The 60948-nt window shown below is 37.7% G+C and overlaps 8 protein-coding genes and 1 pseudogene across 10 annotated transcripts; 5 read left to right on the top strand and 4 right to left on the bottom strand.

The window, feature by feature from the left end:
- The first annotated feature begins 1297 nt into the window (after positions 1-1297).
- LOC126617474 (uncharacterized) lies at positions 1298-4373 on the top strand. Its single transcript, XM_050285555.1, has 9 exons — positions 1298-1601; positions 1822-1883; positions 2047-2101; positions 2345-2443; positions 2612-2698; positions 3270-3386; positions 3593-3685; positions 3827-3857; positions 4019-4373. Exons 1-9 carry the CDS (start codon positions 1497-1499, stop codon positions 4192-4194), a joined length of 825 nt encoding a protein of 274 aa, XP_050141512.1. The 5' UTR covers positions 1298-1496; the 3' UTR covers positions 4195-4373.
- Positions 4374-4478: 105 nt separating this feature from the next.
- On the bottom strand, positions 4479-7401 carry LOC126617473 (transcription factor bHLH7). 3 transcript variants are annotated; one of them, XM_050285554.1, is made up of 8 exons: positions 7225-7401; positions 6307-6766; positions 6039-6101; positions 5753-5899; positions 5494-5559; positions 5157-5222; positions 4889-4948; positions 4479-4789 (listed from the first exon to the last, which is right to left on the bottom strand). In XM_050285554.1, exons 2-8 carry the CDS (start codon positions 6706-6708, stop codon positions 4631-4633), a joined length of 963 nt encoding a protein of 320 aa, XP_050141511.1. In that variant the 5' UTR covers positions 6709-6766; positions 7225-7401; the 3' UTR covers positions 4479-4630. The 3 variants fall into 3 exon arrangements, with proteins under 3 accessions (XP_050141511.1, XP_050141509.1, XP_050141510.1); XM_050285552.1 differs by having other exon boundaries at positions 6307-6740; XM_050285553.1 differs by having other exon boundaries at positions 6307-6735.
- Positions 7402-14267: 6866 nt separating this feature from the next.
- LOC126614188 (uncharacterized) lies at positions 14268-16319 on the top strand (annotated as a pseudogene).
- A 6209-nt stretch (positions 16320-22528) lies between these two features.
- On the top strand, positions 22529-25211 carry LOC126614753 (uncharacterized). Its single transcript, XM_050282407.1, has 6 exons — positions 22529-22712; positions 23452-23646; positions 23918-24214; positions 24338-24502; positions 24595-24678; positions 24777-25211. Exons 1-6 carry the CDS (start codon positions 22683-22685, stop codon positions 24882-24884), a joined length of 879 nt encoding a protein of 292 aa, XP_050138364.1. The 5' UTR covers positions 22529-22682; the 3' UTR covers positions 24885-25211.
- A 563-nt stretch (positions 25212-25774) lies between these two features.
- Positions 25775-27186, top strand: LOC126617219 (uncharacterized). Its single transcript, XM_050285249.1, has 5 exons — positions 25775-25828; positions 26019-26067; positions 26229-26304; positions 26411-27031; positions 27128-27186. The coding sequence occupies exons 1-5, from the start codon at positions 25794-25796 to the stop codon at positions 27184-27186; spliced, it is 840 nt and encodes a 279-aa protein (XP_050141206.1). The 5' UTR covers positions 25775-25793.
- Positions 27187-31870: 4684 nt separating this feature from the next.
- LOC126616579 (uncharacterized) lies at positions 31871-35495 on the bottom strand. The gene is made up of 2 exons (XM_050284650.1): positions 34120-35495; positions 31871-33901 (listed from the first exon to the last, which is right to left on the bottom strand). Exon 2 carries the CDS (start codon positions 33109-33111, stop codon positions 32437-32439), a length of 675 nt encoding a protein of 224 aa, XP_050140607.1. The 5' UTR covers positions 33112-33901; positions 34120-35495; the 3' UTR covers positions 31871-32436.
- Positions 35496-39395: 3900 nt separating this feature from the next.
- LOC126616165 (agamous-like MADS-box protein AGL103) lies at positions 39396-41819 on the bottom strand. Its single transcript, XM_050284178.1, has 2 exons — positions 40256-41819; positions 39396-39568 (listed from the first exon to the last, which is right to left on the bottom strand). The coding sequence occupies exon 1, from the start codon at positions 41417-41419 to the stop codon at positions 40268-40270; it is 1152 nt and encodes a 383-aa protein (XP_050140135.1). The 5' UTR covers positions 41420-41819; the 3' UTR covers positions 39396-39568; positions 40256-40267.
- Positions 41820-49883: 8064 nt separating this feature from the next.
- On the bottom strand, positions 49884-55539 carry LOC126617332 (uncharacterized). Its single transcript, XM_050285365.1, has 17 exons — positions 55273-55539; positions 54964-55093; positions 54711-54859; positions 54541-54624; positions 54398-54460; positions 54162-54293; positions 53890-54069; positions 53071-53190; positions 52889-52938; positions 52173-52335; positions 51938-52075; positions 51603-51725; positions 51410-51508; positions 50986-51075; positions 50777-50861; positions 50392-50522; positions 49884-50207 (listed from the first exon to the last, which is right to left on the bottom strand). Exons 1-17 carry the CDS (start codon positions 55273-55275, stop codon positions 50064-50066), a joined length of 1884 nt encoding a protein of 627 aa, XP_050141322.1. The 5' UTR covers positions 55276-55539; the 3' UTR covers positions 49884-50063.
- A 758-nt stretch (positions 55540-56297) lies between these two features.
- Positions 56298-58579, top strand: LOC126617337 (small nuclear ribonucleoprotein SmD1a). Its single transcript, XM_050285373.1, has 4 exons — positions 56298-56430; positions 56535-56611; positions 58043-58234; positions 58352-58579. Exons 1-4 carry the CDS (start codon positions 56417-56419, stop codon positions 58411-58413), a joined length of 345 nt encoding a protein of 114 aa, XP_050141330.1. The 5' UTR covers positions 56298-56416; the 3' UTR covers positions 58414-58579.
- Positions 58580-60948: the final 2369 nt, after the last annotated feature.

The following is a 60948-nucleotide window of genomic DNA, read 5'->3' as shown; positions in this document are numbered from 1 at the left end:
GGGCTTATAAGAGATTAGGCTACTCCCCATATTGCGAATTGGTTTTATGGTAGAATCTCAACTTTCTTCATGGTATAGAGTCAACCTCTGAGTTTCAATTGCCGATGTGTGGATCTCCACATGCGAACCACTAAATGAGGTAACACGTGAGAGGGATTGTTAGAATCCCACATCGGTGGGGGTAAAAGAAAAGCAATGACTTTAAATAGGATTACCTCACTCTAACTAATACCGAGGTCTTTTGTGGTAAAACCCCACATTTGACAGATTGAACAGGTGGTAAAATTGGGAACAGTACCGGTGTCGTTATAATGGGGCAATCATATTTAAACCCATGGTTTTCTTTTTCACCCACTGACGTGGGATTCCAACACTCTTGACATCAGTGATAAAGTGATTGCAGTTTGCGCGTGTTCAGAAGAGGACGAGAGGAGTGACAGTGTGATTGTGTGGGTTTGAGATTCGTATGCAGTCGAGTGAAAGGAGAGGAGTGCGGCTTGATTAGGTTTTTCTTTTTTGAAATTACAAACTATCCTCAATTAACTGGTGCTAACAAAAGTTAATGGTATGTGGATGAAACCAAAATGACCTTTGAAATAAAGGGAAACTAATGAAAAAAGCTTGAAATTTTTGAGTTTTAACGAAAAGAACAAAATAAATGGTAAAGTGAATAGTACCATGATTGACTTCTTAGTGTAAAAATGTGGTTTTTCGTCAAAGTAAATAGTACCAAAAGCTTTTCGTTAAATTTCCCTTAAAATAATGGATGATTAACGGGTCCATTCGTTAAAGACCCGACCACTCACCCAAATGCTTATTTTTATTGAATGAGTTAGGTCGGATTAAAAGATTGGACCTAAAATGTCACCCTTATGTACAACAATACCGGTATGACAATTGGATTTGTTTTCTATTTGAACAAGCAATATCATGGAAAGAGATTCAAACAAAGTATTACGAGTTACTAATACATATTTAAACACTTTAAATTCATGAGATAAATGCTTCTTTGCGAGCATTTATCTCATTAGTTTTGAGAGTATAGTCCAATGGGACTTGAAAGATAAATAACGACTTATTTATTGAATCCATTTGGATCGAAACACTTCATTAAATTTTGAAGTGAATAATATAGAACGCGAATAAAACTTAGAATTTATCATTTTAAAGGAGTGAATTCGATTGAGATAACTTGGACTCAATTCTAATCTTGTTTAATCTTAACCACTAAACAATCCCTAAGATAAGATTAGTTTATTACATAACCCGAATTAGTAATTACAATGTATGTGAGATTAAAAAAGGTGATGGCAATAGTAAAAGGCGGGAGCTGACCATCGTCAAAGCTGCTAAATCTGGCAAACGCACAAGCGTTGATTGTCCGCTTGTCGTTTAGGCATGATGGGACCAACACTTTCGACGCCGCCGCCGCCGACGACGACGACCACCACCACAAACATTTGAGGCCTTGGCGTCGTAGACTGCTCTCGTCGCTAATGGCACTCCGCTACCTCTCCTGGGCCTGCGCCTTCCGATCCGCCGTCTTCATCTTCCTCCTCGCCGCCGTCGTCACCGCCTGCGTCACCCTCCCCATCGAACAGGCACCCTCTCTCTCTCTCTCTCTCTCTCTCTCTCTCTCTCTATATATATATCTGTGTATATACATTCTTAGTGTGTTGTTTTGCCAATGCTAACGTTTTCTGCTTAATCTGTAATATCCGGATTTTGGGTGGAGCTTAATGCAGGATTTAGGTTGGATTTTTGGTTAAAGTTTGTAAATTTATTTAGCTAAACCCATGTTTGATTTGCTTATTAATCCAGTTTTTGAAGGACTTCTTGATATGGGTTAAGCAGGATCTTGGCCCCTGGGGTCCACTTGTGCTGTAAGTTTCATCTCACTTAGCCTTAATTATCTTTTTTTGCATTCATACATCAATGATGTATATATCTATGTATATGTATATGTAAGAGCATATTCAAGTAGTACATTCCTCTATCTGATTTCACCATATCATCTGTCTCATATTTTGGTTTGGGAAATTGCAGGGCTGTTGCATACATTCCTCTCACAGTCCTTTCTGTTCCAGCTTCTGTGCTTACAGTAAGCCAAAGTTTCCGATTTCCGGTTGCTTTAATTGTCATCTAAAACTAACTTCAAACTTGTAATTATTGGTGAAGATCTGTAGCTTGTCCAAATTTTGACTTTTAATGCGTTATCTAGTGCGCGTTTATAGTGGACTTAAGTGTAGGACTTATCTTAGTTTTGACATTTTGGTGTTAATTAACCCCCGTTGTTGAAAGATGAGGGATCCCTTTTGTGATTGACTTGTTTTTCTGTTGCCAGCTTGGTGGAGGTTATCTTTTTGGCTTGCCTGTTGGATTCGTTGCCGACTCTGTTGGTGCAACATTAGGTGCCACGGCGTCATTTTTTCTTGGAAGAACAGTGAGTCTCTTAAGACGTTGATTTTCTCGGTTCTTCTGTATGTGTGCTTGGATGTGTATGCTTTTGTCATTGTAAGCCAAATAGTGGATTTGACCAATGATTTTGATAGTATCTGTCATTAACAGCTTTGTACACTTACGCTTATCTTAACTTTTTATCTTCATGCAGATTGGAAGATCTTATGTCACTTCCAAACTCAAGAATTATCCAAAGTTTCAAGCTGTTTCTATTGCAATTCACAGATCTGGTTTTAAGGCATATAATTTCTGAACCTTTTGTTTTTGGACATAGTATGCCGGGATGTGATATATTCTGTGGTTGGAAAGAAGATGAATTCTTGCAGTCACAGTGACCAATACCATCAACATATTCAGACATATTGTTACTATTTCTGATGAGTAAAATAATATTTTAGAATCCGACAGGGCCATATCCGTAGCACAGAATAATTAACCGAGGGTGATGAAACTGTACTCATATGATCATGTGAGAGTTCATGTGAACTTAGAAACCCCTGCATATATAGAGTAGTATTTCAAGGAGAAAATTCCCCCCTTGCAATCTTGAGACCTTCTAAGTAGTGTTAACTTCCTTAGGACAAAGTTTAAAGTGATTTGAGCCAATGTCGTGTAAGCAGGTTTTGCTCTGGCTTACATTTTGATTGCAGTAGTAGTAAATTTAAAAATTCTATTGGTCGATGCATCTGTTACCTTATATATAAACAGTTATAAAAAATTGATTTGAGCTTATATTCTTGCTTCTGTGGTTTTCATTCTTCTCCACGAAATTCCTGATCTTTCGTTTTCTTTTGGTGTTTGCCCAACAGATAGTTCTGCTACTTCGGCTTGCTCCTTTGGTTCCATTTAACATGCTGAACTACCTCCTCTCGGTGACTCCTGTTAACTTAGGGGACTATGTACTGGCATCTTGGTTGGGGATGATGGTATTCACTTGCTTTATTTACATTCTGATTTAGCCATGAAGATCATTTTTCATCTGAGCTCATAATTTGCTGATCTATCTAAATTTTAAATCCGAAAAGTTCAGCGCCTACATCTCATTGGTGTTAGAAACACAATTCTATTAGAGAGTACTTATAAGTAACCCTGTCATTCTAGTGATGAAATCTGGTCTGCTTTTATATTTCAGCCCACCACATTTGCACTGGTGTATGTTGGTACAACACTTAAGGATCTTTCAGACGTTACAGACGGGTGGAATGGGGTTTCAACCACTCACTGGGTAAGTGCTGCATGACCGTTAGAGCTTTAAAATTTTAACAGGAGTGCAACGGACTCAAAGTTTCTCGTCTGTATGGAATGCTACGTGACTACTGCATCCTTTCCTTCTTCGATTGATATCAGTATCGGCTTGTGGTTGCAGGTGTTTATAGCCCTAGGTTTTGGAATATCCGGTGAGTGTTTTTTCTTTATCTTGAATCGTGATATAGATAATTTTCTTGTGGTTAACATGATATCTCATTCTTTGACCGGTAAATTTTGTCTGAGAATGAGATCATTTCGTTTCCTTTCGAGCATTTGCTAAATTTTGAGTTCCTTTGTGTTACTTGCACAGTGATTCTAATGGCTTGCATTACTAAAGTTGCAAAGGCTTCATTGGACAAAGCAGTGGCTGAAAATGCTGAAATAGAAGGCATCTTGTCCCCTTCAATGCTATCCATCGGAGCAGATTCGTCCTTGGATCTTCGGAAGCCTCTCATAGTCCGGATAGACTCAGACCGGTTAAGATAGTATCACGAAAAGAAACTGCAAATTCAATGTAAATGTTTTTCGTCATTTACGTATAGATGTGATATTTTTGCTTAGGAATGAAGTGTAAATGTGCAGAAGAGAAGAAGGTTGTCTTCTCCAGCATTCGTGTACAGCACTTCCAATTTACAGCACCCGAAATGATTTGTTTTCAAATTCAATTGCGTGCTTTCGCATTCATCATCTCTTACGCGACGAGAAATCCCCAAAAGTGAATTTGTTAGGAGATTTACCAGTTGCTACACAGTAAGAACAAGATTCCAAGCTTGCCAAACTCGTCGCAATTTGCAAGTATTCACATCGAGAAACTTGTGCAGCAAGTCACAATTCGTATTTTAATGAAATCTTATGAAATTCAACAAAAGAGCAACATTAAACATGATATTTATGTAGTGTGCAAAGTATCTATCTAACAAACTCAAGCTGAATCTTCGGAGTATTCCATTGGCAGCAGCAAAAGACCTTTCTTCTCCAACAGCTCGCTTGCTGCCAGTACATCTACCTCCAGTAAATTTCCGATCATTTCTTCGAGAGGTTCATTCAGCATCTGCTGGTGGCAAAAGTAGTGACCATATCCCTGGGAAACATAAAAAGATCGATCATATGAATCTCCCTTGCATAATGTGAAAGACGGATGATTTTGCCTTAACCCAGAGCGTAGAATAGATGAATTTACCTCACGGAAAATAATAGGTTCAGCAATCGGTTCACCTCCCAATCTGCTTCTACTTAAGTCCTGAAAAGATGAGTAATATAAATATCCTTATTTGTAAAAAGAAGAAAAAAAACTGCCATAGAATCATGGCTTGTTCCTGTAAGAACAATGACAATCCGAATACAATCTGCTGATGACGCAACACTGCAGTTTGTATTTTAGAGAAGGTGCTCATTCATGTAAAAATCATGCAAACCTGTGGAGTTGCAGCGTAAAGAGACAGATTTACCTTTATCTGAAGCTTCAAAAACTTGATCTGGTCAATTACATCATCCAGTACACATACTTGACGACCCTACATATTCAAAAGTAACCAGTTATATGGATGGACATCTCACCGCATTCTCCGCAAAAAATATGTTTGCCTAATAGTAGCATTGAATCCGAGGCCATATATAAGACACGATTAAATTTGTAATCCTACTCTGTAAAGCCTACATTTGATCTTTATGATAAGCATGATATGTCGGTGAATGTATTACATTTACATGTGAAACTCTAATTATGTTTATATGGACATCTAGTACATGAGCAACTGCATACATTCATTTCTTTCACATACATACCTCTGCAGGTTCTGGAAGCAGTTCTTGCAATGCACTGAGCCTTTCACCGATTCGCATCCTGCGATTCTGAATAAATAAGAAACCAGTTATAGAAATTAATGTATCTCCAACAAAATGTTCAACAAAATCCATTTATATTAATTTACAAACATTATGACTTGAGGTGAACAGAACAGGTAATGTTGATGTCTGCTATCTGAGTGGAAAGTCACACGATTGTTAGACAGTTCAGTTTATCTACTCAAAGCACTAGGCTTACATATTCAGATGAAAATGTTCTCTGCTTCGAAACAATGTGATGTGGTTGGCAAAGAGAACCAGGTGTGTCAATTGTTGCTCTTGGATCAACTTGAGAAACACTATCATAGCTATCCCAATTTGGATTATCTGTCCTTGAAGTATGATACTGCAGAAAGTACATTGCACAGCATTATCATGATAAAGTTCTCAAAAGAGAAAAAAAAAAACCACTATCGTTGAACTGATTGCTCAAGGCAATCGCACCTGAATGTGATATCAAAGAAAGCTGTTAAAATTCACTTAACCTGCATGGGAAGCTGATGTTGTGCATTCACAAGTTCGTCATTATGTAGGCTCAGAAGTTTCATCTGTCAAAAAAATTCAATTACAAGAACCAAAACGAGGAATTGGGTGAGAAAAACCAATTATAGAGTCAACCAGACAGGGAAGTTCCAACCATAAGCATTATCCATCAAAGAGAGGAAAGGAAGAGCTTCAAACCAAAGAAATATTTTCGATTTCTCATCTTAATTTCAACGGACAAATGTAACGTTGCATTTCCAAGACTATTACCTTTGAAGAGTCCATATCCCTAGAGAAATCAGTTGATTTAGAACCACAAGCATTGTCCAGACCACTGTACAACCCATCTCGTTGGAATTCAGAGACCCTGCCAACATCATGTATGCTAACAACAGATGAAGGAATGCTTTCCCACATATCTTCACAAGGAGACTTTGGGACAAATGCTGAACTCTCAGCTAGATACTCAACGTAATTGTGGGATGGCTTTTCGGGTTGAATCCACCAAGGTAAAGAAAGAACATCAGTTTGATCCGCAGTCCTTCCAGCCTCCATCATAACCTGTTGGTTCAGATTGTATCCCAGTGCCTCAGAGATATCATCCGCAGCATTCCCACAGAAACCCATTGACAGCATTTGTATGGTGTTGGTGAGGCTACTCTGCCCTTCCATACCAACCCGATGCAAAGGATCTTCGATCTTAACTAAGCACGAGCGAAGTACGGCATTACTACCAATGCCAACCCAAATCATATGTTCATGGAAATTTTAAAGCTCTGTATGCTATAAGTTATTTAAACCAAACAAATTAAAAAGAATGGTGAAATGAGGTAGAGCTGTGGATTTCTACTACCACTAGAACAATGTCAATAAACCCAATTGGAAATTTGGAAGCTAGTACGCAAATCCAAACAATATAGTGGCAAAAAAATTCCTATTTAAGATGTAACTAAGAACCCATTTTTCATGCTAACCCAAAATTAACTTGCTAATCAATTACGAACCCACAAAAAATCTTCAACCAGAGATCACAAACAAGCATAACCATTCAACAAAAACTACTACTACGAAAAACTGGTAATTGCCAAAACAATGAAAAATTAAGAAAAATGTAAGAATTAATGGCAGAATCGTGCTGGGAAAATGGGAAGAAGTGAAATGGGTTGCCTTGTGATTTAAATATGTTACCTTTTTGTGACGAGCGGAAGCACGAGAGCGGCTTGCGGTTCCGGCGGAGAGGGGGGGAGGGGGAGCTTTGGAGTTTAGGGTTTTTCAGCGGAGAGAAGAAGAGATGGCAGCGAGGTGTTGGCGCGCTCTTGCCTGCATTGTGTTTGGCGTGGGCAGCAGAACAGTACGTACAAACAGAGAGATGAAATTAAGCTTTGTCGGAGGATTGCAGGCCAGATGAAATGTCTCTTCTACCCTTGATTAAAACAACTGACGTCCTACAATCTTGCTATACAAAAATGGAAAATAACTGATGTGTTAATTATATATAAATTATAAATTACTAGTTTTCTGTCATACGCTTATTTTTATTTTTTATTTGAAAACACAAAAGCAGAAAAACAAAATAATATATTTTAAAAAAAGAAGTGAGTTACCGGAGTGGGTTTTTCTGTGAATTTCTATTTTATTTGAAAATTTAACGGGAGATGACGATTTTGGAATTATGAATGTTTCACTATTTTTGTCTTTTCCTTTTATATATATATATATATATATATATATATTTTTTTTTTTTCTTCTTTTCTAAATCAAATCCCTATAAGGTAAAAATCTCATTTACTTTTCAAGTTAGCGAGTGAATATCAAATTTCAGTAAAAGCAACTTCCCAAAGCCTAACTTGACCACGTGATCACTTTTTAAACGATATTTTTGTCAATATTGACAGATTTTTCACAAAATAACTAAAATGATTTACGATGAACAAAATCATCAACTACTGATCGATTACCAGGGTTTATGACTGTTTGGACCCAAATTTACACCATCGGCCCGTGTAATCAAGGTCGTTGAGGGAGTACAGTTCTCAACTGTCGGATGGAAAAGTGGAGATAATTTTTGTTATTGTTAAAGGATAATATTATAGTTTTTATCATAATAATTATCTTTTAATATGAATTATCTTGGCATATTCTTAAATGGGATGGATAGGATGCAGATTATATCCCCAAGCAAGTGATACAATTCAAATTGATTTGGGATATCTGGCGTGTGGTGGTGGTGACAGATTGGCAAGTAGTAAGAAATGAATTTAAAATTGTTTGAAATTCATTAAATGGGATTAGGATGCATGGATGGGTGATGGGATTATGACAAGAAAAGAAAGCCTAGCTAGGCTAGGCTTTTAATTACGATGGGATAAGTCAAGATGGGCTTTTATCATCTTTGAAGAATCAACCATCTGAAGATAGGCTTTAGCACCTGTGCCACGGGTCAGATTTTATTCGACAAGTTAGAGTTGCAGTCGGACTCTACACAATTATCTAGCCGTGCCAAGTTTGGATAGACAGCACTAGAGCCATAGAATCAGTCGACCACGGAGCATCTTCAATTTGGATAAACAGCACTGCGACGAGGCCGATTGGTTATTTATCCAAGTCTCGGTCAAGAAGGATTTTCAAATCCTTATTGGAAGAAGTTATCTCATCAGCCTTCTCGACGAAGTAAGGTGTTACCAGGTTACTGCATTTGGCACCTTAAGAGCCGAATTTAATATTGAACTTCGCAGAACTAGTAGCCTTGTCTTCAGGCTTTTAAACTCGAAGGCCGCGTGTTCCTTCCTCGACCGTAGTTGGGAGATTCAGAAGTCAGCCGTGCGCTCAACGCAACATCAACATATTTTACTCTTCGGCCGACGAGTTAGCACGCTTGCATACAACCAAATGACGTAGTTAGCTCATTAGTTACTCGGCCTGCACGCCACGTATGCTTGGTAGTTTTTAGGGTCAATAATGACTAAAGTGAAAAGTTATGCAATAAGCAGTTTATTTTATCAACCAATCCTTATAAGGTAAGAATCTCATTAACTTTTCGACATTTCCTCTCAAATTGGATAGTGAATATCAAGAACTCCTAACTTGCGAAAATTTCAATAATGCAACTTTTACCAAAGCCTTTGTAAATACCTCAGTTGGCTATTGTGTAGAATGAATATAGTCACAACTGGACCTTCTTGAATTTTGTTAATAAAATGGCAATCTATCTCGATATATCGAATTCTCTCATGAAAAACGAAATTGGTAGTGACAATTGAACCCTCTTGACTTTGTCCCTAATAAAACTCTCATTAAAAACCAGTAGCTATGTGAAAATCCAACTATTTGTGATAAAAACTTTTTTCTTTTACCGTTACATTTGTGATTAGTTTAGAACACGACACCTTGGTGACACACAACATCCATCCACGTGCCACGTGGCCAGAGTGACAATTAACTTGAATTCGGATCCTCGCGGTGAAGACCCCAAGGATCCATCAATCTTGTCCGTTCATCGTATATCATACATATAATTAACTTTACCAGGAGGATCCTTATCGGATCCTTTTTATAAGGATCCTGGGGATCCTTCAATCACATTCGTTCATCGTATATCATGCGGTCATAAATCATTGTAAATTTTTTTATTTAAAATTGAATATAAATAGTACCTGACAAAAATTGACCGCATAATATACAATGAACGAATATGATTAGAAGATCTTTGAAATCCCTGCATCCGGCGAGGATCTTCTCTCTTTACTTAGACCATCTCCAATGGTGACCTAAAACCTAAATTTTCGCTCCCCCCCCTAATCCACTCCAACCAAAACCCTAAACCAAACCTAAAACCTAAAACCCAAAAGGAAAGCAAATACCGGCCACAATTTAGCCCACAAATTGAAGTGGGACACACGGATGAGAGTGAAAAGTGGGCTGTCAAGCCCACACCCCAAAACCCAGTCCCCAAACGCGCCTCACGCACCCTTTTTTTTCCAACCGAAGGCCCACCCACGTGGGTTGTTCCCCTTTGCTGTCAACCTTATTGTAGCCCAACGGCTACTTTTCTTCATCCAACGGCTAGTTTAATTGGACCATTGGTTAATCCAACGGTCCACGTTCAAATATTTTTTTTATATTTATATATTTATTGAATCCAATGGCTTAAATCGAATATAATCAAATCTAACGATCCAAATTTAAATCCAACGGCTAAAATTATTTTTAAAAAATTATTTAACTTAAAATTCAACCAAAAATTCTATAAATACCTATGTATTTGTTCAAACATCCACACAAAACTCACTTTTCTCCTACAATTCTTCCAATTTTTCTTTATACAATTTCTTCTCATTTCCAAAATTTTCAAGATGGCAAAAAAGCATGTTAGAGGTCGTAATTGGACATTTGACGAAGATGTTGCTTTATGTTTGACATGGATTTCTATTAGTGAAGATAGTGCCGTAGGCATGAATCAAAATAGAAAGGTTTTTTTTTCTTTAAATTTATGTGGTTTATTAATTGTCATTTGTATTAAGTTTATGTGGTTTATTAAATATCGTTTGTATTAAGTTTATGTGGTTTATCATGATTTTCATGTATTGATTTAGTGATTTTTCAAAATTTATAGGAATTTAAATATTTTTAGGTTAAAATGTTCATATAATTAATTTAGGATAGTCTACATAATTTTTTTTTAAAAGTTAATTTAAAAAAAAAATTAGCCTTAATCCATTCTTTGATAATCTTGGGCTAAAATTTTAGGCCAAAATGGTTGGAGCAGAAAAACTGTTTCTGGGCTAAAATTACCTAAATTTTCTGGACTAAATATTTTTAGGTTTTAGGTCACCATTGGAGATGGTCTTAAGAGTGAGTGAAATTGATTTGCGTGTGGCATCTCCACCGCAAAGTATAAAGTATATTCTAGTGGGGAAATTTTATTTAAACCCACGTAATCACTTTATACATCCAATTTAAATTTTAAATGTTAGTTATCTATTTTACCCTATTGCATAATTACTATTAAGTACAAAATGAAATTAATAATAAAACTCAAATTTATCAATAAACCCAAACACTATAATTAAACCCTACTATCACTCTTTGTTTATTCTACATTCATTCCGGCTAAAACCCTAATAGCTCTCATAGAGAAAAATAAGTTTATTTTTTATTTTTTATTAATGGATGGTGATTTTGAAGTTTTGAATCCTCCAACCAACGTATGACTCAATTTATGATTTTTTTGTTCGTTTGATTTCAATTTTTTAGAGTTTAGAAGATGAGTATTTTGGTTTTATTCAATCAATCTCGCATAGTTTGTTTATCTTTCTACAACAGCAAATTGCTGCAGTTGCTCAAAAAAAAAAAAAAAGAAAGTGTTTCAATTAATATTAGAAGCCATGTTGAAATCGATTGATCGAAGGAGGAGTCTTTGCGTAGCTCCTGCTCCAATTCAATGCTTCTTCCTGATTCACGTGTAGCGATCCATCACCACCATCACCACCACCACCACCACCACCACCACTACCACCACCTTCTCTCTCGTCTTTTCCTTCTTTTGCGCCGATTTTCTTTTTTCTGTAGTTGCCAGCAACTATGTGAAACCCCCCAATCATAAAAAAAAAAACAACTTCGATAAGACACAACCTAATCACCTCAAACCCTACCTAATTTATTAATTAACCAAAAATCATCATGAATAAATTTTAGGGAACTTTAACGAAAAGCTCCTGATACTATTCACTTTAACGAAAAACCATATTTTTACACTAAAAAATCAATCCTGGTACGATTTATTTTATCATTTATTTTGTTCTTATCGTTAAAACTCAAAGTTTTCAGGAGCGCATACGGGCTTTTGTAACAGAGAATGAAGACGGAGATGGAGATGTTCTCATCATGCAGGTTCAAGATCCTCTCCGTCGATTGTTGCTCCATGGTGTTTGTGAGGTACATTTTCTCATTTACCTTTTCATATATACTTTCAAGGATTGATTCATGCTGGATTATGAACCCATGCATTGAGCCTTCCATTAAAATTATAGCACGACTAGATTACTCGGTCTGCATGGCATCAAACCATTATCTGAAGTAACATAACATATATAAACTGGTGTTTGAACAGTTCTACAACTTGGTATCGGCAACGGTTGCTGACTCAGAGAACGGGGAATCGACGAAAATGACCAAGATAACGAAGAAAAAGAGGCGTCAGATCGAAGTTCCAAAAATCACTCTGTCCGATTTCTTGAAGATGAACAAACAAGGAATGTGGTGATTCCATTTCGATCTGGTTAATGTATGATAAAGTTGTGCATCCTGTGTAAGCTTGTGAATTACACCATGTAAATTACATGACCGGAACACAAGTGGTACACCACGTGTTTTTATATAAGTGGGGAGAAATTTTATTTTTTAAGTTATTAACTTTTTAATACACATATCCTACCATTTGAAAAGTGACATGTGGTGTACCACTCTGTGTACCTATCACACTGAAAAATCTCTCGTAAATTACTAACTCACATTGCCCTATCTCCAAGAAGTTCATTCATCTCTGTAGGTTTGTACTCTATAAAGATTATGTCAGAATGTACTGGTTCCGTCTCTCTGCCGACAAATGTCGGTTAGGCCGGCTTGTCCCTTGCATCCCAAGTTTGGATCATGCTCTTGTATCGGACTTCAAATCATTTTCTCTCTCGCATTCTAAGTTCGAATCTCTTCCTCGTATTGGACTGTGATTTCTCTCTTGCATCATAAGTTCAAATCTTGCCCACGTACTGGATTTTGATATAAGCTTTTAGAGCATCTTTAATGGAGATGTCAAACTTTAAATATGAAATTTAAATTTGATAGCTGAACATCTTTTAAAATTTTATTTTTTACCAAATATGACGAATTAAATTGTTATTTATTACACAATTTACTTTTCATAATTTTTATTACATTTTGGAAAGTTTACATGTTCAACCCAAAAAAAAAAAAAAACTAAAAAAAAAACTCTCTCACCGAACCCTCAAAGCCCAATCTTCTTCTTCCTCACTGAACCCACAAAGCTCTCTTCTTCTCACCAAACCCTCCCAATTTCCTGACCTCCCACCACCCAAACTCTCTCTCACCTCCTCCCATCATACAAACTCTCTCGCTCTCTCCTCCTCCCAGCGATGTAAGTCTCCTTTCGCCGCCCAAACTCGCTCGCCGATTACGACCTGCAGGGACCTAGATCCTTGCGATCAGATCAGAGAGCCGTTGCGCTGTAATGGGTTGGACATGCTAGGTTAGGAGGTGGGCAACGAAAAGAGGGATTGAGATGAGGAGAATTGAGATGGAGGTGGATGAGGGAGGGGACCAGATCTGCACATAAAGGGAAATAAAATTAACGAAAATGATTTGAAAATTTTAAATTTTAATTAAAATGATAAAAATGTGTTAAGTGAATAGTAACATGAATGATTTTTAGAATAAAAATATCATTTCCGTTAAAGATAAACAGCACATGAAGTATTTCGTTAAAATTTTCAAAAGGAATGAGAAGATGGAAGGGTGAAGAAAATAATAAAGAAATTAATCAAAAATATTTAATAACTAATTAAAAAATAACTTAAAAATATTTGAAGCCCAGGAAGGGATTTGGATCCTCTCCTTGGGGATTCTAGGGATCAACCTTGAGGATTCTAGGGATCCACGTATGTGGATCGTGGATAAAAAATCATATAGCCTCAACTAAATGCTTTTTATATTTTTAAAAGTAAAATAGTTTCGTTTTGTGTGAAAAATATAAAAAAGAAAATAATTGTGATCGCACGATTTTTTATCAACGATCCACGTGTGTTGATCTCTAGAATCCTTAGGGAGAGGATCTAGCGAGAATCCAAATCCGGCATGAAGGGGAAGAGATGCTATGATTTGACTTTTCAGTTGAAAAATATTAGTATTATATTTTTATCGTTATTGTTGATTTGAACATTAACTTGTACAAAATAAGCCTTTGTATTAAATGTCTTAACCCACCTGCGGCAATAACAAGTAGACTACTACATAGAGAGGAGTAATGCTAGCGACAATAAATTTGTAGATAAAATTTTGTAAACTAAATGATATAAAAGTTGATTGAATTTTATTTAAGCATCGATAAACGTATTCATTTCTTATTAGCGACGCATCGTTTAGTTTGCAAAATTTATCTACAAATTTACTCTCCCTTGCATTACTTGAGAGAGTTACATATTTTGCTCCACAATCATTTCAATTTTCCATCCACCATGGCGAAGAATGCTGTGAAATATTCAGTGGTACTCTCTCTCCCTCTCTCTCCCCTGTGTATATGAATTGAGTGCTGAAGTGGGTGTGTGCAGGTGGACGCGTTCACTGACTCAGCTTTCAAGGGCAACCCAGCAGCGGTTTGCTCGCTGGAGGAAGACAGAGACGACCAGTGGTTGCAGGCGGTGGCCGCCGAGTTCAATCTCTCCGTGACATGTTACTTGACTCGGCTCCTCGGTTCGGTCTCAGATGGTTCACTCCTTCCCTTGAGGTCTCAGCTCACCTCTCTTCAATTCAATGCTTTTGTTCATATCATATCAATTACACTTTCCTGGTTTTGAAGTGTTCAACTTTTATCTGGGTCGATATGGAATCCACGAGAAGATTTGAGTGTATTGAAAACAGCCAAGAATTCAGTTTAAAGTTGTTCCTTTTAGGCTTTTAGCATATGGATTTATTTAAAAGTGCTACTGGGTTGTTAAAGCAGTTGGAAAAGTGCTTCTGGGTTGTAAAAGCACTTGATTTTTAGTAAAAAGTTGGACGTGTTTCTAAGAATAGCTCTTTGAGGCTTTGAGCAAAAAGGTTTATAAGTGGAAGGGCTTTTGTACTAACTAGTAGGAAATTATTTTGGAATATCGGGTTTTTATTCTTAATTAAATCTATTTAAGGCCATTTTGAAAGTGCTTTCTACTTATGTGCAGAAGTGCTTTCTCAAAAAGCACATCCAAAACGATCCCTAACTTAGGTTAATTTCTCTAAGCTTAATGTGACAATGTGACCTTTCAGTAAAATGATTTTTACTGAACTGGACTGGTATTGCTAATTTTTTTATTTTTTTTTTGCAACCGATGTATGTAGAATATGCATTCTTAATCAAGATATGTAGAATATGCATTCTTAATCAAGCTTGAAAATTTGATTGCCCTTTTGCAGGCTAAGCTTTGTGGTCATGCAACATTAGCAGCTGCATACACTCTCTTCAACTCTGGCTTGATAAAGAGGACAACCGTCACAGATGATTTACTTGTAAGTCATACAATCCTTCCACAAACCTACATTTTCAATTCCGTATTATGCTTTCGATCGATAGAAGCATATATATAAGACAACGGACAGCTTTTATTATATTGGATTGCCTGTGCAGTCTAGCATGTACTCCTAAGTGATACTGGTTTCGTTTTTCAAGGTTGTGCTTCCATCAGCACAAGCTGTCACAGATTTACAGCCGAAGTTAGATGCAATTCGACAATGTCCAGGGTCCAGGGGCGTGATTGTAACTGGGATTGCTCCTCCGGAATCTGGATATGATTTTTACAGTAGATTCTTCTGCCCCAAACATGGAATTGATGAGGTAAGCAGTTTGCGTTCGTTCTCTCAGCAAGTTTCGTTCAAGTGCCTGATACCTGGTGCCAAATGCTGTATCATATTTCTATCAGCTTTGCTATGTTAGATGAGAAAATTATGTACCTGCATTCATAAGCCACTCATTTTTCTTTTCTGCTAACGTGGATTTAGAACATTTGAATAACCTGCTTGGAACCATTTCCTGTGTCTTTTCCCGCGTAATCTTTGTCAGTTTTGTCATTCCGAACTAAGTACCGGAATATATATCTGAACCTGCTAACATGGATTTAAACCATTTGATATATAAATCTGAATACTGCTAATTGTTTACGTCAGGATCCCGTTTGTGGGAGCGCACATTGTGCCCTAGCATCATACTGGTGCAAAAAACTTGGAAAGTCTGATGTTTTTGCTTATCAGGTACTCTCTCTCTCTCTCTCTCTCTCTCTCTCTCTCTCTCTCTCTGGTCTTATCAGAATCTTAGTCCCCTCATATGTTGGTGTTTACTTTCAGGCATCACCTCGAGGGGGAGCAATTAACATTCATCTAGATGAGCAAAACCAGAGGGTACTGCTGCGAGGAAAAGCTGTTCTTGTGAGGGAAGGATCTGTTTTAGCCTGAAGTTGGAATTTTTTATATTTTGCAAGTACAAATATTTGAAATAAATGACTCAGTTTTATGAGACAAACCATTATATTTGAATTAATTAAATTTGAGCAAATTAGATTGGTGTGCCTTGATTTTTCATTTCGAAATTTCTATCCCGACTTCTTCATATTGGCATCTTGAAACGTTCTACTGCTGCTCAACTTTCCATCTCAGCTGAGCTGCTGAACTCTCCCTCCCTCCCTCGCTCCCTCTCTCTTCTCTCTCTCTCTCTCTCTCTCTCTCTCTCTCTCTCTCTCTCTCACACACACACACACTAAAATGTGGTTTTCTGTTTGGCATATTTGATGTCATAATCATGCTCATTGTTCAATCACCACAAGGTTCTTGATTCTTAGAATTTTTTCAGTGTGCCGAGAACACGGCTACTGTCACGGAATATCTACTTGTAAGTCCTTGGGTGGTGAAGCAGAGTCCTATTTCGTTGAACTGAATTATCCTGCCGCCCCATCGAAGGAAATTCAACTTTGATGAGGTTTCGGTAATCTCCATTGTGAGAATGCGAAGGTAAAAGAGTCCTACATTGGTGAAAGGAGAAACTTTGCAAGCGCTTATAAGACGTTGGGCTACTTCCCATATTGTCAATCGGTTTTATGGTGGAATCTCAACTTCTTCATCCATGTCTTTGGTGTTGATTATTGACTCAAACATGTAGTCAAAGTCCAAATCTTTGGGCTACTTTTGTGGTCAAAATTGTTGGATGGCATGCTACATGTGGGAAACCAAAATTGGATGCACTTATGCCTAATTCTTTTTGACTTGATGTTAGGCCTTTGGCCATTGATGTCTTTGAGAAGCTTTTTCTTTGGCTATAAAAGGAGAGCAAGGTGTAGCTCATAAGCATGGAGAAGTAGAGAAGAACAAGGAAGAGAGAAAAATAGCAAGAAGCCATTTGGCATAGAGAAGAATTTTCTCAAATTGTCTTGCTTTGTATTTTTGGTTTTCTCTTCCTATTGTAAGTGTGAGAGCTTGAGTTATTCGGGTCTTTGGGAAATTGAGTGATAAACACTATTGTATGTTCTCATTGATTATAGTGGAATACTCCGTCGTCTCCAAACTGGATGTAGGCATTGCCGAACCAGTATAAATCTTGGTGTTCTTGTTGATGTTGATTTTGTTTCTGTTCTATTTTACTATTCACTTACAGTCGAATGCCGCTTCCGCACAACAAGTGGTATCAGAGCCCAGTCCGTGAATAGTGTTGGCGCTACAGTTCCGTGAACAGTGAACTGCTACAGTATCTGTGAACAATATTGTACCTGTGAACAGTGCCGTATTTGTGAATAGTGCCGAGTAGATGGCTGGAGATAAAGATGAATCTGTAAAGAGGGGGTCAGCATCGTCTTCGTCTACATCCAATAGAATTCCAACTACTACTACAAGGTTAGAGGTTGATAAATTCAATGGCTCTAATAATTTTGGTATGTGGCAATGTGAAGTTATGGATGTGTTGTATCAACAAGAGTTGGATATGGTTCTGGAAGATAAACCAGAAGATATTGATGACAAGCAGTGGACGCGAATTAATCTTCATGCTTGTGCTGCTATTCGATCGTTCCTTGATAAGGAGTTGAAATACCCGTATATGAAGGAAACTTCTGCTAAGGAGTTATGGACGAAATTGGAGGAGAAGTATATGACCAAGAGCGCAGAAAATCGCCTCTTCTTGAAAAAGCGACTCTTCCGATTTCAGTATCGTCCAGGTATCTCTATGCACGAACACCTCAACGATTATAATAAAATACTTGCTGATTTAGCAAACCTTGATGTGAAAATTCCTGACGAGGACAAGGCACTATGTTTGTTAAATTCATTGCCTGATGATTATGATCATTTGACAACTACTCTGTTGTATGGAAAATCCGAGGTGAAACTTGATGAGGTGTCTGCGGCATTGGTGAATCATGAGTGTCGTAAGAAGGAACTGAAGACTCACAATTCACAAACCGAGGCATTTGTTGCAAGGGGTCGAACAGAAGAAAGAAAATCTGGGAAGCGGGGAAAATCTCGTTCAAAGTCACGAGGGAAGTTTCCTGCTAAAGATGAATGTGCTTTTTGTCGCCAAAAGGGTCATTGGAAGAAAGACTGCCCCAAATTAAAGAACAAAGAGAAGGAGAAAGCGGGTTCTGAAGCAAATATTGCAAAATCTAGAGATGATGATGATTTCGAGTTTGCTTTGGCTAGTTCATATGCTGATGGTCACTCAAGTGAGTGGATTTTGGATTCAGGTTGCACCTATCATATGTGTCCCATTCGGGAATGGTTTTCTAATTTCAAGGAGCTGGATGGTGGAGTTGTTTTGATGGGTAATGATAATGCCTGCAAAACACAAGGGATAGGCAAAATCTGTTTGAAGATGCATGATGGAACAGTCAGAGAATTAAGTGATGTTCGGTATGTACCGGATATGAAGAAAAATCTTATCTCACTGGGTGCATTGGAATCCAAGGGTCTCAAGATCACCATGGAGGGTGGAGTTCTTAAAGCTGTGTACGGGGCACTGGTGGTGATGAAAGGTACAAGACGAAATAACTTGTATTTCTTGCAGGGGAGTACAGTTATTGGTGGAGCAGCTGTCACCGAAGCTGCTGACGCAGATAGCACAGACACCACGGGGTTATGGCATATGCGTCTTGGGCATGCTTGTGAAAAAGCGTTGCAAGGATTGGTGAAGCAAGGCTTATTGAAAGGTGCAAAGGCATGCAAATTGGAATTCTGTGAGCATTGTGTGTTGGGTAAGCAAACTAGAGTAAAATTTGGCACTGCTATTCACCACACTAAAGGCATTCTTGATTATGTTCACACTGATGTTTGGGGACCTTCCAAGAATGCATCTTGGGGAGGTAGCCATTATTTTGTCTCCTTTGTTGATGACTTCTCTAGAAGAATATGGGTGTACACCATGAAGCGTAAAGATGAAGTCTTGAAGATATTCCTGAAGTGGAAAAAGATGATTGAAACGCAAAGCGGTCGAAAGATCAAGACTCTCAGATCAGACAATGGGGGTGAATATAGGTCTGATCCTTTCTTGAAAGTTTGTCAAGATGAGGGTATTGTGAGGCACTTCACGGTTAGGGAGACACCGCAACAGAATGGGGTGGCGGAGCGCATGAACCGTACTTTGCTTGAGAAAGTTCGGTGTATGTTGTCTAATGCTGGATTAGGCAAGGCATTTTGGGCTGAGGCAATTACTTATGCAAGTCATCTCATTAATCGATTGACAGCTACTGCGAATGGGGGCAAAACGCCCATGGAGGTATGGTCTGGTAAACCTTGTACTGATTACAAGTTTTTACACATATTTGGTTGTCCTGCTTACTATCGTGTCAGAAAAAGCAAGTTGGATCCAAGAGCAAAGAAAGCTCTATTTATGGGCTTTAGCACTGGCGTGAAGGGATACCGACTTTGGTGTCCAGATGAGAAGAAATTTGTTGTAAGCAAAGATGTGACTTTTGATGAGGCTGCTATGGTTAATAAGAACAAGCATGAAGGCGAAACTAAAGCGACCGAGACCATGAGTAGCTCAAAGCAGGTGGAGTTACTGAAGACTCCAGTTGTTCCAGTAAGGTCTGATGTTTCAAACACTAGTCCTACAGTTAATTCTGATGATGAGGACGAGGATGATGAAGAGGAGGCACCTACCCAAGAGCCTCCACAGCAACAAGACTATATTGCAACCAGAAGATCGAGAAGGGAAATCCGAAAGCCTGCTCGATTTACTGATATTGTGGCATATGCACTTCCCGTTATTGAAGATGATATTCCATCCGCCTACAAAGAAGCTGTCGTGAGTTCAGAGTGCGAGTTGTGGAAGAAATCTATGGATGAGGAGATGAAATCTCTTCATAAAATTGAGACTTGGAAGCTGGTTCAGTTACCAAAGGGGAAGAAAGCAATTGGTTGTAAATGGGTGTATGCCAAAAAGATGGAATCTTTGGGAAAAGACAATGTAAGATTCAAAGCCAGATTGGTAGCTAAAGGCTACGCTCAGAAGGAAGGCCTTGACTACAATGAGGTATTTTCTCCTGTAGTAAAACATTCTTCTATTCGTATTTTGTTGGTTTTGGTTGTGCAGTTTGACCTTGAGTTAGCCCAACTTGATGTCAAGACTGCGTTCTTACATGGTGATTTGGAGGGAGATATTCTTCTTCAGAAGATTGGGACCGCTGACAATCCTGCGGATATGTTAACGAAGCCAGTTTCGTTGCACAAGTTTAAGCACTGCTTAGACTTGATTGGCGTTTGTAAAATTTGTTGATTGCCCCATGGGGGATTGGGAGACGACTATTTGGAGTTCTACTTAGAGGGTTTGAGTCAAGGTGGAGATTGTTGATTATTGACTCAAACATGTAGTCAAAGTCCAAATCTTTGGGCTACTTTTGTGGTCAAAATTGTTGGATGGCATGCTACATGTGGGAAACCAAAATTGGATGCACTTATGCCTAATTCTTTTTGACTTGATGTTAGGCCTTTGGCCATTGATGTCTTTGAGAAGCTTTTTCTTTGGCTATAAAAGGAGAGCAAGGTGTAGCTCATAAGCATGGAGAAGTAGAGAAGAACAAGGAAGAGAGAAAAATAGCAAGAAGCCATTTGGCATAGAGAAGAATTTTCTCAAATTGTCTTGCTTTGTATTTTTGGTTTTCTCTTCCTATTGTAAGTGTGAGAGCTTGAGTTATTCGGGTCTTTGGGAAATTGAGTGATAAACACTATTGTATGTTCTCATTGATTATAGTGGAATACTCCGTCGTCTCCAAACTGGATGTAGGCATTGCCGAACCAGTATAAATCTTGGTGTTCTTGTTGGTGTTGTTTTTTATTCTGTTCTGTCTTACTATTCACTTACAGTGAATGCCGCTTCCGCACAACATTTGGGTGGTGCTTCTACGATTGAAATAAGGAGGGCTATATTTCCCATTGCATATTATGCTTTTGATCAAAGGTTGTGCTTCCATTAGCACAAGCGGTTGCAGATTTATGGCCGCAGTTTGATGAAATCAGAATTTTTCCGGAGTCTAGAGAAGTGATTGTAACGGGGATTGCTCCTCCAGAGTCTGGATATGAATGCAGTAGATTCTTCTCCCCTAAGCACAAAATTAATGAAGTTGCTCCTCCAGAGTCTAGAGAAGTGATTGTACTCTCTCTCTCTCTCTCTCTCTCTCTCTCTCTGTTCTTTTCATAATCTTACTACCTTGTATTGTTGATACATTATTGTTTACTTTCAGGCATCGCGTCGAGTGGGAGTTGTATGCATTCATCTAGATGAGCAGAATCAAAGGCTACTGATGCGAGGGAAAGCTGTTACTGTCATGGAAGGAACTGTTTTAGCTTGAAATTGGAGTGAATTTCATTGTGCTAAATACAAATATTTGAATAAATTACTCAATTAATGTGGAACAGAAACATTATGTCAAGAAACATTATATTTGAATAAATTAATTAGGAGGGTCATAGGCGGCACTAAAATTGGTTTAAAAAACATTTTCACCAAAAGTGTTTTAAGTTATTTTAAAAACATTTCCAAATGCTCATAATTTACATAAATCTGAATACTGCTACTTCTGCATGTTGGGATCCCCTTTTTGGGAGCTCACATTGTGCCTTAGCATCATACTGGTGCAAAAAACTCGGAAAATCCGAGTTGGATACATGGTACTCTCTCTCGCTCTCTCTCTCTCTCTGTTCTTTTCATAATCTTCCTACCTTGTATGTTGATACATTATTGTTTAGTTTCAGGCATCGCGTCGAGGGGGAGTAGTACGCATGCATCTAGATGAGTAGAATCAAAGGGTATTGATGCGAGGGAAAGCTGTTACTGTCATGGAAGGAACTGTTTTAGCTTGAAATTGGAGTGAATTTCATTGTGCTAAATATAAATATTTGAATAAATTACTCAATTAGCGTGGAACAAACATTATCTTTGAATAAATTAATTAGATGGTCCTAAGCAGGGTTAAGCGTAAATTTTTAAAACAGTGAATACCGATGATGTTGATGGTGGACGTGCATGGGCCTACAAAAAATTTCACAAGTTGCATGCGTTTTACACGTTTTTTTTTCCTTGAATCTTGATTGCTTTTCCTTTAATAATAGAAAGTGGGAGAAACAATGACTTGGCAAAAGTGATGCGACAATGATAGGGCGCGGGATATGTCGGATTCTTTACATGCAAAACATATGTACGCAAAAATAACGCATTACAATCACATGTTCACAACATAAGTTACCTGCACAATGTGAGACGGTAATTTGTATCGAAAGTCGAAAAACATATTCGATCAAGAAGACATAAGATATGTTTCTTGACAAGTTGTCGGCAGGTGGGATCTTGTCGAGTCACTCTCTTACTTAAACTCTTTCTGGAGTGCTGCATAATCATTTCAATCTTCCTTCCAATGGCGAAGAAACCAGTCAAGTATTATGTGGTATGCTTTCGTTATCTCTTTTATGTTTGTGACTTCCCTGTTGGAATTTTTGAATCTCCGAGCTCGCTCCACTCTAACGATATCGATACTGTCCTTACTCCTCAAGTGATCTCAGTATTAGTTAGAGTGGGGTAATACTATTTAAACCCCTTTGATTTTCTTCACACGTGGAAATCCACATCGGTAATTGAAACTCAGAGGTTGGCTCACGTTGGTCATCGGTCGTCTCTATATTAAGAGATCAGACTTGTTTCCTTCCGGGTGGTGACAAGCTCATTGGCTTGCACTTGGCCCATGTTGGGCCCACTTGTTTTCAATTGGAACTCATCGGTCATCTTTATATTAAGAGATCAGACTTGTTTCCTTCCGGGTGGTGACAAGCTCATTGGTTTGCACGGGTCCGTAACTGTGGACTTTGATACCATGTTGAAATTTTTGGATCGTCGGGCCCGTCCTATTCTAACGACACCGATACTATCCCCATTAACCACCTGCACAATCTTCAGGTGTGGGGTTTTACCATAAAAAACTTGGTATTAGTTAGAGTGGGGTAATACTATTTAAACCCTTTTGGTTTTCTTAACCCTGTGGGACAGTTTAACATTCCCTGCATGGAAGTATCCCCACTCATTCACGCACTGCAATGTGGACGTGATTGACTTGGGGTACCGCGGAAGTATCTCTTGCATGTAAGGCGTGCAAGTAGTGTGTAGGGCTGACTGGTGAAATGGCTGTGTAGGTGGACGCGTTCACAGACTCGGCTTTCAAGGGGAACCCAGCAGCGGTTTGCTTGCTGGAGGAAGATAGAGACGACCAGTGGCTACAAGCTGTGGCCTTCGAGTTCAATCTATCCCAGACGTGCTACTTGACTCGAATCAATGACTCTCACTCAGCTCCTCGGTTCGGTCTCAGATGGTTCTCGCCTACTAATGAGGTCTGACCAGCTCAATCACCAATGTTTAGTGTTTCCTTTCATATGATCAAATAATCGATCTTTATAGTTCCTCTGGTTTCAAGTTCGTAATCTGGGTTCATAGTAGCAAAGTTTGAAATATAAAACCCACGCCAAAATTTGGAGTGTCAAGATCTTCAGCAGTCAAGAATTCAGTTAAAATGGTTCTTTTTAGGCTTTCATGTGCGTAACTTTACTTAAAAAACAAACTTTCTTTCCACTCGGGTATCTAAATCTGATTCCCTTTTCGCAGGTTGAGCTTTGCGGTCATGGAACATTAGCTTCTTCACACACTCTCTTTAAGTCTGGTTTGATAAGTTCCGACATTATTGAGTTTTCGACTCTGTCTGGAATTTTAACAGCTAAGAAGGTTCTAGATGTTAAGACAGCCAATGGTGAAGCACAAGAGTCGTCCTATTTCATTGAACTGAACTTTCCTGCCGCCCCGTCTAATGAATTCAACTCTGATGAGGTTTCGGTTATCTCCAAGGCCTTGAACAGCTCTTGTATTATTGATATAAGGAGGGCAACTGTCACAGATGATCTACTTGTAAGTCATGCAATCCTTTTAGGAACCTGCATTTTCGGTTCCATATCATCCTTTCAATCAATATAAGCCTATAACTTTTCCTTTCTGATGGTTCTGCTTCATTCTTGTTTCATTTTCCGCAAGGTTGTGCTTCCATCAGCAAAAGCGATTGCAGATTTACAGCCACAGCCTGATGCAATCAAAAAATGTCCGGGGTCTAGGGGAGTGCTTGCAACAGCGATTGCTCCTCCAGAGTCCGGTTATGATTTTTACAGTAGATTCTTTGCCCCTAAACACGGTGTTAATGAGGTATGCTGCTTGCTCACTTATCAGTTTTCGGTTTTGTGAACTCAGGAACTACGGTTGGTAAAAATCTGAATGCTGCTTCTTGTTAATGTCAGGATCCTGTTTGCGGGAGCGCACATTGTGTCTTAGCATCATACTGGTGCAAAAAACTCGGAAAATCTCATGTTGTTGGATACGTGGTACTCTCTCTTGCACTCGCTATCCCTCTCTTTCCCTATCTTCGTTCTGATCATAAGCTTACAACCCTTTATGTTGATACATCATTGCTTATTTTTAGGCATCACGTCGAGGAGGAGTAGTATGCATTCATCTAGACGAGCAGAATCAAAGGGTGCTGCTGCGAGGGAAAGCGGTTACTGTCATGGAAGGAACTGTTTTAGTTTGAAGTTAGAGTTAGTTTCATTGTGCAAGTACAAATATTTGAACTAAATGACTCGGTTTGTGGGAAAAATAAAACCATTGTATTTCGAATAGATTTCAAATTCGATCTGTTGTGTTCGGTAATCCAGCATGTTTCTTTAAAAAATCTGTGTTCTGATTTATGATAAGTTGGTGAGACTTTGGACTTGGTTCCAAACGAACAGAATCAAGCAAGCTGTATGTGAAACTTTCTATTTCAAGGTGTAGTTCCTTCAATTTTTCGTTGTGTTTGAAACACAGTCACATGATGTTACAATTACGCTCAAATAAAAACATGTGGATTTGTTTTTTTTATTAATATACCTTAAAATTGAGACATATTAACATTGACGTCCACGCTTATTATAATACATAGAATAATACATCATGTGGCATGTGTGACATATCAACCATGTCACGTCATGCTCAAATGTATAATTTGGATGAAATAAGCTCATATTATTGTATTTCAAAGCAAACAATCTTCGGACGTGAGCAGTTTGTTTGAGTTGGAGGATGTCCCATGTTCGAGAGTCACACGGATACATAACACCATATATTTGTAAGAAGTTTGGTACTAAATAGTGAATGAGTTAACCGTCATTTGTAAAAGTATCTTTGTAAATATCGTGAAAATAATTTAACTAGAATTTAGCCATTTACTTGGACTTCTAAATTACTATTAATATGGAAATGTTTTGGTCCAAATCGGGGGATTCAAATCCCTCCCTCTTCGCATGCGTCTAATATTCTATTGGAAGGGGAAACTCATGCTTTCCGAGTGCAAAACTCTCCCTCTTTTAAATTATTATAATCATTTCAAATCTCTCTCCCCTCAGTAACAAAATAAAAAATAAAAAATAAAAAAATCCCTCCCTCTTCATGCAGATATCTTATGCACATAAATCCTTGGGATTCTGCAAGATACAGGTCCTCATACTCTCTTTTAATATTCACTTTCACAAAATATTTTCTGCATGCTAGAGAATCATTAATTCACTCAATCAAGAAAATTAAAAATAATTTAAGACAAAAGATCCTCTGTATATATATAAAAACCCTTCTCTCATTTCCTTTGAACTGCAAGAAATCTCAGCCATCTGATCATTCTTGATTCCAGGGATAATACTACAAAGCCACCATCCATGGCCCAGAATCACATTCCTCAGGTACTTACCAATTCCTACCAATTGAAAACTATTTTCTTTGTATACATTTTGCCAATTCTTACAATCCTCCTATCCTCGCAAAAAAAGATTGTTTTGTTGTCTTGGTATCGCTCTTTTTTTACACTCTGCTGCATTAATTTATTTAAACTAAATCATGGCAGACTGAGATTACAAAAATAAACATAGAATGTCCCAAATCTCAAAAGAAGCTCAAGAGATTCCTCTCAAATCTTCAGGGTATTTTTTTTATTTTGTTATAAATTTTTATTTTTTATGAAATAATTCGGGGTACTACGAAATTTCGTATTTTATTTATCTTTTTTTATGATCATATTTTCCCCAGGAAACTATTCTGTTAAGTTCGATCCGGAATCTGGAAGATTAACTGTTGAATCCACGGTAGACAAGAACATGATCAACGAGGCAGTAGGGCATGCTAGGTTTTCTGCAGGGCTCACGTGTGAGGATAATACTCTACCGCCACCCGACAGCAATTTCTTGCAACCCAAGGCAACCGGCAGCCACATGTCGGACGGAGCACAAGATCAAGGGCTTGAGATCATAAGATGGGCTCAAATGGGGGAGCTCCAAAAACTTCCCAACATCCAAAGGCTACAGAAGTTGGAGCTTACTCAATCCGGAAGCAATCAAAGAATTAAGCTCACATTCTTCGACGAAAAGCCTGAACCTCAGCCTCAGCCTCAGCCTGAACCTCAACCTCAACCACAACCCCAGGCTCATGCTAGGGTTAATGTCATTAATGTCAAGGATGACGAGCAAAATGAGCCCCACGGCGGAGGAAGCGGCGCCAATAGCAGGCCTGCGAACGAAGTTTGCGGAGATCATGAAGGTGGCGAAGGAAGAAGCTGCACAAGTTCTGATGGTGGTAGCCACCACAACTTATTTGAGTTTCAATACGTTCATACTCCTCCTGAGGCAGCAGGCAATAATAATGATGATGATGGTGATGATGATGATGATAATAATAATAATAATAATAATAATAATGATGTGTCGCATGGTACTTATTTGCCTCCTACATACCCTGACCGCGTGACAGTCCAGCACGCTGAGGTCCGGTGTGAGGAGGCCATTGCAAGCAGATGCACCATCTTGTGATGGATCCCGGCCAACAATATCTCTCCATTGCCAAATGCCATATGACTGATCATTGACTTGTGTCTATGCTCATCCGATTATTTAACTGCGAAATAAAGACTAGCTAGCTAGGTAGCTAGAGGTGTAATTTTTGTGATTTTTTCGTCTCTTATTTATTTTTAGGATTTCACAAATAATCTCTTAAATTGATCTATGTGTTATTATATTATTATATTATTCAATGTTATTACTTTACTTGCTAATTACGATAAGAAATATGAACGCGACACAAATCTTACATGAACATAATTGGGTAAACATGAATGTGACTCATTGCTACCCCTTCCAATAAAAAAGCTCCTTTTATTGTGTCATTTAAGGCCTGGCAATTCCTGACACGACCCGATAACCCGACACGACACGACACGAAATTAACAGGTGTTCGGGTCCACACGATAACGAAACGGGTCGTTATCAGGTAACCCGATAAGCACCTGTTAAGATAACGGGTTTGTTCGGGTATACACGTGGGTAACACGATACACGATAAGCAGAATATTAATTTAATAATTTATAACCCTAAAAAAAATACTATAATAATTATATATATATATATATATTAATTTAACAATTTTATAACCCTAAAAACTATAATAATTATATATATATATTAAATTAACTATAATAATTATAATAATTATATATACTATAATAATTATACCCAAAATATTAACTATAATAATTATATATATATATATGAAATTTTATACCCCTAAAAACTATAATAATTATACATACAAAATAAATAGATTTAAATATACTTAATAAATAAATATATATATACACACACACACCATTGAACTTCATGGGATACGAATTATACGAAACTAATTTCAACGATCCAACCGTCAAACATGTTTGTATATACTTCGAGATCGCATACACCAAAAATTGCAAAAAACAAACATTCAGAGAGCAAGTAACGGGACAAAACTTTTTTACAGTTATAAACGAAAAATCACGATTTAACGGTCATTTTAACTCCGATTTTGATGATTTTTTACAACCACACTCCTTGACCCTATATGAATACAATGATTGAATTCGATCTTCAATTTGAAATATTTATACTAGTGGATACCACAAAATCTTATGTTATACTTAATAAAAATATGAATAAACTATTAAGTATTAGTGAATCTATTGTTTTGATGGGATACTCATTCTACAAAACTAGTTTCAATGATCCAACCGTCAAACATGTTTGTATATACTTCGAGATCGCATACACCAAAAATTGCAAAAAACAAACATTCAGAGATCAAGTAATGGGACAAAAGTTTTCGACGGTTATAAACGAAAAATCACGATTTAACGGTTATTTTAACTCCGATTTTGATGATTTTTTACAACTACACTCCTTGACCCTATATGAATACAAGTAATGAATTCGATCTTCAATTTAAAATATTTACACCAGTGGATACCACAAAATCTTATGTTATACTTAATAAAAGTATGAATAAACTATTAAGTATTAGTGAATCTATTGTTTTGATGGGATACTCATTCTACGAAACTAGTTTCAAAGATCCAACCGTCAAACATGTTTGTATATACTTCGAGATCGCATACGTTAAAAATTACAAAAAACAAACATTCAGAGATCAATTAACGGGACAAAACTTTTCGACGGTTATAAAAAGAAAAATCACGATTTAACGGTCATTTTAACTCTGATTTTGATGATTTTTTGCAGCTACACTTCTTGACCTTATATGAATACAATGATTGAATTCGATCTTCAATTTAAAATATTTACACTAGTGAATAATCTTATATTATACTTAATAAAAGTATGAATAAACTATTAAGTATTAGTGAATCTATTGTTTTGATAGGATACTCATTCTACGAAACTAGTTTCAATGATCCAACCGTCAAACATGTTTTTATATATTTCGAGATCGCATACGCCAAAAATTGCAAAAAACAAACATCCAGAGAGCAAGTAACGGGACAAAACTTTTCGACGGTTATAAACGAAAAATCACAATTTACGGTTAATTTAACTCCGATTTTGATGATTTTTTACAACTACACTCCTTGACCTTATATGAATACAATGATTGAATTCGATCTTCAATTTAAAATATTTACACTAGTGGATACCACAAAATCTTATGTTATACTTAATAAAAGTATGAATAAACTCTTAAGTATTAGTGAATTTATTGTTTTAATGGGATACTCATTCTACGAAACTAGTTTCAATGATCCAACCGTCAAACATGTTTGTATATATTTCGAGATCGCATACGCCAAAAATTGAAAAAAAAAAACATTCAGAGAGCAAGTAACGGGACAAAACATTTCGACGGTTATAAACGAAAAATCACGATTTAACGGTTAATTTAACTCCGATTTTGATGATTTTTTATAATTACACTCCTTGACCTTATATGAATACAATGATTGAATTCAATCTTCAATTTAAAATATTTACACTAGTGGATACCACAAAATCTTATGTTATACTTAATAAAAGGGGTAAAAGACTGTTTACTACCCTCATGTTTCGTGGTTTTCAACATTTAGTACATCATGTTTTTTTCGTCTTAGAGTCATACCTAAAGTGTAAATTTTGGGACAGTCTCATACATCCGTTAGTCAAACTGTTAAGTTTTTCGTTAACTGTGACGTGGCGCACTGACTGGGCGCCACGTGTCATCCACGTTTTTTTTTTTTTTTTTTTTTGCTTCTTCCTTCCTTCCTCCTTCCTTTCCCTTTCTTCCCCTTCTTCCTTCTTCTTCCTTCTTCTTCCTCTGAAATCTGGGGAATGTTTTTTTTTTTTTTTTTTTTTTTTTCTTTCTTCTTCTTCCTCCTTCTTCCTTCTTCTTCCTTCTCCTTCTTCTTCTTCTTCTTCTTCTTCCTCCGAAATCTGGGGAAGTTTGTTTTTTTTTTTCTTTCTTTCTTCTTCTTCTTCCTCCTTCTTCTTCTTCTTCTTCCTCAAAAAAAAAAAAACACTTTTATCTTTTCTTCCTCTTCTTCTTCTTCTTCTTCTTCTTCTTTCCTCCTTCCTTCTTCTTCTTCTTCTTCTTCTTCTTCTTCTTCCTCCGAATCTGGCCAGATTCAATTTTTTTTTTTTCTTCCTCCTTCTTCTCCTTCTTCCTTCCCCTTCTTCGTTCTTCTTCTTCTTCCTCCGAATTTGGGGGAAGATGAAAGTGTTTTTTTTTTTTTTTTTTTTTGAGGAAGAAGAAGAAGAAGAAAGAAAAAAAAAAAAAAAAAAAACATTCCCCAGATTTCGGAGGAAGAAGAAGGAAGAAGAAGGAAGAAGGGGAAGAAAGGGAAAGGAAGGAGGAAGGAAGGAAGAAGGAAAAGGAAGAAGCAAAAAAAAAAAAAAAAAAAAAAAAAACAGAAAGTTGCAGTCGGAGGAAGAAGAAAAAGAAGGAAGAAGAAGAAAAGAAAAGAAAGAAAAAAAAAAAAAAAACGTGGATGACACGTGGCGCCCAATCAGTGCGCCACGTCACAGTTAACGAAAAACTTAACAGTTTGACTAACGGATGTATGAGACTGTCCCAAAATTTACACTTTAGGTATGACTCTGAGACGAAAAAAACTTGATGTACTAAATGTTGAAAACCACGAAACATTAGGGTAGTAAACAGTCTTTTACCCTAATAAAAGTATGAATAAACTATTAAGTATTAGTGAATCTATTGTTTTGATGGGATACTCATTCTACGAAACTAGTTTCAAAGATCCAACCGTCAAACATGTTTGTATATACTTCGAGATTGCATACGTAAAAAATTACAAAAAACAAATATTCAGATATCAATTAACGGGACAAAACTTTTCGACGGTTATAAAAAGAAAAATCACGATTTAACGGTCATTTTAACTCTGATTTTGATGATTTTTTGCAACTACACTCCTTGACCTTATATGAATACAATGATTGAATTCGATCTTCAATTTAAAATATTTACACTAGTGGAAACCACAAAATCTTATATTATACTTGATAAAAGTATGAATAAATTATTACGTATTAGTGAATCTATTGTTTTGATGGAATACTCATTCTACGAAACTAGTTTCAAAGATCCAACCGTTAAACATGTTTGTATATACTTCAAGATCGCATACGTCAAAAATTACAAAAAACAAACATTCAGAGATCAAGTAACGGGACAAAACTTTTCGACGGTTATAAACGAAAAATCACGATTTAACGGTCATTTTAACTCTGATTTTGATGTTTTTTTACAACCACACTCATTGACCCTATATGAATACAATGATTGAATTCGATCTTCAATTTAAAATATTTACACTAGTGGATACCACAAAATCTTATACTATACTTAATAAAAGTATGAATAAACTATTAAGTATTAGTGAATCTATTGTTTTGATGGGATACTCATTCTACGAAACTAGTTTCAATGATCCAACCGTCAAACATGTTTATATATACTTCGAGATTGCATACACCAAAAATTGAAAAAAACAAAATTCAGAGATCAAGTAACGGGACAAAACTTTTCGACGGTTATAAACGAAGCTCAAGGGAAAATTTTATTGGACGGCAATAAGGCCGGCGATGCTGTATGGCACAGAATGTTGGGCGGTGAAACATCAACACGTACACAAAATGGGTGTAGCGGAGATGAGGATGCTTCGTTGGATGTGTGGGCACACGAGAAATGATAAGATTAGGAATGAGGATATCCGGGGTAAAGTAGGAGTAGCCGAAATTGAAGGAAAGATGAGAGAAAATCGGTTACGGTGGTTTGGACATGTGCAAAGAAGGCCTACTGACGCTCCGATTAGAAGATGCGACTATGGGACAGAGGTTCAGGGCCGAAGGGGTAGAGGAAGACCTAGGAAAACTTTGGAAGAGACTCTAAGAAAAGACTTAGAGTACTTGGATCTAACGAAGGACATGACTCAGGATCGAGCACAATGGCGTTCTAAGATTCATATAGCCGATCCCACTCAGTGACTTGGATTTTCCAAGTCTCCAACCGAGAAGTTTTCCTCACTCGGGAAATTAAGGGAACAATATCCCAACCTACATGCTCCACTCAGAAAGCTTCAACATACAAGCTTCAACAAAAGAAAATTCAAAGAACTTAGCGAAGAAGGCTTTGGTGTATTTAACACAATACGTTGAAATGAAGGAAAGCTTATTTATTGATATCCCCGATAAGCTACAAATATGTACATATACATGAGTCAAAATAAACACACAAGAGGGAGCCTTCACAAAGGTTGCTTAGGAGAAGTCTCAGCAGTCGGTAGAGCCCCAGAAAGAGAAGGCACTGGAGGGGGATCATTTGGAGCCTCAGTACTGGACAGAACCCTGGAAGGAGGAGGCATCAGAGGTTGATCATTCGGAGCTTCATTACGTGGTACAGCCCCAGAAGACGAAGGCAATAAATGCCTTTGGAACAAACCCACAAATCTCTGATGATCAAGTAAAACCTGACCATCAGTTTCCTTCATCTGGTCAAGCTTCCTCTTCATGTTTGTAGCATAGTCATGTGCGAGCCGGTGCAACTGTTTATTCTCATGCTTGAGCCCTCTAATCTCCTGTTTGAGACTCATCACTTCAGCCGCCAATGATTCAACTTGGCGGGTTCGAGCAAATAGGCGTTGGGCCATATTAGACACAGAACCTGCACACTGAACAGTGAGAGCCAGCGAATCCTTAACAGCTAACTCATCAGACCGTTTGGAAAGTAGTCTGTTATCTTTGGGAGTGAGAAGGTTCCTGGCCACCACCGCAGCGGTCATATCATTCTTCATCACGGAATCCCCAACGGTAAGAGGACCAGTAGGGGAGACGAAGGATGGGCGCCATATGTTGTCTGGAGAAGGCGGGGCTGCCTCTTCAACAAGGTTCAAGTCAAAACGACGGTCGGAGGGGCCAGACATTTTCAAAGGTGTTGAAGAGAGAAGAGGTCGGACAAATCAAGATCTTAGAAGTGCAAGAATGAAGCTTCTACTAGTGGAGATTCAAGTGTGCTTTGGAACTTAATGCCAGCCCCTATAAAAATCTGCACTCGACGAAGCTTCAGAAATCGAAGAGGCGCCTGCTCAGAAATCGAAGAGGCGTTTGCTTTCTCAAAAGCTGGGCTGCTTAGAGATCACGAGGGTTGATCTCAGAAATCGAAGAGGCGTTTGCTTTCTCAAAAGTTGGGTTGCTCAAAGACCACGAAGGCCGATCTCAGAAATCGACGAGCCGCTCGCTTTCTCAAAAGCTGGGCTCCCCAGAGACCACGAGGGCCGATCTCAGAAATCGAAGAGGCACCTACTTTTCCAGCCTTGTCAGCACCTGTCACACGCACACTCAGCTTTGCGGAAATTATGGGCATTCTGTCGAAGACTTCTGGGGAAGTAGAAAACACATGAATCTTACTGTTCAATCACCCACTTCCCACACGCAACAATAGCTCATGGGTACCACAGATAACTTTGCCAAAGTTCTCTGCCAAAGTTGAGCACGTGAAGCTTGCAGCTCCCACTACATCGCTCTGACCAAGAAGGGTAAAAGAATAGCAAAAAAACAGCACTAACAAAGTTTAGACCCATAAATTTTGAAGGTCTAGCTACCATATTATTACCCACAAGGGTAAAGGAACAGTACCACTACTGGATAATTGGAAAGTCCCTGTGTGTCAACCTCTGTGCTTCGTGGCAAGGTAGACTAGCAAACATGTCCAACCTTTACTCACATTCGAGAAAACACTCCCAATAAGATTGCTTGCTCCAAAATCGAAGAGGCACCGTCCTCCGAATCTCGAGAGCCAGACTCCCAACATGACTACTTTCTTAAAAATCGAAGAGAGGGTAAAGGAACAGTACCATTGCTGGATAATTGGAAAGTCCCTGTGTGTCAACCTCTGTGCTTCGTGGCAAGGTAGACTAGCAAACATGCCCAACCTTTACTCACATTCGAGAAAACACTCCCAACAAGATTGCTTGCTCCAAAATCGAAGAGGCACCGCCCTCCGAATCTCGAGAGCCAGACTCCCAACATGATTACTTTCTCAAAAATCGAAGAGACACTGCTCTCCGAATCTTCGAGAGCCAGACCCCCAGCATGATTGCTTTCTCAAAAATCGATGAGGCATCGTTCTCCGAATCAATCGAAGAGGCGCTCGCTTTCTCAAAAGCTGGGCTGCTCAGAGACCACGAGGGCCGATCTCAGAAATCGAAGAGGCACCTACTATTCTAGCCTTGTCAGCACCTGTCACACGCACACTCAGCTTTGCAGAAATTATGGGCATTCTGTCGAAGACTTCTGGTGAAGTAGAAAGCACATGAATCTTACTGTTCAATCACCCACTTCCCACACGCAACAATAGCTCATGGGTACCACAGATAACTTTGCCAAAGTTCTCTGCCAAAGTTGAGCACGTGAAGCTTGCAGCTCCCACTACATCGCTCTGACCAAGAAAGGTAAAAGAATAGCAAAGAAACAGCACTAACAAAGTTTAGACACATAAATTTTGAAGGTCTAGCTACCATATTATTACCCACAAGGGTAAAGGAACAGTACCATTGCTGGATAATTGGAAAGTTCCTGTGTGTCAACCTCTGTGCTTCGTGGCAAGGTAGACTAGCAAACATGCCCAACCTTTACTCACATTCGAGAAAACACTCCCAACAAGATTACTTGCTCCAAAATCGAAGAGGCATCGTCCTTCGAATCTCGAGAGCCAGACTCCCAACATGACTACTTTCTCAAAAGCGAAGAGAGGGTAAAGGAACAGTACCATTGCTAGATAATTGGAAAGTCCCTGTGTGTCAACCTTTGTGCTTCGGGGCAAGGTAGACTAGCAAACATGCCCAACCTTTACTCACATTCGAGACAACACTCCCAACAGGATTGCTTGCTCCAAAATCGAAGAGGCACCGCCCTCCGAATCTCGAGAGCCAGACTCCCAACATGATTACTTCCTCAAAAATCGAAGAGACACTGCTCTCCGAATCTCGAGAGCCAGACCCCCAGCATGATTGCTTTCTCAAAAATCGAAGAGGCATCGTTCTCCGAATCTCGAAAGCCAGATACCACAGACCACTTTTTCAAAGTGCTCTGACAGAGTTAAAACATGTGAAACTGGCAGCTCCCACTACCGTGCTATGACCAAGCAGGGTAAATGAATAGCATTACTACTTGTTGTTAGGGAGACTCCTATATATGTCGACCTCCATCCCCAACGGACAGGCAGACCTGCAAAAATGCTCAACCCTTCATCATATCTGAGAGGGCACTCCCAACGAAGCCTTTCGAAATATTCAGCTTTCTTTCCCCCCGATACATCCATTACTCTGTCAAAAGCAAAAGTATCCCATATCAGCAGGGTGGAACGTACTCTAGATTTGATGGACTTGTTTTGACCCTCAAATTCTTCAGTCGGCCTTATACTCTGGAGGAAACCAGAAAACCCTCCAGCTCAGTTCAAGAATAAGCCTGTGGAAAGTTACTTCTTCAAAAGCAAAAGTATCTCATATCATCTCTTCTCATTTTTCTTCTCTTTATCCTTCATGCTGCTGCAAGATGGGGAGAAGGTGAACAATCAGTCGGAGCTCTGATTGCTTACCTTGTCTGTCACCTCTTTCAGCAGACCCCCTAGCTCGGCGACTTGGGGGACTCCTACTACATGGTTTGTATCGCGCTTGACCAAGCTTGAAACTACAAGTAAGCTTCAAGTGAAATTGATACATTACCTTGTGCATCTCCACCAGTTAAAGATACCACCCCTGGATGGAGGAAGAGTACTTCCAGAGAAGATGCCACATCTACCTATGAGACAGATAAGGCAAGTCAAGACGACACCACACTCCGATACTTAGAAGTTTCGTGATTACGAGATCATTCTCCCACAATATTTCCTAATGTCATTTGTACTAAATCATTCACTTGTACTCATTAAAGGAGAGCTTGAACCCATGTACTTGTGTAAACCCTTCACAATTAATGAGAACTCTTCTATTCCGTGGACGTAGCCAATCTGGGTGAACCACGTACATCTTGTGTTTGCTTTCCTATCTCTATCCATTTATATACTTATCCACACTAATGACCGGAGCAATCTAGCGAAGATCACAAAAAGCGACCGTTTTCGCTACCTAGGATCTATCTTGCAAGAGAACGGAGAATTAGATGGAGATCTCAACCATAGAATACGAGCTGGATGGATGAAGTGTAAGAGTGCATCCGGCGTGTTGTGTGACCGTCGTAGGCCACTGAAGCTCAAGGGAAAATTTTATAGGACGGCAATAAGGCCAGCGATGTTGTATGGCACAGAATGTTGGGCGGTGAAGCATCAACACGTACACAAAATGGGTGTAGCGGAGATGAGGATGCTTTGTGGGATGTGGGCACACGAGAAAGGATAAGATAGGGAATGAGGATATCCGAGGTAAAGTAGGAGTAGCCGAAATTGTAGGAAAGATGAGAGAAAATCGGCTCCGGTGATTTGGACATGTGCAAAGAAGGCCGACTGACGCTCCGGTTCGAAGATGTGACTACGGGACAGAGGTTCAGGGCCGAAGGGGTAGAGGAAGACCTAGGAAAACTTTGGAAGAGACTCTAAGAAAAGACTTAGAGTACTTAGATCTAACGGAGGACATGACACAAAACCGAGCGCAATGGCGTTCTAGGATTCATATAGCCGACCCCACTTAGTGGGAAAAGGCTTTGTTGTTGTTGTTGTTGTTGTTGTACACTCCTTGACCCTATATGAATACAATGATTGAATTCGATCTTCAATTTAAAATATTTACACTAGTGGAAACCACAAAATCTTATGTTATACTTAATAAAAGTATGAATAAACTCTTAAGTATTAGTGAATCTATTGTTTTGATGGGATACAAATTCTACGAAACTAGTTTCAATGATCTAACCGTCAAACATGTTTGTATATATTTCGAGATCGCATACGCCAAAAATTGCAAAAAACAAACATTCAGAGAGCACGTAACGGGACAAAACTTTTCAACGGTTATAAACGAAAAATCACGATTTAACGGTTAATTTAACTCCGATTTTGATGATTTTTTACAACTACACTCCTTGACCTTATATGAATACAATGATTGAATTCGATCTTCAATTTAAAATATTTACACTAGTGGATACCACAAAATCTTATGTTTATACTTAATAAAAGTATGGTATAGTACTATTGTTTTATTTTTTTTCATAATTATTTTGGTAAACTTCTCATAATTTGAATGATTTTTAATGCTTGGTTTTTCTATGCTTAGTTTATGCAGAAGATAGTTATGACGTGGAAAACCTTACTGAAAACATCATCAACATAACTCTTGAAGGCAATAGATCAAGCCAAAGTTCCAATGCAATTTCATGATGATCGATGTAAATCGAGGATTTTGTAAATTGAGGTTTAAACTTTTGAGAAAGATTTCACAACCTTGAAAACAAAAACTGTTTCATTTTGCATATCCTTGCACATTTAAAATTTGTAATAGATTAGTAGTGTATGTATTATTTTTTTATTAGGCTCTTATTTTCGAGTGTAGATGTAGTACTTAAACGACAAATGTGTTTTAATGTTTTGAAGTAATATTTATGTGGCAATGTGTGGTATGTGCAAATTTAAGAAAAAAAATATATTTTTCTTAACGGGTTATAACGGGTCGGGTCACTTTACCCGTTGGGTAAAGTGACACGACCTGTTAAGGACCCGTTAAGATAACGGGTGTGACACGACACGACCCGTTAAGATAACATGTGTTACACGAAAACGACACGAACACGACTGACACGACCCGTTTGCCAGGCCTTTGCTTTAAGTTAGTGAGTAGGTATATTATTTGGCATTAACTGTATACATTTGCTAAATTATAAAATGCTTTTTAACGTACAAAAAGGAATTAAGAGCTTAACTTCCGCATCATGGCAGATTATGCTCTATCGTAATTGCAATAAACTGTCATGATTTTTAACAAAAAAACATGCAACAAAATGCATAATCATTATTGTTTACTGTAATTGTGATAAAGCGCAATCTGCCATGATTCGAAAGTTTGAGCCTATTCACTAACGTAAAGCAAGTTAAATGCCACAATAAAAGGAGTTTTATTTATTTATTTATTATTTATTGAGAGGGGTAGCAGTGAGTCAGATTCATTTTTACCCAATTATTTTAGTTAGATTTGTGTCGCATTCATGTTTCATGTCGTATTTATGTCAATCTACACGTTTCTTAGCATGTAAAGGCTTGAGAATAATAAAGGTACTCATGCATTAAACAACGTTTCTAAAAACACCATCTCCATTTATGGGGGAGATTTTTCAATGTGCTCGGAATATGGAGTGATATGTTATATGTTAATATACAAGTAAAAAAAAGTTTTTTTTTTTTCAAGTATCTCTCCACTTGTATGAAACATATAACGTATGTGCTTATATTCCGGACACATTGAAAAATCTCTCTATACATGGAATGCTCTATTCTTAGTTACATATTAAGCCACCGAGTGATTGAGGAACTTGAGCAATCTCCAAAACATTTTCTTTTTACGTTTAATCCCTATTACCATATCTACACACCCTTTTACTTCTCATACACTTTTTGTTAATTTTTTATTTTCTTCTTTAATTTAGTCAATCTGATGGCTACAAATTAAGAGAGTGTATAGGAAACAAAAAGAGGTGCGTGAATAGAACACCCCTTTCCATATATATTTAGTTTGCATGCATTTCCAGTTGATAATTTGGTTTTCTCAATCCCACGTTGTACTCGCTTTGCCTTGCATATAGGTAATTGCTTTACGTGGTTTGAAGAGTATCATGATCTTAGATCTAATGATTTACTCGAGAATTGTAATACTTGAGTTTAAGTTATTTTTAGAAGGAAATATTTTTTAGGGTGACCGCGAGCTTTTTATCAGTGGTTTTGGTTCATTATAATAGCTTTTTAGCTAGCTTAGTAAGCAACTGAACCATAAAGTAGTTTAGCTCGCTTAATCTTTCTATGTAAGTTAGGTCATTGGTTCCTCGATTTGTATTAGATTGTTGGTTTTTTTAACAACTTAGTACATATAGCTATCGCTCTTTTCTCACCAAAAAAACAAAATTGGAGTCAATAAGTAAAATTTCATGATCTACAACAAATATTTAGCATAGTTAAAACCCGAATATATATATATATATATATATATATATATATATATCTCAAAAAGACAATTATCACTAATTGGAACAGTTAATTCATTCTTCTACATGGTCTTTATGTCTCTTCCTTCTACTTATCTATGGAATTAATAAGCTCAATGCTAGAAAGCAATTAAGTGGTAGCTGCTCTCTCTTCATGATGTCAAGGGAACTCCACGTCTTGCTGCAGCGACATGAAGCCTACAAAATATTCACGAACAGAAAATTACACCACTATAAAATTAGCTTAATGTGTTGGAGAGTGGTGATGGTTTAATACGGAAAGGGATCCTCTCCGGATCCTTTCCACCAAATCCACCAAATCAATAGATCCGGGACCTTGAAATTTGATCAAACGGCTACAAACAGGAGGGCCTTTAAAAGTTATAATAACTTTAGCCATTGGATCAAATTTCAAGGGCCTGGATCCCTTGATTTGGTGGAAGGGATCCGGAGAGGATCCCTTTCCGTTTAATACAATATCTTGTTGGATAAGATATTTCCGACATGTGATTTAGGTAATGTCAGATAACAATGCAGTACAATGTCAATAAACGCCAGATATAATTTACACTAACTTATTACCGATAGGAAAAGTGCAGTGGCAAAATTCCCGCCCTTAATTTTTTTTTAAACCAATGAATAATGTCCAACTTCCAATTTTTTTAAGAACGCCAAGAATGGCTTGTTATGTAGCAGTGTTAGTTAATGATGTCCAATGTTCACAAAAAAAAAAAAAAAAAAAAACAAACAAACAAACAAACATATTTAAACGAACAAAATATGATAAAGATTAATGTTAATTAAACATGCAAAACTTTCTCTAATACATGTGAGTTCCACATTAACTATATTAAAGCTGTAGTTATATGCTTGTCTTGGACGTACCAAAATATATTTCTAAAAAATGTTGGACATCTGAGCAGATTGCAAGGGCTGTGGCCAGACTGGAAACGACACTGCCTCCTGACGTTTGGGTATCATTGGTTGATGAACGTGAGTCAAATCCTTACCCCATGAGCTAATTAGGGTTTGTGGTGGGTTAATAATACTGCCAACATGGATATTATTATTTTCAGCACACCCCTCAAATCCCATCAAATTTGCAGCAAGGTTGTCCGCTGCCTCAAAATATGACTGATTCTCACTGTAAATGTTGGAGCTCTGTGCTAAAGAGTCCATCAATGGAGGATTATAATTATCAAGCTGATAATCATTATTAATATTGTTAATCTTCTCTCCCATCTCACCAGAATCCCCGTAATCAAAATCATCCCCCAAATTAATATAATTCACCCATGGATTATAAGCATAAGTATTATTGACATCGCCACGACCATCACTCCCAACTTCAGAAGAAAATCCGACATTATCAACACTAACAATACGGTTTTTGTCGTGATAATTATCTCCGGAAATTGGCAACTTTGGACCGGCTGGTTCAGAATTTACTGGGAAATTTGGAGTGGTGGCCATAACATTGTTGAAATCATAAGGCTGAATAGCTTGCCCGTCAAGTAATATTGATTGGACCATCTCATCCGCAATTTGTATACAACTCTCCATAACCCTAGTTATACTCCACCACGAATCCCTTTGCAACTCACCCAGCTGCCCTAAATGCTCATCATCCCACATTGCCAAACCCTTCTCGCCACGATCCTCAAAACCCTCAAAACCCTTCTCGCAGCGATCATCAAATCCCTCGAAATCCTTCTTTTTTCCTTTCATCTTACCCTTGTTTTTTCCTTCCACCTTATTTATCTTGCCTCCCAGCATATCCGAAATCCTGACCTCCGTTCCTCTACGCAATGGTGATAAGCTTGCTTTCGCATCAGCTTCTTTGAACTTCATCATGATGGCTCGAGCCTTGCGCTCGTCTTCCGGCCAGACCCCTAAATTACCATCGACATCATAAGAAACAATGCAAACCTTCGCATCGATATCCTCGAGCTCCTCAGCTTTCTTGTGCAGCGTCTGGTGCCTTTTGTGGCATAGCGAACTGATTTCGCACAGTTTTTTGCGCTTCCGGTTCTCCTCCCGTCGCACCATTGACTTCGCCGGAATTCAAACGAGGAGAAAGTGATCGAAAAACGAGGAAACCAGAGTACAGAAAGAATTTGAGAGCTGAATGTTGAAGAGCTTGTTAAAAAAAAAAACATGAATGGTTATGGTAAATTTATAGATTGATAGATAAGTAGGGTTCCTAGTGAATTTTTGAAAATCTCTCTAAATCTTCCTCATGCGAAAAGTAAAAAATTGATTTTTATTTCCTAATCTCATGTGGGTGTCATTTCACTGACTGAATCAATTTAAGCTTGTTCTAATGGTTCGCATGTTAATTTGGTTAAAGGAAAGAAGGGAATTAAATATTAATTTTTTGAACTCCATTGCTGCAGGGGATGAGTAATTAATTTTATTAATTAATCCAAAGCTGAAGAGGAAAATTTAGGGTTTTGTTGTGGATCGAATAAAATCGGGTTCGCAGCACCCGAGTGGCATTCGTTTCTCTCTCTTATTAATTGCCCGCTTCCCGCTTCCCGTTTTTATTTGTTTTGTTTTACTTGTAAAATTACTTATTACCCTAGAGAACAAAATTTAAGCTTTTGTTTACCCAACACAATTAGGTGGAGCTTTGCACATTTTACAAACAATAATGCTCTTTTTTCAATAGTAAATGGTAATTGACATCTTAAAAGAGTCCTTGTATTGGATGAGTTCACTATCATCGTGATATCTTGTTTAATAATATATTGACATTGTCAGACTTTTCAATACATGACATTTATCATTGGATGAGGACGCTATGTAATAATACACTAATTTTATGTAAATTGTTCTCTTTTTTGTTCTTACCAAACAGGTACATATCAAATTGGATTTATAGAATCTTACCAACATATCATTTGTCCAAGTTTTGTAATTTAGGGATCCAATCAAATTTGCGATCAGAATCAGATTGGGTTGGTTTGGACATTTAGTGGGTTCACCAACTAACTCAACCAACTGGGTTGGGTTGGGTTATAAACTTTAAAATTTACTTATGAGTAAAAATCTGATTGTCTGTCTAATATGTGAGTTAGGTTGGATTGAAGTATTATTAACTAATATTTGTAAAGAATGTTATGAACTTGTTATTTGTAAAAACCTGACCACCTGTTTATAAGCTAATTTTTTAAAGAAGGTTATGAACTTATGTTTGGACCCAAATTTACACCATCGGCCCTTGTAATCAAGGCCGTTGAGGGAGTATAATTCTCAACCGTCGGATGAAAAAGTGGAGATAATTTTTGTTATTGTTAAATGATAATATTTTGGTCTTTATCATAATAATTATCTTTTAATATGAATTATCTTAGCATCTTTTTCAACCAGATAAATAGGCTGCGAATTATATCCCAAGCAAGCAGTACAATTCGAATTGATTTGGGATGTCTGACGGCACTTGGAAGCTAGAAATGAATTTGAAATTCATTTAGATAGGGTCAGGATGCAAGCGACAATAAAGATGATGGCTTTGGGTGATGATGAGACAAGCCTAGGTAGACTAGGCCTTTTTACATAATGATGGATCTAGTCAGATGGGTTTAAAAGCCACTAATGGAGTTTTGATGATGAGATAAGAAGCCTAGGTGAGTTAGGCCTCCGATGTGATGTGATAAAGCTTATATAGGCTTTATTTTGTTTGAAAAGTCACGAAATCTGAAGGATATGCATTGGCATTTCACACGGATCAATTTTAGTTTCACAGAGTTAGAGTTGCAGTTAGACTCTACAACGCTATCAGGCTGTGCCCAAGATAAAGACAACCACTATAAATATAGAGTCGCATGCAACATTGAGACCCCCTTAAACTCAACACACAAACTGCCCTGCGCAAACTCTCGCTCTACGCGCAACATCTCAACAACCTTGAGATTTTTATTTTTCGCTAACACATCTTCAATTTGGATAAATAACACTAGGCCTGCGCAAACTCTCGCTCTACACGAAATCTCTCAACAACCTTGAGATTTTTATTTTTTGCTGACACATCTTCAGTTTGGATAAATAGGATGCGAATTATATCCCAAGCAAGCAGTACAGTTCGAATTGATTTGGGATGTCTAACGGCACTTGGAAGCTAGAAATGAATTTGAAATTCATTTAGATAAGGTCAGGATGCATGCGACAATAAAGATAATGGCTTTTGGTGATGATGAGACAAGCCTAGGTAGACTAGGCCTTTTTGCATAATGATGGATCTAGTCAGATGGGTTTAAAAGCCACTGATGGAGTTTTGATGATGAGATAAGAAGCCTAGGTGAGCTAGGCCTCTGATCTGATGTGATAAAGCTTGGATAGGCTTTATTTTGTTTGAAAAGTCACGAAATTTGAAGGATATGCCTTGGCATTTCACACGGATCAATTTCAGTTTCATAGAGTTAGAGTTGTAGTTGGACTCTACAAAGCTATCAGGATGTGCCAAGCAAAAGACAGCCACTATAAATACAGAGTCACATGCAACATTGAGATCCCTTCCAACTCAACACACAAATTGCTATGCGCAAACTCTCGCTCTACGCGAAACCTCTCAACAACCTTGAGATTTTTATTTTTCACTGACACATCTTCAGTTTGGATAAACAGTACTGTGAAGGCAATCAGCGAACATCTTCAGCTTGGATAAACAGTATTGTTGCCGTAGAATCAGCCGATCGCAAAACACCTTCATTTTGGATAAACAGCACTGCGTCGAGGCCGACTAATTATCTATCCAAATCTCGGTCGAGAAGGATTTTCGAATCCTTATTGGCAGAGGTCATCTCATTAGCCTTCTCGGCGAAGTGAGGTGTTACATATTACTAGGCTCGGCGCATCGAACGCCGAGTTGTTTTATGATTAGATACTCATAAGTAGGATTTAGAGTTTGGCATTTTGACGACCGAACTACGTTTACGATTAAGACCCACATTTGCTTTGAGTACTTATGCCCATATAGTTTGGTGTCGATTCGGCGTGCTTATACTTTTACGAATATAATCACTGTGACCGAATCCGGTGCCAACGATTTGTGAACTTCGCAGAACTAGCAGCCTTGTCTTTAGGCTCTAGAACCTGAAGGCCGAGAAGTGTTCCTTCTTATGTCGCAGTCACAAGATTAAGAAGTCAGTAGCGCGCCCGACGCCACGCACATATTCTACTCCTTGGCCGAGTTCGACTGACGAGTTGGCACGCCCCGCACACAACTGAAGGACGTAGTTAGCTTTTTAATTATTCGGCCTGCGCACCACGTAGGCTTGGTAGTTTTTTAGGGTCAACAACTTATTATTCACATTTACACATTAAATATGAAGAAAGTTGAGGCTCTACCATAAAACCAATTAGCAATATAGGTAGTAACTCAACTTACTATAAAATGTCACGTGTAATCAAGGTTTTAAAAAACGCTAAGCGCTAGTCGGGCGGTGGACTAGCGCCTAGCGCCTAGGCGGCTAAGCGCTAGCCTAAACGGCCTAATGCATAAATTTACACTACATATTATAAAACATGAGTATATGTGTATAATTTTAGGAATTTTTTTCTAATTTTATACAAAGAATATTGGGCCTAGTTTGTTTTTTCTTTGAACAAAATAGTGGGCCACAAAATGAACCCAACTTGAAAGAAAAACTATTTTTTTCAATTAAACCGATAACTAGAGGTCGCACTTGGTGCGATGGCAAGTGCCTTCGCCCATGAGCGGTAGGTCTCGGGTTCGAGACTTGGGAGCAGCCTCTCCATAAAATGGGGGTAAGGCTAGCCGACATTCACCTCTCCCAGACCCTGCGTAAAGCGGGAGCCTTGTGCACTGGGTACGACCTTTAAACCGACAACTTTTTTAGTTTCTAGGCTTGCATTTAGTGGCTCTAGGCTTGCATTTATTATCAACAGATCTCCTATTCTTTCTCTCTCCGCAGAGAGATCCCCTTCTCTCTCTTTAGTCTTTTTTTTTGTCAGACTCTCTCTTTAGTATTTGCCTTTCTTTTCCTCCCATTTTCAGTTTTTCTTTCGACTCTCTCTCTCTCTTCTCTTCAACAGAACAGACGGAAGAGACAGAACGGACGGATATCTTCAACAGATTCCCTTTTCTCTCTGCAATAAAACCCAACAGACGGATTATGTGTATTGTTTTGAAGATTTGGGTTGTGGGTTGTGGATCGTGCATATGCGAGGGGAGATTTGCAGAGCATCGGTTGCAGCCTAACACCACCTAGGCCGCCTTGAACGCCTAGAGACGCCTAGGCGGCCGCCTAAATCCTTCACACCTTACCTGAACGATTTAGCCCAAATTAGATCGGAACTCCACCGCCAAACGCCTAGATCGATTTTTAGAACACTGCATGTGATAGTGTCATAACAACTAATTAACAATAGAAGGAGCATAACATTCTTTTACTATATTACATCTAAAAGTACATTTCATTTGTTAATTTGATGTTGGTATAAGAAATTTAAACACATTCTAGCATTCTTCTTTGTCACGGTTATCCACTCCTTCTGCCCCCGAGAGGTTTAACTCCATCTCTCTCAGTCGATTTAAACTAGCTATCATACTGTATTTTTTTCCCTAATAAGTACGATAGTAATTAATATAGAAAAACAAACAAATTTTGGTGTATTTATTTGAGTCTAGATAAAACTTTGCCCTAGATTTCAATCCGGACAAATAAAAAAAGAGTTTCTTGCAAACTACAGATATATATGACTAATTGACTATCCCTTAATAACAAATCACCAATAAATTCGGGTGGTTCCTAACCAACCTGAACGAAGGAAAAAATAGTTTCCGTACAAAATTACAGATTAGGGTAATGCTGGTGATACTAAATTTGCAAACTAAATGATGTGTCATCAATTGGAATAAGTACGTTTATCAACGTTTAAGTAATAAATCAATTATCAACTCCTATATCCTTTAGATTCCAAGGAGAAATGTTTAGTTGTGACGGGAACACAAGTAGTACACCACATGTTTTAATAGGAGTGGTGTGAAATTTTATTTTTTAAGTTATTAACTTTTTAGCACACATATCTCACAATTTGTATAGTGACTCGTGGTGTACCACCCCGTGTACCGGTTACACTGAAAAATCTCTCGTTTCCAAGACTTTGTCTACAAATTTAGTCTCCCTACCATACATTATGACTGTCCTCTAATAATTACTAATCAACAATCAAATCGGGTGGTTCCTCAAATCCACCGTCAATCCATGCCGGGCAAGTCTATGAGCAACCTCGTTAAGCTCGCGTTTTACATGTTGGAGCTTCACCGTCGAAACTGAATTGAGAATGAACCTGGTATCATTGAGAAATGGACCAAACCAACCTGAGAAAAGTCTTCTCCCTCTTGAGCTTTTGTGGCTAAAGCTCCTGGGCCAAAAAGCCTCAACTTTGAAGTACAAGCCGCCCAAGAAAGTCCCCCTTCATCTCGAAACAACTCACTGCATAAATCCTTAGTATTTTGGAAGTGGAATTATAGAATTTGAAAACAAAGTACAAAAAAAAAAAAAAAAAAAAACGGATTAAGGAAAAACAATGTATTTTTCCAATAATTCATCAACATCTTCGCGGCTTTCGACTCGAACGGGACTCTCGTTGCTGTTGGAATTATCAAACACTTCCGTCAAGTAATCAGCAATAACGTTGTCCATCAATACCTCAAGGCTTGACAACGATGAGTCCGCAGCAGCAGCAACCCCGTCACAACTAAGGTCGCTAAAGATGTCCTCCACCATGAAATCGACGTTGTTGCACAGAAAATTATCGATACCGTCGTCAGCAGCGGCATCGACAATTGGATCGATCACTTCAGAAGTAGGTTCTTCTTCTTCCAAACCTTCAGGCAATTCCGGCATGAATTCTTCGATATCAAACAATATTATTTCAAAACCCTCGTCGTCATTCTCAAAACCCTTTGAGTCCTTCGTCTTCTTGAACGATGTTCGTTGATACAGCGTCATCGAAGTTTTGGGTCGACTCTCTTTCTGCTCCTCGCGCTCTCTGCTCGGAGATGACTTCACCATTGCGTCGAATACTTCTTCTTCTACAACGCACACGACAAGCAACACGCAAAGACACGTGAGTGTCAAAAAACAGAAAGACTTGGCAAGTTTTGCCAAAAGCATACAGAACAGGTAACTCCTTTTTTTTTATCGTTTGGGAATATATGTATCGGTGTTTCCTAGTGCTAATGGGATATGGTTTCAGAGAAGGAAAGGGATTCGAATTTACGGGCAGTCGTTTTACTGAAAGTTAATATTTAAGTGGCTGAATTCCACTATTTCAACTCATATATAGGGTTTTACTTGTAATTTTCTTTTGATTTTTTGGCTAAAATTGTTTTTAAGATTTGCATAACTCATCACTTTGGTTCCTGAAATTTGAAATCAATAGAAGTGGTCTCTAAATTTGTCCATCACCTTCCATGAAAAATTATATTAAATAAGGACCAAATCCAAATAGTTGGTTGCCATTACATTTGTTTGGTTGACAATTGGGCATAAGCTCGAAATAAAAGAAATAATTACATAAGAATATTTTGAGATTATGAGACTCCAGATATCTGCAACTAACAACCGATGACAAAGAGAAGCTTGTTCAAAAGAGACTGGACTCAAATTGCATGACAAACTCAAACACATTGACATTACATTTTCAATTTATAGTAAATAATTTTCATCCAATTTTTACTTGAAATTTATCTTCACTATTTTTCTCTCCTACACAATTTAGTTATTTTTAACTTTCGGATTAAATAAACAAACAAAAAAATTGTAAATAAATAATAGTGTGTAGGATGAGAAAAAACAATGTTAAAATCACTTCTCTTTTCCTTTCCTACTCACGTGGCATCCTAACATGTCATTTGTTGAGAAATTGACAATGTCAAATAATAACGCTCTCCTATTGTAATAATTAGTACACATGTTGTATCCGATCAAAAAAAAAAAAAAAGGGTACACAATTGTAAAGTTTCTAGAAACGAAAATGCGTTGGTCTTGACTAATTTGGAAAAGATTAGAAGTACTGCAACACACGTCCTTTTATTTTTAAAACCTATCAACGGTTGAATTTCATTTTATTACAACTCGTTTAAAAGTATTTTTAAAATAATTAAAAGTATTTTTGGTAAAAATATTTTTAGAACATATCTTTAGTAAAAATGTAAGAAAATCTATAAAAAATGCTTATTTTATTGAAACCCTACATATTGTTGAATACACCTCATATACTTAATACACTCCACATTTGCTTTTTTAATTAAAACTTATCTTAATAAACCCCATTTACTTTCCTATAATACCCTCACACCCCCACACTCTCACCATATACCTTACATTTTCTACGTACCCCCCACACTCTTCAAATCTTAGGTGCAAATACATAAAGTCATCCAAAAATACCTTTGGTGTAAAGCTGAAGTTAGTGTGATTTTGAATTTTTTTAAATTTTCCTATTGGAGTGGTGCCAACAATTGTTTGATTATTTGCATGTGTTTATCCCTTCATGTTTCTCTCCCTTCCATGGAAAAAGGTGGAAGGTTGTGGGTATTCCGTACCAGTAGATGAGGAAGATGATTTTCGCAATAGTAGATGAGGAAGTTGAAAATCCAAAAAAAATATGGAAACTATAGAAGTGTAGAGCTTTATATAGAGTTGGAGCAGTGGCACTAAGTAATGGGGATTAAATAAATATTAGGGTTGATGATGATGATTCCTCTTCTTTTCCTTTGATCGGATCATGTGAATGGATTTAGTAATTGAATCATTGAATTAGATGAAGAGATTAGGTTGTTAGAGATTAGGTTGTTACGCTGCTTTTAAAATCAAGGGATCTTTGTGATCTAATGTGGCTAAGGTTTAGTAGGTGTGTGATTCTCATCATCAATCATATTTGTTTTTAATAGATATTATTCATAACGCAGCTATATGCATGCCAATATAGTTGAAATCACTAAAACGATGAAAATACGAAGTCTTACCTCATGTAAAGTTTCCAAAATGTTGATTTCACGTTTCATTCATCAAGAATAATTTTTTCAATTAACGTGTTTGTAGTATAATTAATTCTACAATGGAGGATGATGGTGGTTTTACGAGTTGAAGAAGATAAATAAACTTGGGATATACATGTGAAAAGTAATTTGGATTTTTATTTTTATTTTTTAAACTTTATAAGGTCCAAATTGTCATTACATATTAGGTATGTAAGTCATTTAATATTAAATTTTAATGAGGGGTATAGTCAACATATTGTGAGGTGCTAATAAAAAAAGGGGTGTGATATCCACACACCCAATTTTACTTCTTACACACCCTTTTAATTTTCAACCGTCAGATCGGATGATTGAAGAAGATCAACGGACAGAAATTAACAAGGGTGTGTGAGAAGTAATTTGGAGTGTGGATAGCACACCCCTAAAAAAATCCTAAAAAAAAAACAATTGAAGTGCTTCCTACGAGGGTGCTTCTCACACCCACTAGTTAAAAACGAATAAATGAATAAATGGATTGATTAAACACATTGCTAATGTACATTGTACACTGTGGATTACAAATTTGATAATGTGCTATGATGACAAAAACATAAACCACAATCAGTTGGTTGGACTGAATTTGCTGTCCCCTTTCGTTGTGACCTTTAATTGGTGGTATGTTTATTTGGGCGCCCCAAATCACCGGCGCCGGGAAGAAGATGTGTGCTCGTGGGCCCTAATATCGTTCTGTATTCGGTCGGCGTACATGGGTAGCCGGACAATCTCCTCAATCTTCTCTAACAACACTTCCTCCGTAATATTATCGTTTATGCTTCGCATTACCTGTTTGGGATGACAACAGTGTTTCATTAGTCCTAAACACAACCTGAAATCAGAAACAACAATAACAACAACAACAACAACAGTGTCCTAGAACGCCATTGCGCTCGGTTCTGGGTCACGTCTTCCGTAAAACCTGAAATCAGAAAGACAAAAAAAAGAAAACAGTACTGCATGATAGAAGTACCTTCTTATAGGTATTGAACTCATTTGGGGTTGATTTGTCCGGCCTAGTCCGCATACACACCCACGCATTTCCACCGGCATCCCACGCGCACTCTATAATCTTCCCCGAACAAAAAGCAGGATCCAATTCATCTGCAAGTTGAATTTGGAACACCAAGGTCTTAGATTCCAAGCTAAGTTGAAGTTTTCGAATCAAACTAACGTAATTAGATACCTACTGCAGTATAAATTAATGCACTTTTACGCTCATAAATTCTGGAATTATGGTTTTACACTAGAATGCAGAAAACCTGCAGTTTCAGTACCAAGGTACGAGACATTTGGGGCTGGAACTAAAACGTCGTCCATTAATAATTATAAAAAATAGAAAAAAATCAAAAGTCGACCTTTAAAAACCACCCTATAGCCTCCCATAAGCTTCTTCTTTCCGCGCTCGTTGAGAAAAAGTAGCTCACGGCCATCGACTCCTAACTGTCAACACAAAACTCATTTAGCTTATCACCTATAAGTCCATAAAGAAGGAAGTGGAAGAGAAAACTGTAACTGGCAACCGTGAAACGAATGTGCAGTTCAAAAGAAAGGGTCATTATATAACCTCAAAGAGAAAATCAACTGAATTCATTTCAGGAAACTTCCACTTCAAAAGACCTTCATGCGTGCGGGGAACATATGGATCGTCCCAGCCCTGAAAAAGATGAATCGTCAACAAATTTTGCTCTAGAATCTGGTGATATCTCATCATAGGAGAATCAAGTTTTGTATTGATAAGCAATTGAAGGAAAGCAGAACGGATAAACTACTTCACGGGAGTACAAATCAATTAAGCTAGTTCCAAACAGCAACCAAAAGGTTAATGTAAGAAAACAAAACAGGCAATTCAGTATCAAACACAATTTGAACCTTGGTCATACAGCCTACCCCACTTAGTGGGATAAGGCTTGGTGGTGGTTGCTAAATTTACCAAATTACTCGTTTCAATTGTTCATCATCCGCATATAATCACATAACCCCTCAATCACCTGGAATATCAGACCATCTGATGCATGTGAAAGTCCAGGAATGAATTTCCTCAAAAGCTTGTTGACCGTAGATAGTAACCAAAAACCCTTCCTCCTTACCTGATGAACATCTATAACAAAGTTAATCACCAATCTTAACAGAATATTCACAATAAAAAAACATTGTGTAATCTCTAATTGTCAGGATACATACACTGAACAGTTCCAAGTCATATCTGTAGTAAGGCTCCACACTCCTGGAAAGAGTATCCCGTTCCATATTTCGAGGCTCGATCACTTCTTTCTCAAGCATCTTCCATCGTTCATGGAATGGCAGCTGGACCATTTGTGGTTACCAGTTTATCAATAAATTGAAGTATCCTTATAATGAGTTCATAAAAGGGAATTCTTAACAGAAGAACATTTAGAGACAGTACAACGCAGGAGATTTCCAAAAATGCGGGGACTAGAAAATACACAATCCAAACGAAAAACAGTGGGAGGGGGCCTTTTCAAGACAGATTCCCAGAGCATTATCATATATCTAACCTCTACGAGAGAGACTTGGTTGATTGCAATGACGTCATAAATGAGGTATCTTCGGTCTTGCTTTTGAGTATTTGGGTCAGTGTCAATTATCATCTCTCCATCAAGTAATGTGAAGTTGTGAGTCTTCTCAGGCATAACCTTAAGAAAAAGAATTACATAGGAGGGAGTCACTTAAGGATAACTTCACATCAAACTACATGCATTCCATGTATCAAAACTGCAAGTACATACGCACCTTATTTGAGAATTTGCAAGGGAACCGCATCTGGACCCGTCGGAAAAAAAATTTCCTATCAATCAAGTAACAGCCATCCCATGTAATTAGCATCATATAACGTGTTCCATCAGCTTTCCATGTGGCATAGTAATAGCGCTGCCGCAACAGTTGTTGGTTGTCCCTACAGAGTACAAAACGATATTAAAACTTTGGAAATGGAGGGAAGATCATGTAAAGTACTGAATTTAATGTTGTATGGACCATAAAACGAGTATCTTTAAAATTATAGTATGCCTTTAAAAACATGTAAGGCAATTAGTCTCCAGCCTGAAGCAACTAAAAAGCAAGATCTGGAATTACCTATATCATGCGGATATTATTTGCTACAAAACCAAACATTTCTAGACATTTTTTATCTATAGATTGCAACAGGCTAAGTGCTGAAAAACTAGTAAGACTGAATTTATAAGCAAAAAGAAAATTGGGCTAAGAAATCAGCTGTCCATTCTTAAAAACATATTTTCGATGATAAGTTCATTCGCCTAAAATTGGTTACTGAACTTCCAAATTACAAACTAAAAATATCCATGTTTATACATTTTCAATGATAACTTCATTCATCTACTTAAATTACTGGCTGAACAGAAAAAGGCACCTTCAGTTTATAATGCTGAAAACAAAAGATTCAAAACCACTAGAAGTAACAAAACTATACGGCTATTTTTAAAACAAACCTGTTGAGCGAAACAGGATGGGACCCAGGAAATTGTAAATTCCCTTTACCCTGAAGACATAGCCAGAAATAAGTTTATCAGCAAATAACAACAGCAACATCATGGAGAAGGAAGCATTTAATTGTTCAGATTCCATCTTAATATACAAATCATAACACAAGGCACTAGACTTGAGTGCCTACCCTTCTATCCATATTAAGTGCATCATAAACGGCTTCTTGCATTGATTTTTGCTGGTTAAAAGGTATTCGCTCACCCAAAACATCATCAATCGTCATTGCTTCATTTCTCGCATGATTGGCCTAATACATTCAAAACAAGAAAAATTAAACAAAAGGAATTATCCATTTCAGTCACAATCAGCAAAAGCGGAAGGTGCAATTTGTTTTCCAGGCAAAGAACTTAGAAGTGTTTAACTGCAACAAATTGTTTAAGGGGAACTATTATTGGCAATCCAAAAATCTCATTGTGCACTCGTCTTAAGTGTATTTTTCTTTCTAAATATAGAAAGTTTGCAGTGCACCATGAGATTTTTGGAGTGCCAATTTTTTGTTAAAAACCACTCAGATGAACGACAAACAACTGAAAAGACAGCAATAACACACGTAATGCTTCCAGTTCCAAACAATTAAGTGTGAGTGTTAAACCATAAAAAATCTATTCGGCTTCCATTCTAATTACATCATTTGTCATGCAACACTACAATTCTCTAAACTAAAGACATTTTGCATTAACATGTAAACGGAATCTCAATTCAGGCAGACACATACACAACTACCAGTCTACCAGTGTATTATAATGGCCTGTACTGCAGTTTGAATTTCATCATAAAAAAATATCACAAGCACAATTTCTAACAAATAATTTGCACATAAGCATTTACTGAAAAGTGGTATGATAGCCAGGACATCAATCTTCCAGTTTGGTACTTAAACAAGAGAAAAATTCCTCTGCTAAAATCAAAATAGGATGAACAAGCAAAAATATTTAACAATACATACATTTTCCTGATACATCACAGCTTCAGCTGTGTCATCCAGATCGGAAACTCTCTTCCACTCTGGAGTTTGAGGGCAAACAACTGATTCCGGCTTTCTTTCTTGATAAAACTTGTAAAGTTCATCAATATAATCCTGTTTGTATATCCCTGGAGGACGTGCCCTGGCAAATATATTTATTGCCTGCACAATTGTCAGTCCAGATTGAATATTTTTTAAATCATAACATAGATTCAATCGGAACAAAAGTAATTACCACACAACCAAGTACTTACCTCGGTAACTGAAATTGATTCGTTGCGTACAAGAAAATGAACAATCATGAAGCCTGTGCGGTTATGCCCATGTGTACAGTGGACAAGTATATACCTCATTGGGTCTGTTCTACGGGAGAAAAATTGTGATACCTAACCAAAGAAAAAAAATCACAAAATCAGACATATTCCTTCTCGAATTTCAATAGGGGGTGAATTTCAATAGGGGGTCCCCTGAATTCACAGAGGCAGCTCACCTCATAGAGAAATTTATCTACAGCTGCATTATCAGGAACCGAATCCCTTCCTCTGCATTGTATCTGGCGCAAAGACAAATTTGAGGACATAAGTAAGTAATCATACCTGACTAACTAGGATCAGAAACACAAATTACACTTGCCTTAACATGCCGAATGCCTTCTTTTGTCCACTCCGAAAGGGGATAGTAACGAGTAGTGTTCGTTAAATCAATCACTAAACCGAGCTTGAAACATAAAAATCAATCAGCATAACAACATCATACAGGATAAAGTACAGTACTTTACAGAAACAAAAAAGGAATGTAATTACTTCTCTTCCTAGCAGTCTTTGCTGATGAATGACTTGCTTTGGAGTGTACGTAGCACCAGCAATATGGTCATTGAAAGACTCACCAAGAGGTGCTTTTGATGGAATTATACAACTTATCTCTCCACCATATGCAGGGCAACCAACCCAACCTACAACGGGAGCGAAAACCCGAAAACCCAATTAACCACTAATACAACATGATTAACCCATGATTAGCAATCATGCTAATTCAATCAGTGTTAGCATTGCCTACCTTCAGGAAGCATGTGTCTATCAAAAGCTTGATGATGATTTCTGTTCTGAAACCCAGAATCCCTGTTCTGAAACCCAGAATCCCGGTATGGGTTTTTTCTCTTGAATCCCAATCTTCTTTCTTCTCCATCCTAATTAAAAATTAAGCACAACCCAACAGATGGATCAACTAAGAAATCGAAACGATGTGATTAACAAAATTAAATCCCAATTTTTGTGTTTTGTATTCAAAATTTTTTTTCCATTTTTTGGGATTGGGATTTTGAAGATAAAGCATAATTAAACAGTGATGTGGATCTGTGGGTGTTACCATTTGACTAGGGTTTCTTCAATCTGCTGAATCGATGGGACTCAGACAGTAATTAGGGTTTTGGGTTTGGATGGATCAGACTGACTTGAGAGAGACGTTGAGAGAGAGAGGTTGAGAGAGAGAGAGAGAGAGGTAGAGAGGCAACCAACTAATCGGTGTCTAAGAAAACGCTCCGTTTATAAAGCTTAGGGGAGCCGCCACCACTATCTCCTCCCTTCGCTCTAATTTGTGTCCATACCTTTGGTTTCTGTGTTCACACTTTTGGTTTCCTTTTGCTCAACCAAAAGTAAAATATTAAACAAACTCTACCAATAAAATTGGAAACCGGATCATTTTTCTGAAAATCCGGAGAATTCATAAATCATATCAATTCATCATTGTCGTGCTTATTTAAAATTTAAAATTAAATATAAATAGTATTTAATGAAAATTAACAGTACGATGTACGATAAACGGATATGATTTCTGAATCCTACGGATCCCTAGGAAAAGGATCCGACAATAATCATTTTCCAATAAAATTGATAGACGGCCTCACGAATCACCTATGATGTGAGTAATATATCATTTTTACTTAAGTGCAGTTTTCATTACAAACGATGCCCGCAATTGAGCGAACTCATCATTTGTTATCTCGGTTTGAAAGTTTGTCAATGTTGTTCTTTAGATTTGATGTCGCATATCAATTTAGTTCTTAAGAAGTTCTTGGAATTTAATACTGTATATCCATTTTTCAAAACATTGATTATTGTAGTTAAGTTACTTATTAGCCTAAGTTCAAATCAAATTTTTCTTCTAACAATTTAGATGATGATTGTATTAATAACATATATTAACATGATTTATATCTAACCGTCAAATGGTGCTTTTATTAAGTACATATAAGTATTGTAGTCAAAATTGAATTATTTTTTCTAAAGGGCAAAAAATATAAAATTTTTGAGTCATTCATGTTTTGGGCTTGAATTTCATGAATCAGCTTAAACATTAATGGACCCACATAGGCCCATCTTGCGGCCCGCTCTGTCATCAGACGGCATCATATAAAACGCCACCGTATCAGGTCCCCCCTCTCACTCTCCCGCTTCGTTTGTTTGGTTGAAGAAGCTTCGAAGCCCTAGCTGTCGTCACTGTTATCGCCACAATGAAGCTCGTTAGGTTCGTCTTCCTCTTCAAACCCTAATTCCTCTTCTTCCTCAGTTAACAGCGCCGTTGATTTCGCTCCGATTCCTTTTCTTGATTTTTTTTGGGAAATTTTGCAGGTTTTTGATGAAGTTGAACAACGAGACAGTGTCGATCGAGCTCAAAAACGGCACCGTTGTGAACGGAACCATCACAGGTATACTTCTTCTTTCTTCGCTTTACTTTCTTTCCTTCTAATTTGTTGAATTAGGTGAGGTTTTTGGATACTTAGGGCTTTACTAAACCCTAGGGTTTTGATTTGGCTTGGGTTTGAAATTTCGTGTTTATAGAAGAAGTGGGTCTTGTTTACGTTTAATTTCGGTTTCGTATCACCTTGTACTGAGTACAAAAACTTCGATATTTATAGTGAAACATGGAATGCACAATTTGTCGTTTTAACTCTGTGGAGCATCTCCAATGAACTGAGATTGTTTGTTTGCTACCTCTGGATGTTTTTAGAATTAAGGTTTTGCTCACCCGGTGCTATCATTTCGTGTAAATCGACTGTGGGGAAGAACCGCTCAAACATTGAGGCGGTACGGGTTTGGAGTATACTAGTGTTGCAATTAAGTCTAATTTTGTTGAGTTGTTAATGTCTTATTCAGTAAGTATGATATCTACGTTGTATATTAAATGTGTTGAATGCTCAGTAATTTTAGTTTTTCTACTTACGTAGATTATTCGGTGAACGGGATATGTCCAACTATCTAGAGTTCGAGAATCTTAAATGATATTCTTACTTGGCATTGGGTACATTTACATCTAAAGAGGTCAGGATTGTTTTAAGACCATTGTTTTCTATAAAATAGTTGTAGCACAGAATTTTGAAAGGTTTCCACAATAGATTATTATAGTATATATGTGTATTTTCCCGGCATCTATATCGTTGTGATTTCTGATAGAGAGAATTCCTGGGGTGTTCTTATCCTTTATGCTGAGAACAAACATATGTCAAAATCGGTTGTGTATTTCAAGATGCTTCTATTTTCTTTGGAAGTTGGTGGCTCAAAGATGCTTGCAAGTGTGCTCAGCAATGGGCTCCTGAGAGTTGGGATGTGGTTTTGCTTTATCTCTAAACTGATGCCATTTTCAGCCCGTAATCTGCACGAGCGCTCATGATTACTTCCATGTATTGCATGATAATCAATATATTAGCTAAGCAGAAGCTTCAGAGTATCTTATTTTAAAATTTGGAATGGTAAGGATATGCTTTCAAGTTAGCGCTCACGTAAAAGACTTTGAAAGCTTATGATGCCTTTTTGTATTTTAGACAATGTTTGTAATGAAAAATACGACCATTGCTGTACATAATACAAATATGTCTGCCAAACAGCTCTAGTTCTATTACAAGTCTCCAAAGGAGATCCTTGTGTATTGCATAATAGCATCCAGTAAAGGTTGAAAAAGCTTCAGCTTTTTTTGAATGGACTGCCTTGTAGAGATAAATTAAGAGATTTAACTTAAAACTTTTTAGATAGATTATCATCTTAATCTGGGTGCACACTTCCTTCCACGTGCGTTGTTTTAAACTACTGAACAGGAAGGGAAAAGTAGCTGTTCTGATTGGTAACTTTGCTTGTCGTTACAGGTGTGGATATCAGTATGAATACTCATCTGAAGACGGTGAAACTTACACTCAAGGGGAAGAACCCAGTGACTCTGGATCATCTCAGCGTGAGGGGTAACAACATTCGATACTACATCCTTCCTGACAGCCTGAATCTCGAGACTTTGCTTGTTGAAGAGACACCTAGGGTCAAGCCCAAGAAGCCAACTGCAGGTACCGCAAACTTGTGTTTATCATATAAACTCTCTGAACGTATTCATTCCAATGCTATCTCGCAGTCCTCGCCATTAATCATCTAAATGTGTTTCCTCTGTTTATTTTCAATGACAGGGAGGCCTATGGGACGGGGGCGTGGCCGTGGACGTGGTCGCGGACGTGGCCGTGGCCGTTAATTTTTGTGACACCTGGTTACGTAAACTCCTCTATAGGAAGGAACTTGTCATTGTGATCTTGGAGACGTTGAATGAGTTGCGGTACTGTACTTTAATTTGTTGTCTATGCCCAGTGAATTCTTAAAGTTCTGTTAAGAAGTTAATCAAATATGCTTTTGACATCTCATATCTCCGGTGCACGACGAAATGTTTTACACTACTTGAATTACATGTTTTTAAACAAAACTACGGTAAATTGAGTAGGCATATCCCAATAACCCCTTTATATTTTTTATAAGCAAACGATATCATCTACTTTAAAAGGTGAGGAAATAGGTAAAGTCTCGTACTGGGCTAGTTATAATAATGTGGTTCAAATTCGTCTTGGGCGAAAATCGTACCTAAAACCTCTCATTTACAAATGAAGTGAAATATCACTAGAGTGGTTCTTGTGCACTATTGTACTATTAAGTGTAATTGGTCTAACACATAGGGTATGGTTAGAAGTGTATTTAAAACAACTAAAAATGTTTGTAGATTATTAAAAGCGATTTGGTCATGCTCGGTAGAAAAAAATAAAATTGTTTGTAGGTTAAAAAAACACTTGAAATACTTTATAAGAATATCACATTTTTTGGGCTTCTTTGAGTAAGCACTCTAGGATGGACCTTTTTTTTTTTTTTTCTTCTTCTTTCGAGCGTAAAATTTTCAATATGCTTCTAGTATTACGCTTTAGTGCGACTGATTTTAAACAAAAGTATTTTTAAAAGAAGCAATCCAAATGAGATGAAAGTGTTTTACAAGAAGTCAATAGTCGATGTCGTATTGAAAGCATGTGCAAACTGGACTAACTCCAAAGTTGGTCACCATTTCGATAGATTTTTCAGTATGATCGTCATACGAAACGGTACATTACATGTCATTATATAAATAGTGAGATATGCGTGTCAAAAAATTAATAACTTAAAAAATAAAAAATTTCACTACTTACATAAAAACACATGATGTATCACCCGTATTTCCGTCACAATTAAAATTTTCTCTACCATTTGGTCGTACTCAGTTAAAAGCACTTTTAGAAATTAGACTGCACGTCCAAACATACCCTTAATAAACAAGAAGAGTTAAACTCGACATCGTATTCGCATGCCCGTTTTTTGATCCACTTGTTACCAAACAGGGGGCCAAAACCCGAAATCCCAAACAGACCGTACAAATATTTTCAAATTCGCCTAACTTTTTCAACCGGAAGAAAAAGAAGCAGCGATGGGGAAAGCGTCGGGAGCGAAGCAAGCGGCGGTGGTGTTCGGAGCCCTAGCCGTCGGCTGGCTGGCCATAGAGCTTGCCTTCAAGCCCTTCCTCGACAAGGCCCGCGCCGCCATGAACAAGTCCGACCCGGCCCGCGATCCCGACGAAGACGACGCCGTCAAGGCCGCCGATACCGCCGCCGACGAAGCCTCTGGAACTCTGTAAGGTAGCAGACTCCGAACACTACTACTACTAGTACAATCTACACCGAATCGATAGGCAATAACACTGTAGATTTTGGAATCTTACGATCATGAATTTCTAATAGCTTTATATTAATTAATTACTGTTTGAATTTGAAAATTGTTGGAATTGAGGAAATTACTGGCTGGCCGGTCAACTTTTTGATCTCTCTCTCTCGATTTATTTTCTGAATTATGTTTAATCACTTTTACTTAATGCTTGTGAAATTAGGTTTTAGATTTTAGGGTTTAAGATTTGATTGCTGCAGTTGCAGTTTTGCAAAGAAGGAAGAGTAGAGGGCGACTTTTCGTGGAAGAGAAAGTAGATTGTTCTAGAAAGCCTGGGTTTTGGGGCTCAGCTCATTTGACCTTAGTATATGACACTATCCGTAAAGCCCATAAGAACCTATGTTTTGTGGGTTGGGTTGGGTTGAGGAACAAAAAAATAATGGCTTTTTATGTAGTTGTTATTATTATAGAAGATCGGTTTAGAAATGCTTTTATAATGACTGAAAGCACTTTTGGTGAAATTGGTTTTGGGTTTCAAAGCACTTTTAAGTGTTTTTTAGAAGAAGCATCAGAAATATGCTTTTTACAGGAAGCATTTAAAGTGTTTTTTCAGGATTCACTTAAATTTTTACTGCGAATTGATTTCAAAGTATTTTCATAAAAAACGCTTTCAGTCATTTTAAAAGCACTGCAAAATGCACACAAGTTGGGAATGGGACTCGAACATAGGAAATTTGCATACATCTCTTAGTCACTTGAGCTCTAAGTTTGTCGACCAAAATAATGATTTTGATCGATGAACTTATCACAAGTGGTAAATTAATTGGAAAAATTGGCTTTGGCCCAAACTTATGATCTTCTTCTTTATTGTCCACTCAACTTCCGAGCGCTCTGATTTTTTAAAACTTGTCAAATTTTTTTCCCTTCCCTCCTCGCCCCAATTGTCAAATTGGTTGCATTTTGAGTCGATTTCTATTAGTAACGCTATCCGGAAGGGACGAGAATAGCCCTTGTTTTTATGAGGATGTTTAATTGAAATGAGAATGATTTTTTTTTT

The sequence above is a fragment of the Malus sylvestris genome, chromosome 3 (assembly GCF_916048215.2).
Source record: "Malus sylvestris chromosome 3, drMalSylv7.2, whole genome shotgun sequence".
NCBI lineage: Eukaryota > Viridiplantae > Streptophyta > Magnoliopsida > Rosales > Rosaceae > Malus > Malus sylvestris.
Note: the sequence above shows the minus strand (reverse complement) of the source record. Positions and strands in the feature narration are given on the sequence as shown.

Excerpts from the sequence above, each read along its gene's own strand:
- LOC126617473 (XM_050285554.1), bottom strand. The coding sequence starts at position 6,708 with ATGGAAGGGCAGAGTAGCCTCACCAACACCATACAAATGCTGTCAATG. Across the intron at positions 5,223-5,493 it reads TGCTTCCAGAACCTGCAGAG|GGTCGTCAAGTATGTGTACT; the intron begins GTATGTATGTGA and ends TTGAATATGTAG. Across the intron at positions 4,949-5,156 it reads TTTTGAAGCTTCAGATAAAG|GACTTAAGTAGAAGCAGATT; the intron begins GTAAATCTGTCT and ends TCATCTTTTCAG.
- LOC126617219 (XM_050285249.1), top strand. The coding sequence starts at position 25,794 with ATGCACATAAATCCTTGGGATTCTGCAAGATACAG. Across the intron at positions 26,068-26,228 it reads CCCAGAATCACATTCCTCAG|ACTGAGATTACAAAAATAAA; the intron begins GTACTTACCAAT and ends AAATCATGGCAG. Across the intron at positions 26,305-26,410 it reads ATTCCTCTCAAATCTTCAGG|GAAACTATTCTGTTAAGTTC; the intron begins GTATTTTTTTTA and ends TATTTTCCCCAG.
- LOC126616165 (XM_050284178.1), bottom strand. The coding sequence starts at position 41,419 with ATGGTGCGACGGGAGGAGAACCGGAAGCGCAAAAAACTGTGCGAAATC.
- LOC126617474 (XM_050285555.1), top strand. The coding sequence starts at position 1,497 with ATGGCACTCCGCTACCTCTCCTGGGCCTGCGCCTTCCGATCCGCCGTC. Across the intron at positions 2,699-3,269 it reads TTCACAGATCTGGTTTTAAG|ATAGTTCTGCTACTTCGGCT; the intron begins GCATATAATTTC and ends TTTGCCCAACAG. Across the intron at positions 3,387-3,592 it reads CATCTTGGTTGGGGATGATG|CCCACCACATTTGCACTGGT; the intron begins GTATTCACTTGC and ends TTTATATTTCAG.
- LOC126614753 (XM_050282407.1), top strand. The coding sequence starts at position 22,683 with ATGGCGAAGAAACCAGTCAAGTATTATGTG. Across the intron at positions 23,647-23,917 it reads GGTTCTCGCCTACTAATGAG|GTTGAGCTTTGCGGTCATGG; the intron begins GTCTGACCAGCT and ends CCCTTTTCGCAG. Across the intron at positions 24,503-24,594 it reads CTAAACACGGTGTTAATGAG|GATCCTGTTTGCGGGAGCGC; the intron begins GTATGCTGCTTG and ends TGTTAATGTCAG.
- LOC126617337 (XM_050285373.1), top strand. Across the intron at positions 56,612-58,042 it reads TGTGAACGGAACCATCACAG|GTGTGGATATCAGTATGAAT; the intron begins GTATACTTCTTC and ends TTGTCGTTACAG. Across the intron at positions 58,235-58,351 it reads GCCCAAGAAGCCAACTGCAG|GGAGGCCTATGGGACGGGGG; the intron begins GTACCGCAAACT and ends TTTCAATGACAG.
- LOC126617332 (XM_050285365.1), bottom strand. Across the intron at positions 52,939-53,070 it reads CACTTAATATGGATAGAAGG|GGTAAAGGGAATTTACAATT; the intron begins GTAGGCACTCAA and ends CTATGTCTTCAG. Across the intron at positions 52,076-52,172 it reads CTTGCAAATTCTCAAATAAG|GTTATGCCTGAGAAGACTCA; the intron begins GTGCGTATGTAC and ends CTTTTTCTTAAG.
- LOC126616579 (XM_050284650.1), bottom strand. The coding sequence starts at position 33,111 with ATGTCTGGCCCCTCCGACCGTCGTTTTGACTTGAACCTTGTTGAAGAG.